We start from the raw sequence: 72,089 nt of genomic DNA, 5'->3' as shown, positions 1-72,089 counted from the left end.
AGAATATTGGAATGGGATGCCAACTCCTCCTCCAGGAGATCTTCCCTGGGAAGATCAAACCCACCTCTCTTATGTCTCCTGCATTGGCAGGTGGATTCTTTACCAATAATGCCATTTGGAAAGCAACTATGTAATTAAAACATATTTTTAGAACTTTGTTGATTATTTATTTTGGTTGCATTTTGATGAGTTATCAGTATAAAATTGATCTCTGAAAGAACAAACTGCATATTCTTTATCCTGTAACATAACACGCTGATATCAGGAAAAGTCCATTTTGGAAAATGGGATATGATATTCCTTGGTGGTATACAAATTTAGGTGTTAAATGAATTTTTTCAAAGAGCAAATACATTATTTACTGTCTGATACAACATAAAGAAATGGATAACAAATGTTAATGCATATGTACTGGGTATACAGTTTTCATAATAATGTATTCATCACCTGGAGGATGGAAACTTTAATTTTTATAAAATGTGATTTTCTATAGGACAATAGTTGTTCAGCTTTATTTTTTTCTTTTTTAGGTTTTTCTCAGATTTCTTGTGCATGCAATAAATAATGACTACATCAACAGAAATACTGCTGAATAAATCATACAACAATTAAAAACCACATTAATAAAGAATCAAAATTATTGGTTTAGTCCCAAAATATAATGTGAAATTATTAATTTATGATATTTATTGAACCAATCTTATACTAAATAAAATGTTGAACTGTATATTGAGAAATGCAAAAACCTCAAGTTATATGGCTTTTTCCCATTTTCTTTTTATTTTAGAGCTATAATTTCAAATACATTAATGCACTATTAAGTATTATCTTTCCAACTTTTTATGAGTGATATATATTAGGCTGGTGCTGCTAAATCGCTTCAGTCATGTCCAACTCTTTGTGACCCCATGGACTGTAGCCCGCCAGGCTCCTCCATCCATGGGATTCTTCAGGCAAGAATCCTGGAGTGGGTTGCCATTTCCTCCTCCAGGGGATTTTCCCAACCCAGGGATCAAACCCAGGGCTCCTGGATTGCAGGCAGATTCCTTACCACTGTTCCACTCCTAAGTAATATAATAAAAATGACTTCTTATATTAAATTATCATTTTAAATGTATTAGAAGAACTAATATGACTAAATGATTAAGAACACTCTTTCATAATATAAAAAATTACCCTTTTTACTGTCATTATTATTATTTGAGTTAATCTTTAACATTTCCTTGAAAGTACCAAAAAGCTTTAGTCCCTAATTGCAGTTAGAGGGGTGATGTCTAACTTACAGAATGCTATGAAATGTAAAGTGACGTAACAGGTGACAGCATACCACGGGAATCCACTTTGCCTAAAGATTTCGGTGGAGCTTTGATAGTTCTGATAATGGTTATGATTACAGAGTAGAAAACGTATTAATAGGAAGAGGATAAAGGGAACACTAGGGACGGCCACAGTTAAAGGGAAGAACAAGGAAGAGCCTTGTTGTTGGAAAGAGGGAGTATGGACATGAGAGGGGAGCAGAAGAGTCCAGAAGCCTGATCGTGTCCAGCTGACAAGGAAGAGATCATCCCCCGTGAAGCTGGTCTCTGAAGTCACAGTAAAATGATATGACTATTCAGACCAGCGATTGCCTTTAATCTCACAATGCAGCAGACTGCCTTTTTAGAATATTCTATTCCTACAAATTCCATTTAGACATGAAGGTGAGAATACCATTCCTTATAAAAGAAATGAGAACTTAACGAGTCTCTGAAATAAAACAAATACACATTACAAAGAAAATAGTCCTTCAGTAACAAAATTGATTTTTTGGCAAAACAACAGAAATTCAGTAAATATATCAAAAGTCTCTAACAATTTGAAAAAGCAAATAGCATACAAAAGGCCAAGAGTAAAGGTTGTCAAGAAAATGAAAAATGTGTTAATTAACACTTTTATCAATTCAAGAAATTCTAACTTAAGAAAGTATCACAGTTTTACATTTCATACCAGATTTTATGTCTAATAGCATTCATTAGAATCAAATAACCAGGTCTTAGTTAATATCAAGGAAGTCTTCAGCGTTCTTGGATTCAGATGTTTATCAGTGTTCACATTGGATAAATGCATTTACTTCTGTCGCCTTTAATTTAGGGCTTCCCTTGTGGCTCAGATGGTAAAGAATCCTCCTGCAATGCAGGATACCTGGGTTCAATCCCTGGGTTGGGAAGATCTCCTGGAGGAGGCAAGGTTAACCACTCCAGTATTCTGGCCTGGTGAATTCCATGGACTGTATAGTCCACGGGTTTGCAAAGAGTCCAACTTGACTGACCGATTTTCACTTTCCTTTAATTCCAGGGAAAGAAAGTGAAAGTGTTAGTCGCTTAGTTGTGTCTGACTCTTGCGACCCCATGGACTATAGCCCGTCAGGCTCATCTGTCCACAGGGATTCTCCAGGTAAGAATACTGGAATGGGTTGCCATTGCCTTCTCCAGGGAATCTTCCCAACCCAGGGATCGAACCTGGGTCTCCTGCACTGCAGGCAGATTCTTTACCATCTGAGCCACCAGGAAAGCTCAGGTCAGGGAAGGGATGATTTAAATCTGGACTTTGCACTCGCTTTTACAAAGAAATATGTTTTCAAAACGTGAGTACAATTTCCAGCAAGATGTTATGAGGTTAGATGAAAGACACATGGGTCAATAGAATCAGTTGCTGCTGCTGCTTAGGAGCTTCAGCCGTGGCTGACTCTGCGACCCCATCGACAGCACCCCACCAGGCTCCTCTGTCCATGGGATTCTCTAGGCAAGAATACTGGAGTGGGTTGCCATTTCCTTCTCCGCAACAGAACTAGACCTTGTGAATTTTTCAATTCCATGCTTTTTCTCCAAAGGCATGGAAAAGATGGTTTTCAGAAAGGGTTATTTTGTTTAGAATTTTTAATAACTTAATGTATAAAGACTAGAAGAGAATGAATTAATCATTAATCACTAGTTACTTAAACATAGTTCATCACTAATAACTGACCTCTTGAGAATTCAGGTAAAAATCTTCTTAAGCTGGATGGAATGGGAGAGAAATCAGAGTATCAGAGTCCATTAGCTATTATTCCCCTGCCTCACAGAAGGGGACAACCGTCCAAAATACTAAATCCAAGGGAATGTTATAAATATTCTAATCTACATGACTCATTATTTAGTTGTTTTGTATATACTCAGACCAGGGCACAGAATCTGAGACTCCGGGCAGAAGTGGGCCTTTATTTGATAAAATATTTTTTTAGTGACAAATATGTGCAGGTAGAGTTCAAGTTTGCAGCACTCATGAATTTCAGATAGTTAGGGAAAATACAATAAACAAATAACATATAAATATATAAAATAGCACATCAAGTATCAATGTTCTCTGAAGATGAAAAATACAACAGTATAATGGATTCATTATACAAGTAATGAAATATTAGTTAGTGATAGATGCTATGAAGATAATATGCATGGTGTTATAATGGACAGGAGAGGAACTACTTTAAAAGTAGTAGCAGCAGAATGCCTCACAAAGGATGTAACAGATAAGATGAAATTAAAATGATGGATATCTTCTATGAAGAAAATTTCAAAAGATCTTTGATGATCTATTTGAAGCCCTAATTAGAATGGGCTAAGTAGAAAATAAAAAGAAAAAAAATGAAGAAGTGGAGAGTACAGACATTTTTTGAGGAGTACAGAAGAACAAAAGAATGGGATTTCAGATGAGAATATGAAGTCTGTTGTCAGAATATTAAATCAGGGACCAGAAAGATCCCCTGGAGAAGGGAAAGGCTACCCACTCCAGTATTCTGGCCTGGAAAATTCCATGGACTGTATAGTCCATGGGGTCGAAAATAGTTGGACATGACTGAGCGACTTTCATTTTCACTTTCAGGCAACTGGGAGCAACAAGGTGGGGATATATTTGTTGTTGTTTAGTTGCTAAGTCATGTCTGACTCTGTGACCCCACTCACAGAAGCACGCCAGGCTTTTCTGTCCTTTACTATCTCTTGGAGTTTGCTCAAACTCATGTCCATCGAGTTGATGATACCATCCAAACATCTCACCCTCTGTCTGTCCCTTCTCTTCTTGCCCTCAATCTTTCCCAGCATCAGGGTCTTTTCCAATGAGTGAGCTCCTCACATCAGATGGCCAAAGTATTGGAGCTTCAGCTTCAACATTAGTCCTTCCAATGAATATTCAGGGTTGATTTCCTTTAAGACTGACTGGTTTGATACTCTTGCTGTCCAAGGGACTCTCAAGAGTTTTCTCCATCACCACAGTTTGAAATCTTCACTTCTTTGGTGCTCAGCTTTCTCTACGGTCCAACTCTCACATCTGTACATCACTGCTTTGCAAGTCTCTTTTAATTTCATGGCTTCAGTCACCGTCCTTAGTGATTTGGGAGCCCAAGAGAAGAAAAACTGTCACTGCTTCCACGTTCTCCCCTTCTATGTGCCATGAAGTGATGGGACTAGATACCATGATCTTAGATTTTTTTATGTTGGGTTTCAAGCCAACTTTTTCACTCTCCTCTTTCACCCTCATCAAGAGGCTCTTTAGTTCGTCTTCACTTTCTGCCATTTAGAATGGTATCATCTGCATATCTGAGGTTGTGATATTTCTCCCGGCAATCTTGATTCCAGCCCAGCATTTCTATGTAGAGATGTACTCTGCATGCAATTAAATAAGCAGAATGACAATATACAACCTTGTCACACTCTTTTCCCAATTTTGAAGCAGTCAGTTTTTCCATGTTCAGTTCTAAATGTTGCTTCTTGATCTGCATATAGGTTTCTAAGGAGACAGATAAGGTGGTCTGGAACTCCCATCTCATAGAATTTCCCACAGTTCGTCGTGATCCACATAGTCAAGGACTTAAGCACAGTCAATGAAGGAGAAAGAGATGTTTTTCTGGAACTCTCTTGCTTTCTCCATGATCCAGTGAAAGTTGGCAATTTGATCTCTGGTTCCTCTGCCTCTTTGAAACCCAGCTTGTACATCTGGAAGTTCTTGGTTTTCACATACTGCTGAAGCCTAGCTTGAAGGTTTTAGGGCAAAACCTTACTAGCATGTGAAATGAGTGTAACTAGAAGGTAGTTTTAACATTCTTTTTGGCATTGTCCTTCTTTGAGGTTGCAATGAAAACTAACATTTTCCAGTTCTGTGGCCACTGCTGAGTTTTCCAAATTTGCTGACGTATTGAGTGCAGCACTTTAACAACATCATCTTTAAGGATCTTAAATAGCTCAGCTAGAATTCCATTACACCCACTAGCTTTATTTGCAGTAATGCTTCCTAAGATCTACTTGACTTTACACTCTAGGATGTCTGCTCTTGGTCAACGACCACACCATCTTGGTTGTCTGAGTCATTAGACCTTTTTCGTGTAGCTCTTTTGTATACTCTTGCCACCTCTTCTTAATCTCTTCTGCTTCTGCTAGGTCCTTACAGTTGCTGTCCTTTACTGCGTCCATCCTTGCATGAAATACTCCCTTGAGATCTCCAATTTTCTTGATGAGATCTCGACTCTCTCCATTCTGTTGTTATCCTCTGTCTTTGTATTGTTCATTTAAGGAAGTCTTTATCTCTGCTATTCCCTGGAACTCTGCATTCAGTTGGGTATATATTTCCCTTTCTCTCTTGCCTTTCACTTTTCTTCTTTCCTCAGCTATTTGTAAAGCCTCCTTAGATAACCACTTTGCCTTCTTGCATTTCTTTTTCTTTGGGATGGTTTTGGTCACTGCCTCCTGTACATTGTTACTAATTTCTGTCCTTAGTTCTTCAGGCACTCTGTCTACCAGATGTAATCCCTTGAATTTATCCATCACCTCCAGTGTATATCCATAAGGGCTTTGATTTAGGGCATACCTGAATGGCCTAGTGCTTTTCCCTACTTTCTTCAATTTGAGCCTGAATTTTGCAGAAGGAGCTCATGACTGAAACCACGGTCAGCTCCAGGTCTTTTTCTGCTGATTGTATAGGGCTTCTCCATCTTTGGCTGCTAAGAACAGAGTCAATTTGATTTCCGTATTGACCACTTGGTGATGTCCATGTGTAGAATCATCTCTTGTGTTGTTGGAAGAGGGCGTTTTCTAAGACCGGTGTGTTTTCTAGACAAAACTCTGTTAGCCTTTGCCCTGTTTCATTCTATACTCCAAGGCCAAACCTTCCTATTACTCCAGATATCCCTTGACTTCTACTTTTGCATTCCAATCCCTTATGATGAAAAGGGTATCTTTTTTGGTGATAGTTCTAGATGGTGTCGTAGGTCTTCATAAAACTTGTCAGCTTCTTTAGCATCAGTGAATGGTGCATAGACTTGGATTACTGTGATGTTGAATGGCTTGCCTTGGAAAGGAACCAAGGCATCTCAGTTTTGAGATTATACCCTGGTACTCTATTTCAGACTCTTTTGTTGACTATGAGGGCAACTCCATTTCTTCTAAGGGATTCTTGCCCACAGTACTAGATATGATGGTTATCTGAATTAAATTTGCCCATTCCCATCCCTTTTAGTTCACTTATTCCTAAGATATCTATGGTTTAATCTTGCCATCTCCTGCTTGACCATGTCCAATTTACCTTGATTCATGGACCTAACATTCCAGGTTCCTATGCAATATTAATCTTTCCAGCATCAAATTTTACTTTCACCACCAGACACATCCACAGCTAAGCACTGTCTCTGCTTTGACCCAGTCACATCATTCTTTCTCGAGCTATTAGTCATTGCCCTTCACTCTTGCCCAGGACATATTGGACAGCTTCTGAACAGGGGGGCTCATATTCCCATGTCGTATCTTTTTGCCTTTTCATACTGCCCATGGGGTTCTCTATGCAAGAATATCTAGTAGGTTGCCATTCTCTTCTCCAGTAGACCGTGTTCTGTTGGAAATATCTGTATGGTCTGTCTGTTTTGGGTGGCCCTGCATGGCATGGCTCACAGATTGATTAAGGCAAACATCTTTTTCACAATAAGACAAGACTGTGATCCATAAAGGCTGTGTGTGTGTGTGAAACATAGACAGGTTATAATGATCATAATTCAACAAGAATAATTCTTCGTCTTAGTTATGTACTAGTATTCTGACTCACATCGGCGTATAGAAATCTGAAATTAGCTATGCTGTGGTTAAAGTTTGCTTTGAGATTCCCTCTTGCTCTGAGCCTCTGTCACCACAGACTTGCTTTACTTGAATTTCAGCGTATAGGTGTAAGTACCATCTTCTCCTTCCCAACCCCATAGTCTTTCCTCACTTTCAGTAAGGTTTTATTATTTACTTTCTAAAATTGGGAGTGGAGAAACGAGGGCATTTTTGAATAAAATTAGATATGGCATCTCCCTGAATATACAGGAAAAGCTAAAAATTATTTGACATGTCTTAATATTTGTTAAAAGAGAGAAAGAAGAGAAGAGACTGAGGGAGATTACAATGCCTGAGATAAATGTTTGAAATTGTGATTGACTAAATTAAGGGTAAAAATAAAAGCTATAAATGAAATGGTCTGTTTTAGGGAAGAAATATTGTCTGAAAGGATGATCGAGTGACCCTGCCATATGTTTGTATCCTCATGACCCTAATATTGAGAGGGTTTGAACAAGTTGAAAATGGCAGTAAGAACTGAGAAGTATGAAAGTGGATTGTAAATCATCACTTTTTAAAATTTGAATTTCATCAAGAAAAGGCACTCTAAGACTTTACCCAAAAGCTTGAAGTCAGTAGAAAATTAGTTCAAGTCCAAGTATTGAGAACCTATTTTCTCCAGTCTAGATTATATCACTAAATTGTCAATCGGATGATAAAGTTGTAAAGAGAACCTAATTTTATATTTCAAGTCATATAATTGTTAATTGTTTTTAAAATACCACATTTTATAATACTACTAATATAATGCTTTATAATATTATTAATAAAACACTTTATAATACTACACACATCAGTACTGGCTATAACACAGAGATGTATATAGCACATCTAGAAAGAAAAAGCACAAAGACTGGAAAGAAAGAGCAAATTATTTTTTTAACTCACTATTTCATTCCTTAAAATTAAAATATAAATTAAGAATCTCTTTTTTGCTCAGACTTGCTCCCTGTGTTTCTGTTATGGGAAATATGAATATAAAAGAGAAGCATGTGTCTTCCAGAAAATAAGCTAGATAATTTGGGAAATTGCTTTTAATTTCTGATTACAGAGCTAGCACTAGGCACATTCACGAAGCAATATGCAACATCTTTGTGACCATAAAAATTGAATCTCAGTTCCAAAACCCCTTTACTTCCTCACTGGGAGTAGCTTAGATTCCAGGAGAAATGGTAAATCATGTTGATGTCACTGCTCATTAACTGTTGATCATGCTAGATTTAACACTACAATTGTCTGTTACTTGTTCAGATGAGGAATGGGCACAGCAAGTCAAGTGCAGTCTCAGAGTTCTTTGCCAGGTTGTAATCCCAGTCTGGCCATTCTATTCTGTGCATCCTAGGGCAAGTCACTCAGCCTTCCTCTGCCCCAGTTTCCTCAGCTCTCAAATGAATATTACATTGACTTACATAAGAACAATGTGGGAGTAGAAAAGTAGGATGCTAAAGTTCTCCTTTCCTTTTAAATGGTAAAAAGACTAGTTTAAAAAAAAACTGATATTCTACCTCATAGCTAACAATCCCCTCCTTCAGTGCTGTATTAAGTATTTATACTGGAATTCATTTTAAAAGACATGCTGGAAATATCATTAATAAAACAAGATGCCTGAAGTGTCCAAATGTATGGTGTAAACTTTACACAGTAGAAAGGCGTTTTGTATTCTGTTCCCAGAAAATGAGTCTCTAAACAGCTACTGATGTTGAGAGAGAGTGAAAACAATACCGTAAAGTCCACTTGCCATGGCAATCAGAAATTCTCCCTATCTGTGATACTTAATTCTCAAAGGCACATTTCAACACAATGACAGTCAAAATTTGTATTTAAGAAAATGTCCTTTTTTTCCAGTTAGTTTATGGAAAATGCTGTAGTCAGGTTTTATAGCCTGGAAAAGAAGCAGCCTAGCAACTGAATTTCATGAATGATGAAAGATATCTCAGTCAAATGGTGCTGCCTCTTGAGATAGGAAATAGAAGAGGACTCTAGCCAAGGCTGACAGTGAAAAAGAAACCCAAATAGACATTAAAAGAGCAACATATTCTCAGATGGATAAAAATTTTAGAAAAATGTGGACATTTACAGAGAATGACCCAGTCGTTGTTCTGAGCTTATTTTACATACTTCACGCACTCTAAAAGGAAGAACTTTTATGTAGAAAATACTTTTTCAGTAGTTAATTGGATGAAAACTTCCCATCACAGTTTTTGGCATTTATTTAGTCACAGATGTGGATTTAGGCTCCTAATATTGAAGTCACTCAATTCTCAGACCCCCTCATGTGCTATTAACAGAAAAACTTAGCCATGAAAGCGATTTTGAAGGAGCTGAAAGTCTTTTGCCTACTCATACTTGTGTCGTCATTGAGAGATGAAACAACATGGGTGGCTGTGAGCAGCATTTACCCTAAGATTGCAAGCATGAGAAGCTGGTTGGCAAGTACTGTTACACACACACAGCAGGAGAAAAGCGAAAAAATCTTTAAGGGAAAACAAATTTGCCAGAAACACAGCTGGAGAGCTTAACTGGGAAAGTGGAAAGCCCATACTACTTAAAGCAATAAGGATCAACAGGAAAACATGTAAGAAAAAGAATAGGGGGAAAAGTAAGTCTCATGGGCTTCTGTTCTAACAGCAAGCAGAAAAAATTCCGAAGAACAAGAAAGATAGAACATGGCTTCCATAGCCCTGATGATTAACTGGAAAGCACCGCTGTTTAGGAAAAACCTTGCAAACACATTTCAAGGTGCTGGAGAAGACTCTTGAGAGTCCCTTGGACAGCAAGGAGATCACACTTGTCAATTCTAAAGGAAATCACCCTGGATATTCATTGGAAGGACTGGTGCTGAAGCTGAAACTCCAAAATTTGTTCATCTGATGCAAAGAGGTGACTCCTTGATAAAGACCCTGATGTGAAAGACTGAGGGCAGGAGGAGAAAGGGTTGACAGAAGATGAGATGGTTGGATGGCATCACCTACTCAAAGGACATGAGTTTGAGCAAACTCTGGGAGATGGTGAAGGACGAGGAAGCCTGGCATGCTCCTGTCCATAGGGTTTCAAAGAGGTGGATATGACTGAGCAACTGAACAACAATCTGGATGAAGGTAAAGCCACTGGGCCAATAATTAGATTTCAGATCTCTTGGTTTGTTATAAGTGGGGGAAACGGTAAGGTCCCCTTTTCATGTAACAAGTTAGTGGCAGAAAGGAAATGCATGCCAGTTCAGCACTTGATGGCATGAAGGAAGGTACAGAAAGAAGCCTGATTAGCCATCATGAAGTGAGGCCAGTGTGGACAGATTTCTCCATCAGTGCTAGAAAGATGCCCCTGGAGGCCTGGACCCGCTCCTCTGGCTGTGTCTCTGTTGTGTCTCAGCAGGGGCCACACAGGAGAACATGGACCAGGAGAAGAGACAAATACTTCATCCATCATTACTCATACTAACCTTGGCCAGGCATACCTAGATCATGAGTATAACCTGTCTTTCCCCCAGAGGTGAAAAATGGGAAGATAAAAGGACTGGTGACACTTTAATTTTGGTTTTTATTCCAGAAATCAGGCTTTTTCAGTGCTGGTATTAGAAATCTAAATAAGATTAACTGGTTATTCTTCTCAGCTGAGGAGCTTAGGTGAAGGTGTATGTGTTGTAGTCCTTTGCCAGTCCTTTGTTTTATGGTTGTTTCTTGTCTTAGCTGATGAAGAGTAGCAGAATATGCCACAGTGAAACATGCCACTTTGGCACGTTGATTATTTTGAGCTGTCGGCACGTGAAAAAGAGCAAATACGTGGAGATAACTTCTCTGAACTCCCAGTCTCTGCCTATAGATGGATTTAGCAAAAGGAACTCAGTTGTCATAAATCCCCTCCCCAGGAGTTGCATCAACCAGGGAAAATTGACTCATGTCACAGGAGAGGAGACTAGAAATGACATTACACCCAGATCCACTTTGTCACAAACTATTCACACCTCCCATCTATTCTTCTAAGGACCCATTTGTCTTTCTTAAATGTCATTTACTCTCCTCTAAGAAACCTACAATCCCCTCTTATTTCTCTATTAAGATGATGTTTAAACTTGAATTTTAAGCCACCTCTTTGAATTACTCACTTTTCCCTAGGCATCTCTTAGGTATATGAGGGATACATTTTAATACAATTCTGTTTGTTTTTTTTCTCTTGTTAATCTGTTTTTTTATTATAAGATTCTCAGCCAAGAATGCATAAGGGTAGAGGAGAAATTATTTTTCCTCCTTTACACTCACAATAAGATAATAAATCCCTTAGCTTAGAATTCTTTTATAGTCATCCAAGCACCAAACAGAATCAGATATGCTATAAATGATAAATTGAGATTAATACCCACTTTTACTCAATACCTGCTCCATGCTAGGCATTCTGCTGGTAGCTTTATTGTTGATTCAGCTGAAATCGAATTGATTTTTATATTAACTCAGAAAAGGGGGCACTTTAGGAATCATAATAGTGCCATTTAGTATATTACTGTTACATCCACCAGCATCATTATATAACTCAATAAATATTTGTTTACTCTACGGATAGATAAATATATTTAGAAAGCATATAATTCACACAATTGAAAACATATTTAGGGAGCATAGTGAGAGTGAATGGAATGTATGTGATTCAAAATAATACAATTATGGACATATTTTTCCATTTGTAAACTGGAAAAGCTGTATGCAGCTTTTTCATGTCTTTAATGGATCAGATGATATGTCAGGGATGGTAGTGGGGGCTTCTTGTGACAATGATCCTAAAAAAATGCATCTCATATTTGAACTTCAAATGTAAGCACTGGTTCTGAATCCATAGCACTCTAAATTAGGAATCTTCTGAATCGAATTAATATATTAGATAAAATTGAGTTATTTATTCAGCTGATTCTATTGATAATACAATATTTCAAGTCATTGTACTTAAAAAATGAAGAATTTTATTGATGCTTAGATTTTATATTTCTTTTTTGGAATGGGGAGCATGCAAGTCTATGTCTCTTTATTTTTCATATTTTCCACATATATCTGTATCAGTCCACATCGTCAGCATTCTATTTTAGGATTTATCATAGCAAGATTATGTTAAAGGTTTTCAACTTCTGACTTATTTCTTGCCCCTATTGCTCAGTCTCAAGATGTATTCCCAGGGCATAAATGTCATCATGTTTATTCATATATTAAATAAAAGTGAGTCTAGCACATTCTACTCACAAGGCATCTTTCAGGAAGGCTAGAGATGCAGCAATGAAGAGGACAAGCAACAACTCTTTTGTCACATATCCCCTCCCCAGGAATTTCATCAACCTGGGAAGATTGATGCTTGTTACTGGAGAGGAGACTAGAAGTATACACCACACCGAGACACACTGTCAAAACCATCACACCTTCCATTCATTCTTCTAAGGCTCACTCATCTTCCCTAAAACCTTTACTCGCCCCTAAAAGGTCTACAACCCACTGCCCTTTCCCTATTAAGATGGTATTTAAGCCTAAATTCTAAGCCACGTCTTTGGGTTATTTGTTTTTCTCTGATATCTCCCAGCTATGCTTGGGGATGTTGTTGTTTACTTGCTAAATCGTATCCAACTCTTCCTGACCACATGGTAGCCCACCAGGCTCCTCTGTCCACTGGATTCTCCAGGCAATTAATACAAATGTATTATAAATATAGGTGTATTTATATAGACATGTAAATTATATATACATGTACATAAGCGTTATATGTATCAGTGTTATATTTATATGTATCTGGAGTGAGCTGCCATTTCCTTCTCTGGGTGATCTTCCCAACCCAGGGATCAAATCCTGCTTGCCTGGTGGATTCTTTACCACTGAGTCACCAGGGAAGTCCCATGCATGAGGGATACATGTTAATAATCTGCTTGGTTTTCTCTTGCTAATCGGTCCTTCATTACTAGGGTCCCAGCCAAGAACTCAGACGTGTAGACAGAAAACTATTTTTACTCCCTTACACTATGAAAACTTGGCCACAGGACAGGACACCAGCTGGCTGCGCACAGCTGGTGGTTTGTATTCCCATCTGACCTCCTCTGTGCTTTCTCTGTGCGGTGACCAAAGTGCTTTCTCCAAAGCTTGCATAGAGACTGACCTCCATATTCTCCCACTTGCTTTCTGATTGCATTTTATATGTTATTTTTTTCAAATTTTATAACTGTATTTTCTCCAGAGATGTGGAGAGCTGTATTTTAGGCCACAAAACTTAATTTAGGCTTCTAACCTGATGATCTGAAAAGGCCATGGCTGTATTATAAATTGGTGACCTTTGTAAATTGCTTTTAACTAGTTTAAAAGTACCCATCTTACCATCAAGAAACTGCACAGATTGAAAGTTTGACTAGAAGAATAAAAAAGAAATGTTTAGAAGCATGTCAACTGCTGGTTCTAGGAATGACTGAAAATATCAGTATCCAGGGTGAACACTGATACATATAAATATACACTCATGTACATGTATATATAATTTACATCTCTATATAAATATACTTACATTTATAATACATTTGTATTATTTACTTATTGCACATAGTAATTTGGAAAAAGTAGGTTGGAATGAATAGGAAAAGAAACAGTAATAAAGTCACCTGTTTAAAATACTCAAAAATTTAAATTTAAAAGATCAAAAATTCACATATTTTAATTCATTTGAATCATTATATGAGTTTAAGGATGAATTACAAAGTACTCATTCACCACATTATTTCCATGATATGGTATTAAATGGACAGCAAGAAGATCAAACAAATCAATCCTTAAGGAAACTGACCCTGAAAACTCTTTGGAAGAACTGATGCTGAAGATGAAGCTTCAATACTTTGGCCACCTGATGTGAAGCACCGACTCATTGGAAAAGACCTTGATGCTGGGAAAGACTGAAGTAGAAGGAGAAGAGGGCAACAGAGGATGAGATGGTTGGATGGCATCACCAATTCAATGGACATGCTGGGCAAACTCCAGGAGATGTTGAGTGATAGGGAGACCTGGCTTGCCGCAGTCCATGGGGTCACAAAGAGTCAGACATGACTGACTTGGTGACTGACAACAATAACAACAGTATTAAGGTGAAATTACACTAATGTGTGGTCCAGGGCCATCTGCAGAATTTGCATTTTAACAGTACTTCAGTGCTCCCTATTAGATGTATTTATGCCCAGCTTGTGTTTGGTCATATTCCTAAACTAGAAAGCTAACTGTTTCTACTTAATCTGAAAATAAAGCTAAATGAATTAGCTTATTTTCCTAGTACTTGCCCAAAATATTTTCTATTAAAAATGAAAAACAATCCTTTTCAGTGAAAAAAGAACTGCACAGTTTAACACTATTGATTCTTCATTCAAGGGAAAGAAAGGGAACTAACCAAAATAATAGCAAATGATCATACACTAGACACTAAGATCCAAGTGTTACTCATTTAATTCTAACCACCACTCAGAACGAGAAGCTAGCTGTTATATCACCTTTTTAATAAGTATAACGTTAAACATCTTTGATTCACATAAAGAGAAATCTATTCTCTTTTACCTTTGCTTCCAAACTTTCTCAACACATCACGTGGCAAGTCCTTCTTATGCTAGTAAGCACATTAACTAATTTCTAGCCTTTCCCCTCAGAGAAAGAGCTTTAGAGGAGTTTTAAGTCAAAAAAAATATGTCTGTAGGTAAGATATAATAACCTTGCTTTGTTTTTGTTGTATTTATCTTTTAGTATACTGTCTTTTGGCAGGTGCGATGGGTTTCCAGTTTACTATATTGGTCTGAAATTTCCTTTAAAATAGCTTTATTTACATAGAAGTATATGTGTTATATAAATATGTGGAAAGCCATGACATTTGTAGAAAGTGACTAATGTTTGGAAAACATCAGAAATAAGAAAAGGTTTTCTCACCAGGCTGAAAATTGAATGGACTAACTGTGAGAAGGTGGCTCCCCAGAAATGCAGAAACTGGGTAGACACTGGATGCCTGTAAGGATATTTACACAGTGCTCCCCAGGCTACACCATGGGAGGACTAGAAAGGTGCTTTGGTCTCGAAGCTCCAGGGAGCTATGGTTCCTACAGCAGCAGTCCAAGCACTTCTGATAAGCTCCATGATAGTAGTAAGTGCCTAGGAATTTGATGGGTGGAAGAATCACTCTCTGGATAGGATACAAGGTGGCTTTGGAGAAGTAGGTTTCATATAACTTTTAGAAAGTAAAGTGAAAATGCTAGTCGCTCTGTAATGTCTGACTCTGAGGCCCCAGGGACTATAACCTGCCAGGCTCCTCTGTCTATAGAATTCTCCAGACAAGAATACTGGAGTGGGTAGCCATTCCCTTCTCCAGGGGATCTTCCCAACCCAGGAATCGAACACAGTCTCCCAAATTGCAGGCAGATGCTTGAACATCTGAGCCACCAAAGAAGCCCCATATAACCTTTAAATATTTAAATAAGTTAAGAATAAGCCAGGGTGGTGGCATTTTGGGCAAAGAAAAAGCAAGAGAATAGGAATGCAAAACTGGTAAATTATATTTGAAGAAACTCAGACTGTGTAGAAAATATAAAAGTAACTTCTTGAGAATCAACCTATCAAAAACATGAAAAGAAATGGAAATAGATATGATTATTTAAAAACAAGAGGATGGTTTGCAGTCATATTTATAGAAATTAATTTTGTTTCATCAGAATACTATTGCACCCTAAAATATTGAATTATGATAAACGATTTCTGCTTCTAAATGGAAATTAATTCATATTAATGAGTGAAGGGTAAAGAATAAAATTTTTGAAAGAGTAAGCACAGTGTTTACCTTACCAGATACCAAAATAATTATTATAAAGCTATATTCAACCAGGTGGTGCTGATTCAAGGATGGAAAAGTGGATTGCTGGAACATAACAGAAGTTTCAGAAATAGACATACATAAATGGTTAATTTGAAGTTTTGGGGAATATCAAATGTTGGAAAAATATGAAGAAACAGGAATTCTTAAAAACTGTTAGTGGGAAAATGCCCTGGAAATTTATTTTGGAAAGAGATTAAGAAAATACCTGTTAAGCTAAGATTGAAGGCAGGAGGAGAAGGAGATGACAGGGGATAAGATGGCTGGATGGCATCACCGACTCAAGGGGCATGAGTTTGAGTAAACTCCAGGAGTTGGCAATGGACAGGGAGGCCTGGCGTGCTGCAGTCCATGGGGTTGCAAAGAGTCGGAGATGACTGAGCGAACTGACCTGAACTGAACTGAACCATTAAGTTGCAATTGTGCATGCCCTATACCCCAGAATTTCCTTATATATACAATAGAAAGTCCCAAACTTTTAAAACATGTGCAAAAGATGTTTTGCAATGCTGGAATATTGGGGAAAAATCATATAAATGTTCATTAATATACGTGTATGTGTGTGTGTGTGTGTGTGTGTATACACACACATGTATACTCCTGGAGAAAGAAATGGCAACCCACTCCAGTATTCTCACCTGGAGAATCCCAGGGACAGAGGAGGCCTGGTGGGCTACTATTTATGTGGTCACAGAGTCGGATACAACTGAGTGACTAAATAACATATTTAAACAGAAGCCTCCCTGGTGGCCTAGACAGTAAAGAATACGCTTGCAATGCAAGAGACCTGGGTTTGGCAAAATCCCCTGGAGGAAGACATGAAAACCCACTCCAGTCTTCTTGCCTGGAGAATCCCCTTGGACAAAGGAGCCTGGCAGGCTACAGTCCACGGGGTTGCAGTCAGACATGACTGAGCGACTAAGCATATAACATATTTAAATATCATGTATGGATGTGAGAGTTGGACTGTGACGAAAGCTGAGTGCCGAAATATTGATGCTTTTGAACTGTGGTGTTGGAGAAGACTTGAGAGTCCCATGGACTGCAAGGAGATCCAACCAGTCCATTCTAAAGGAGATCAGTCCTGGGTGTTCTTTGGAAGGAATGATGCTAAAGCTGAAACTCCAGTAGTTTGGTCACCTCATGAGAAGAGTTGACTCGTTGGAAAAGACTCTGATGCTGGGAGGGATTGGGGCAGGAGAAAAAGGGGGCGACAGAGGATGAGATGGCTGGATGGCATCACTGACTCGATGGACGTGAGTTTGAGTGAAACTCGGGAGTTGGTGATGGACAGGGAGGCCTGGCGTGCTGCAATTCTTTGGGTCACAAAAAGTCGGAAATGACTGTGTGACTGAACTGAACTGAAAAGAGAAATATATATATATATATATATATATATGTATGTATATGATATATTTAAAGAGTGGAAAAACACCAGTGAGTTAAAACGAATTATGATGGTGGTGGTTTAGTCACTAAGTATTGTCCGACTCTTGCAACCCGATGGACTATACCTTGCCAGGCTCCTCTGTCCATTGGATTCTTCAGGAAAGAATACTGGAATGCATTGCCATTCCCATCTCCAGGGTATATTCCCAACCCAGGAATCGAACCCAGGTCTCCATTGTAGACAGATTCTTAACTGACCAAGCTATGATTTCAAAACTCAACTGAACTAGTTCTATATGTACTAACATTCATAGATGGCAACTAATACAATGTTCAATGACAAAAACAAACAATATCAATATAATCACATATGTTTTACACACACAGTTATGCCCATATGCATAATCCATAAACATAAACATTTCAGGACAATTACTAGCTCCCTTCTCTCCACATGTGAACTTGTACATATTTGTGCTCTATGTAAATTTCCTGCAAAATGAGAGTGATAAATCTGTCTAGTATTTAAGTGTATACTGAAAATATATAGACAAATCTAAAATGAAACAGGATGAGGAAAAAAAAAAAATGGTTAGGGCTCAAATGTGTTTACTATCGCTCCAAGAAGAAAGTCTGTCCTGGGCTGAGCTTCCTAAAGGGGGGAAAAAAAAAAAAAAGACCTGAATTTTGTAATCAAGGCAAGAGAGGACCTATTAACTGCCTAACAAGTGGAGCTGTATAGTGTACTGGAAAGAGGGAATATATAGTAGAGATGTTAGTCGCTCAGTCATGTCCTACTCTTTGCAACTCCATGGACTGTAGCTGGCCAGGCTTCTGCCCATGGCATTCTCCAGGCAAGAATAGTGGAGTAGGTAGCCATTCCCTTGTTTGAGAGTTAACTATAAGGTGGTTAAGGTAATTCTTAGGAAGGGAACATTTATTATTCATCCATCCATAAGAAAAATGGCCACACTGAGCTCAAATCAAATTCTAAGAGCTTATTTTATGCCTCTGAGATGGATTCCATCAGATAGTCTCCTGGAAATGGTGACCTGAGGTGACTTGCTGAAAGCCACAGACATTCTCTTATGCAGCTGTTCCTTACAAATTTTTTTTTTTTTTTAGTTTTCTGAATGTTGAGTTTTTTTTTTAATTTTATTTTATTTTTAAACTTTACATAATTGTATTAGTTTTGCCAAATATCAAAATGAATCCACCACAGGTATACATGTGTTCCCCATCCTGAACCCTCCTCCCTCCTCCCTCCCCATACCATCCCTCTGGGTCATCCCAGTGCACTAGCCCCAAGCATCCAGTATCATGCATCAAACCTGGACTGGCATCTCGTTTCATACATGATATTTTACATGTTTCAATATCATTCTCCCAAATCTTCCCACCCTCTCCCTCTCCCACACAGTCCATAAGACTGTTCTACAATTTTTCGTATGTAACAGATTAGAAAGCAGTAGGCTACAGATTAGTGCATCACCAGGATAGAATCCAACTTCAGTGGAAGAAGCTTCATGCTCTAAACACAATATGGGCAAAGACACACATCAAGAGTATGGTAGTACTCTAGTTAATCCATCATTCCCCAAATTTCAGTTTAATGATACAAATGAAAGAGCATTGCAACTCTCTTAATGTAAAGTCGGATGTGAAAGGTGGAAAATGATGAATCATTCATATTCATTTGATTGCCCACCAGAGTGTTAATAAAAAGCTAGGAATAAAACCATCATATGACCCAGCAATCCCACTCCTAGGCATATACCCTGAGGAAATCAAAACTGAAAAAGACACATGTACCCCAATGGTCACTACAGCACTATTTATAATAGCTAGAACACGGAAGCTACCTAGATGTCCACTGACAGATGAATGGATAAAGAGGCTGTGGTACATATATACAATGGAATACTACTCAGTCATAAAAAGGAATGCATTTGAATCTGTTCTAATGAGGTGGATGAAACTAGAGCCTATTATACAGAGTGAAGTAAGTCAACAAGAGAAATATAAATATCGTATACTGACACATATATATGGAATCTGAAGAGATAGCACTAATGAACTTATTTTCAGGGCAACAGTAGAAGAACAGACATATGGACACTGTTGAGGAGAGTGGGGAGAAGGGGAGATGTATGGAGACAGTATGGAGAAGGCAATGGCACCCCACTCCAGTACTCTTGCCTGGAAAATCCCATGGACAGAGGAGCCTGGTAGGCTGTAGTCCATGGGGTCGCTAAGAGTCCGTACACGACTGAGCGACTTCACTTTCACTTTTCACTTTCATGCATTGGAGAAGGAAATGGCAACCCACTCCAGTGTTCTTGCCTGGAGATTCCCAGGGATGGTGGAGCCTGAAGGCTGCCGTTTATGGGGTCGCACAGAGTCAAACACGACTGAAGCGACTTAGCAGCAGCAGCAGCAGCATGGAGACAGTAACAGAAATTTACCATACCATGTGTAAAATAGAGAGCCAAGGGGAATTTGCTGTGTGACTCAGGGAACTCAAATGGGCTCTGCGGCAGACTGAAGGATGGGGTTGGGATGGAGATTGGAGGGAGGCCTGGGAGGGAGGGGACATGGGTGTACCTATGGCTGATTCTGATGTATGACATAAAAATACAAAATTCTGTAAAGCAATTATCCTTCAATTAAATTTTTTTTAAAAAATGTCATCACCCAGAAAGCACTCCATGACACCAATAAGGTTTAACATACTTTTAGATGACTTCAGTTCAGTCACTCAGTAGTGTCCAACTCTCTGTGACCCCATGAACTGCAGCACCCCAGGCTTCCCTGTCCATCACCAGCTCCCAGCGCCTGCTCAAACTCATGTCCATTGAGTTGGTAATGCCATCCAACCATCTCATCCTCTGTCATCCTCCTCTCTTCCTGCCTTAAATCTTTCCCAGCATTAAGGTCTTTTCAAATGAGTCACTTCTTTGCATCAGGTGGCCAAAGTACTGGAGTTTCAGCTTTAGCATCAGTCCTTCCAATGAACACCCAGGACTGATCTCCTTATGGACTGGTTGGAACTCCTTGCAGCTCAAGGGACTCTCAAGAGTCTTCTCCAACACCATAGTTCAAAAGCATCAATTCTTTGGCACTCAGCTTTCTTTAAGGTCCAACTCTCCCATCCATATGTGACCACTGGAAAAACCATAGCTTTGACTAGATGGACCTTTGTCGGCAAAGTAATGCCTCTGTTTTTTAATATGCTGTCTAGGTTGGTCATAGATTTACTTCCGAGGAGCAAATGTCTTTTAATTTCATGGTTGCCATCACTATCTGCAGTGACTTTGGAGCCCAAGAAAATAAAGTCTGTCACTGTTTCCATTGTTTCCCCATCTATTTGCCATGAAATGATGGGACAGGATGCCATGATCCTCGTTTCTGAATGTTGAATTTTAAGCCAACTTTTTCACTCTCCTCTTTCACTGTCATCAAGAGCTCTAACCTAACATACTTTAGATTTTGTATATTAAAAATCTTTAATGCTGCAAAAATTAGTTTCAAATCTAAATGGTGCATTTATTTATTGAATACGATTTCTAATTTCCCAGAGATATTTAAATGAGGGCTGGATTACTAAATTAATACTAAAAGCCTATAAACTATGCTAAGTGCATTTGAGAAATAGTCATTAATTGAACAAATAAATCTATTGAACGATATATGAGCACAATAAAAATACACTAAAACAACTTATCACTATTTTTTCATATTCTATAGAAATATCTTAGATATTACAATTTTAATCGATTCTACTTATCTTCAATGTCATCAAATATACTTTACAACTAATTATTTTGTGTACTTTTGAACAAGAAAGAAATGAAATAAAACATTCTGAATACTAAATTAGAATGATATTCAACATTCAACCTTTTGATTTGCTCACAATAATAAAGTATGTCCACATTTTATCTGAATTTCACAAATTGGGTAAAATGTTATGTGTCCTTTGTAGTTAATAGGCCATGTTATATGAATTGAACATATGCTCTTTACCTATTTATTACCAGACTGAGCCACGCCTGACCCATTAAAACAATAAATAGTCACTAAAAAAATGTGGAAAAGAATGAAAGATGGTGATTTTTTAAAATTTCAGTTTTACTGATATGTAACTGATGCAAAATTGTAAGATATTTAGTGTTTGTCCTAGTGATCTATCCGCACATTGTGAAACAATTGCCTACTGTCTAGTTAATTAACATATCTGTCACTTCATATAATTGTCTTTTGTGTGTGATAATATTTAAGACTTTTCTCTTGTACATTTCACTATACAATATAATGGGATCAATTGATACCCACCATCTTTGCATGAGCTCCTCAGAGTTAATTCATCTTACAGCTGAAAATTTCCGAGACTTTAACCAGCCACTCTGTATTTCTCCTACCTTCAGCTCCTGGCAACCGCTTTTGCCCTTTCTGCTTTTAAAATTGAGTAATTTTTACTCTTCTGTTTCTATTTTAAGCATAATGACCTTGATATGCAGTGCAATGCAGTACACTGTACAGTATTCAAAGGGCCTGGGAAATTATAAGAGACTTTCACAGTCCTTGTACACCTTTCCTTACCTATACTCCACTTTGAATTCTGAAATCTATTTAGTTACATTTGTGTGGAATTTGGGGGATTTTGGAAATATACATGCAGTTTTGGTGACAGAAGACAAAGGGCTGATGACACATAGAACTCATTTATTATTACCAGATGACTCACGGGCTTCCCTGGTGTCTAAGATGCTAAAGAACCCACATGAAATGTAGGAGACCTGGGTTCGATCTCTGGGCAGGCAAGATCCCCTGGAGAAGGGAACGGCTATCCACTCCAGTATTCTTGCCTGGAGAATTCCATGGAAAGAGGAGCCTGGTGGGCTACAGTCCATGGGGTCACACAGAGTCAGACACGACTCAGTGACTCACTTTTTCACGTTCAGGTGACTCACACGGGTGTCAAGTTTTCCCTCGACCCTACCTGTGTGCACCCTTTCCCAGCTCACAACTTGGCCTCCACAGCCTCTCCCAGGAAGGAAGAGGGTATTTCACACACACACATTTTTAGCAGACCAGGCAGCTCCAGAGATGGTCTCTCCTCTGCCTCACCTTTTTCCAGTGACCTCTTGGGTTTGCTGCTGCTGCTAAGTCGCTTCAGTCGTGTCCGACTCTGTGCGACCCCATAGACGGAAGCCCACCAGGCTCCCCAGTCCCTGGGATTCTCCAGGCAAGAACACTGGAGTGGGTTGCCATTTCCTTCTCCAATGCATGAAAGTGAAAAGTGAAAGGGAAGTCGCTCAGTCATGTCCGACTCTTAGCGACCCCATGGACTACAGCCTACCAGGCTCCTCTGTCCATGGGATTTTCCAGGCAAGAGTACTGGAGTGGGGTGCCGTTTGGTCACTGGCTAAAGGTAATCACATTTTTTCTGCCCATGTTACTAAATAAGGAATTAGAAGTACTTTTGCAGAATTTCACTGCAACAAAGATGATATATCAGTATCATCACTCCTCTCTGGGAGATTTAGAAAAAGTGAATAGAATTGAATTAAGAGTTAAAATCAATAAGCATAAGTGTTTAAATGTTTGATAAATTCTAGAAGACACAGTGAGGCCCATTTTAGTAAATTCAGCAATGAATGAAGAGACAAGTAACTTCCAATTTTAGCAAATTTCTTCAAAATGATTCATGAATAAAGGAATAAAATTTGGATTCATTAGCCAGTAAAAGAAAAATCCTATTCTAAAAGGGTTTGGCATATTTATTAAGATTTTCTCTCTGTGAATGCAAATAGAATATGCAAAACTTAATTCTTACTAAATAATATCTCACTTGTGAATTTATCAGTTTAATAATTAATTTTATTGTTGAAAATTTGTGTTTTTTTAATGGATCATTTTTAACCTTATTGTTTATTTTAGGGTCTAGAAAAGATATATACTCCACATTTTGAAAAAGTTATCTAGGTTTTTAATATTCACAATTACACACATTTTGCCATCATCCCTACCTCTAGCAATATCATTATTTGCACATAGCAAGCACACATAAAATGTTTAAATAATTAATTTCTGTTTGCTCTCCAGCAACAGAAAGAGCAAGGAAAGTGTTTCAAACTTAGGCCAACTCGTCATTTTTTATTTATACACTATTAGCTAAAATGTCAACAACCAATGTTACCAAAGTATCTCAAGTGTGAAGGAGGGAATGTGTTAAGTATGGTTAAGCTTTTAGAAAATAAAAACTAAAATGGTACTGTAAACGAACAAATGTATAAACAGAGACCCTAATAAGAAGTATGAGTTCTCAGTCTTCCCTCCCTACTCCATTGTGAGCCAACCATACAGTCTCTCTGCCCTTAACACTTTCTATCAGGCACTATGCTAGACTTTGCAATTTTTTTTTTAAATCGAATGATGCAGTATAAAGATCCTGCACTGAGTATATACTGAATTAATCCACTGATTGTTTACATCATTAAGATTAGTTAAACATTTGAGGTCTTGTATCAAGTATGGCAAGATGAGAAGACATAATTTCTTCAGAATGCTGGATTTCTAACAATCACTTATTTGCAACCTTTATATCCTATATATTCAGTTGTGTTAAACTGTCCCAATCTGCTCTGTTTTGGAGGCAGTGTAATTGATGAGGGGCTTCTCAGGTTGGTGCTGTGGTAAAGAATCTGCAGGTGGTTCAGTGGTAAAGATTTCCATTTAACAGAGGAGCTTGGCGGGCTACAATCCATGGGGTCCGCAGAGTCAGACACAACTGGGCAACTTAGCATACACACAAACACATAATTAATGAGGATTCTGAACAAAGGAAATCAGTGGAGTTAGGGAGTGGCGCATGGAAAAATAAAAAATATATAGATTTTTATGCATAAGTGCTCAGTCGTGTCTCACTCTTTGCAGCCCCATGGACTGTAGCCCGCCAGACTCTTTTGTCCATGGAATTTTCCAGGCAAGACAATTGGAGCAGGTTGCCATTTGCTACTCCAGGGGATCTTCCGGACCCAGATATTGAACCTGCGTCTCTTGAGTCTCCTGCATTGGCAGATGGATTCTTCACCACTAACGCCACCTGGGAAGCCCTTTCTGTTGTATATGCATGCTTATTTTTTTCTCTTGATTTTCTTTTGTATATCTAGTTTAAATACAATTCTGCATCTAGTAGACAAATAGACTAAAAAATCCATGAAAGTTCCCCCGAGTCTAAGCAGATGCTATATATGTCAGAGAGTGATATGGTTTAAGATGAGTGCTTTTGTTCCACTGACACAGTGGCTGTCTACTTCAGTGATTTAAGGTGCAGTTAAACATGAGTGGCTCTAAAGTACTGCAGGTCTGTTGGGTTGATGACTTACTCATGCATAGCCTGTTTTACTGCTACCCAACACAAAGACAGTGTGAAGAAAAAGTCCTGGAGAAGGATAGAGCCAATTAAAATAAAAAAAAAAAATCACAAATAAAGAATGCTCCATAAGCTGTGGAAGGTAAAGGCAAGAGCAGCCAAATTCCAAAGTGTGCAAGTATTAGAAAAAGAATGTCCAGGGCCACAACTTTCAAAAATAAAACTATCATCCCATCCATCAAAATACTTCAGAATATCAGTACCAAAACAGGTCATATAATTAAGGGCTAATTTCAATTACGATTTTTACTCATAGGAACAAATATAAAAACAGTTTAAGAAGTTTAAAAAAATATTAATACTCTATTATGATAGAATCCCTGTGGGAGACCTGGGTTTGATCCCTGGGTTGGGAATATCCCTTGGAGAAGGGAAAGGCTACCCTCTCCAGTATTCTGGCCTGGAGAATTCCACGGACTGTATAGTTCATGGGGTCACAAAGAATCAGACATGACTGAGCCACTTGAGCCAATATGACAGAAACCTTCAAAAACACTAAAAATTGATCTATAAATAAGAGATTATAAGCCTATTCAGTGTATTATAATTATTATTATAATAATTGTATGAAGAAAATTTTAATAAGCATATATAGAGGATAATGGTAGTGCAAATAATTAAATAAATAGACAAAGCAGTAAATAGTAGTAGAAATGAAGTGTATTTTTACAGAGAACATATTGAGAAATTAAATGGCACAAATTGATTTCTTAGAAATCAAAGCTTCATTTTATCAATAAATTAAATTTCCAGGTGGCACAGTGGTAAACAATCTTCCTGCCAATGCAGGAGACACAAGAGAAGCAGGTTTGATCCCTGGGTTGGGAAGATCCCCTGGACTAGGAAATGGCAACTCACTCCAATACTCATACCTAGAAAATTATGTGGACAGAGATCCTGGCAGGCGACAGTCCATGGGGTTGCAAACAGTTGGCCATGACTGAGTGACTAAGCACACACACACAGATTAGAAAAAAAAGAAGTTTAAAAAATTTGAAAAAAATTATTAGTAAATAATTATCTTTATGGTTCACACAACCAAAAAAAAATGGTTTAAACAATCTGTAGGAGATATTTAACATAGGGATGGCAAATTGGTTATAGCATGCATGCCCATTCTGATTTATCTATAGTAGCTGCTTGGAGAGATGGATGGAGAGTGTTTCTCCCAGACTCTGGGGAAAGCAGTGCAATGATTGATTTATGATGGTACGCTAGCTTGGTGCAGCACATTTGCTTACATGTACCATCCTTTCTTTTCTTCAAAGAAGAAGGAATTTCAAAAGTAAATGCATTTTTTGAGATTTATATCCACTGTATCACACAGACACACATAACCATGAGATGTTTTCCTAAAATAGTAAGATTCCAAGGCTAGGAAATGAGTTGTCTCATACATTTGTTACTATATTTTTCACAGTGCTCAGTGTACGTTATTGATGGAATATATTAGAGTTCAAGTCCATAATGAACTTCCAAAGCTCACAGAATGAGGCAACAGATTCAGGGGAAGAGAGAGTGAAATACACTAGTTTTTCCAGAGACAAAACAGCATCACTCATGTTTTGTATAATGTAGCTTCAGAGTCTGGATAGCATCCCCAAGAGTTGCTATTCTTCATTAAGACAAAAAACAAAGCACTTCCTACAACTTTCCAAACTATCAGTTATGCCAAGATAACTCAACTCTGTGAAAAGAGTTGAGAATATTAAGATAAAGGTAACAAATTAAGCAAAGTAAGAGTATGCTACTGAAGAACCTTTAATTAGTCTGAATGCTTTTCATAAATATTATTATAAAAGTGTGCATATATATGCAAATATGCACATAGATACATATACATGTATAATAATATAATCATATATTTTGGAGTCCATTATTCAGATTAAACTCTCCTGAAATCTCCATAATCTTTAACAAAGATGAGAAATCTTCTGCAGTTAATTTGTCTTTAATATTTTTCAGAGAAGAAAATTTCAATTATTCATCAATAACCATGCATATCATCTATATTCAATTATCATTTCCCAATTTCTCTAGCTTTCTTTCTAAAATAATATATATGCAAAATAATTATGTAATTTATATTAAAATACTTATAAAATATGAATCATAATTTATCTTAATAAATGATTTAGTTCTTAATTTACATAGGCATTTTCCTTCTTTTTAAAATATTTATTTTTAAATTTATTTTTTAATTGGAGGAAAACTGGTTTACAATGTCGTGTTGGTTTCTGCTGTACAACAACACAAGCCAGCCATAATTAGACATATATCTCATCTCTCTTGAGCCTCCATCCCCTTCCCACCCCACATTTTCATTTTTTTAAAATCTTTTATGTTTCCTTTTTGAGGTATATATCTATGTAAGATTTTCTAAATTATTTCTGTAACAAGATAGGGTATTAAATAACTTACTTGTTTTTTTTTGAAGCCAATAGGGATGCAAGACTCTAAGATCTTATCATTTTTCTCATTTACAATCTACTTGTACATTCAAATGTTAATATAGGTGTAGATTTAAGCACACAATGAGGCCTACATGATGCATGTATTTACGAGGCAGAAATAAGAATGATTATTAGGTGTTAGACTAGGAGAAAGGGATAATTTAAAATGGGCACTGAAAAATAAGTGGAATCTGAATAGATGGTCAGGAGAAAAGGTGTGATTCACCAGAGGCCAAAAGCCCAGACAACATGAGAAAGTGATGCAAGCTGGACCATGCAGGTAACAGTTGTAAGGGAAGCAGGTTGACAATCATTTTTACAATATGGACTTGGGTTAGATCATGGAAGGCTTATATTTTTAGGCAAAAAAATTAAATTTTATGATAAAAATAAATAATATATGTGGTGAAGAACACTGGAAGAATTTGGGCTAATGAATAGATAGATGTAATTAGTGTGTTGTGGATATTAACAAAAGGAAAGGAAATGAAAGACTGGTGAGAAATGGCCATATAGGAAAACAAGATTATTGTAAAATATCAGGTTATTTTGTACACTGATTTCAAGCAAAGAAGATTAAAAGTGAAATCAGAAGAGTTATGGTTTGTTTAGGGCCAAAGACAGGCTAAATTCAATTTTATTCACAACACTGAGAACAATGTCTAGAATGTAGCAGAATTCCAATATATAAAAGAGGACAAGAAAATGGCAGAAAGAAAAACAGTTATTAAATACATGTTCTGTGTAACCACTGGTCTAGGTAATTTCGCATTCAATATTCACTATATGGTTATAATAATCTAGAAGATCATTTCTATGATGCCCATTTTCACTTAAAAGGACAGACTAAATGAGGTTATTAGAAACCATATTCAGAATCACTTAACAGGTAAATTATGTCTTAAATTAATAACTGAAAAGGTTGCATAAATCTTGAGCCCAGATACTCTTCATTGAGCTACAGGAAACTAAGAAAAATTCTAAATTACTTGAGTTATAAGGTAAGGATGCTTAAAGGTCATGAAATAAATATGAAAGTATCCTGAAAAGGTCAATATTTAAGCATCCCCTTGAATTTAAATAATCTCTGCTAATAAGCATTAGTTTTTAAGTTTCCCCACTCAAATACAAAAATCTCAAAGAGTGTTTGCATGTTTGTGCTATTTATCTTGAAGCCTCAACTGTAGCTACACAAATATTTAACAAAAACTTTGAATGAATGACATTTTATAGTATCTGTTTTTCTATCTTTTTAGTCCTGAAAATGATGAGTTAATATTCCTAGACTCTTTGGTATGTTTTCATGTTATTATTAGAGCTACTCAACTATTTGAGTTTATGATGAGGTCATGATGGCAGAGTAGTAGGACATGTGCTTATCTTCTCCTGCAAGAGCTCCAAAATTATAACTTGCTGCTGAACAACCATCAACAGGAAATGTTGGATTCCACACACAAAAAAAGATATCCCACATCCAAGGATAAAGAAGAAGTCCCACCACAATGGAAGAAGGGGCAAAACTGCGTTTACAATTAAACTCCATAGTGGCCAGAGATGCTTGGAGAGCTCAAACAAAACCCTGTGCAGACCAGGATAACACACAGAGACTGAAGCAGACCTGCTGTTGAGTGTCTGAGTGTCTCCTGTGGAGGTACGGGTCAGCCATTGCCTGCTGCAGGGGCATGGACTCTGGATGCAGTAGACCTGGGTATGGCATAGCCTTCTTGGAGGAGGTCACCACTAACCCCACCATAAAGCCACCAGAACTTACACAGGACTGGGGAAACAGACTCTTGGAGGGCACAAACAAAACCTTGTGTGCACCAGGATGCAGGAGAAAGGAGCAGTGACCCCTCAAGAGACTGACCCAGACTTGTGCATGGGTGTCCAGGAGTTTCTGGCAGAGGCGTGTGTCAGCAGTGGCCTGCTATGGGGTCTGGGACACTGAGTGCAACAGTGCTTGCACTGAACCTTTTGAAGGAAGTCACCATTATCTCCATTACCTCCACCACAGTTTGGCCTCAGGTCAAACAACAGAGAGGGAACACAGCCCCACTCATTCATCTCACACACTAGTAAAGTAATGCTCAAAATTCTCCAAGCCAGGCCTCAGCAGTATGTGAACTGTGAACTTCCTGATCTTCAAACTGGTTTTAGAAAAGGCAGAGGAACCAGAGATCAAATTGCTAACATCTGCTGGATCATGGAAAAAGCAAGAGAGTTCCAGAAAAACATCTATTTCTGCTTTATTGACTATGCCAAAGCCTTTGACTGTGTGGATTACAAGAAACTGTGGAAAATTCTGAAAGAGATGGGAATACCAGACCACCTGATCTGCCTCCGACTTTCAACTATAAAAGGCACAGAACAACAATTATCATTATGCAAGGATTCAGAGAGTATTGTTCACATTAGCCCTTCCTGAAGAATCTAGAGGAGGATGAGTTTTAAACAATCAAAATGATTAGATAGACATTAGTAGAAGAATTGGTGGTGGACATAAAAACAGTTATCTGAAGAACTAATGCTAAATGAGAATTAAAAGAGTATAACATGTAAAAGCTATATTTGCACATAATGTAGATATAGTATAACTATAAAAATAGGATGAGGGTGAGGACAGCATATGAAAAAAAAATTTAAGCCATTGTTTTATTTAAAAGATTTTTTTTTAATGCGGACCATTTTTAAAAGTCTTTATTGAACTTGTTACAATATTGCTTCTATTTTATGTTTTGTTTTTTTGGCTGCAAGGCATGTCAGATTTTAACTCCCCATCCAGGGACCAAACCAGTGTCTCCCACATTGGAAGGTAAAGTCCTAACCACTGGACCACCAGGGAAGTCCTGAGCTGTCCTTTGTAATTATATTGGTGGTGGTGATATGTGTATAGTTATTCTAAGCCTGTTCTGTATGCAGTGTGGGATACTGTAAATGAGTGTTATGGGATATTACAATTCCACCATCTACCCTACCCTTGGAAACTAGAAATCTTGTTACGGAGGAAGAGAGAGACAGATGAAGTAAAAGTATAAAATTGACTAGGTTAAAATCTCACAGTACTGACTTTTGGCTTCCCAGGTGGCGCTAGTGGTAAAGAACCCGCCTGCCAATGCAGGAGATGCAAGAGATGTAGGTTCGATACCTGGGTCACGAAGATCCCCTGGAGTAGGAAAGGGAAACTCGCTGCAGTACTCTTGCCTGGAAATTTCCATGGACAGAGGAGCCTGGCGGGCTACAATCCATGGGGCCGCAAAGAGTCAGACACGACTGAGCAACTAAAAACAGCACTGACTTTTAATTGGAAATATCAGTATTTTATTTGTAAAATTGTACCTATATGTATACTAATCAATAGATAGATTCCCTAACTCTGCCACTGAAAAGGCCAGATACCAATAAGTAGCCAGCTCAGGAGCAATAAGCATTACCACCCAGATTGTGGTCTAGAAATCATAGAAGAAATCAAGACTTATGGAAATAGGACTGAGTTCTTGTCTGGCGCAGGATGCATATAAGATGAACATAGACATCTGTTATTAAAAATCAAGGAAGTTATCAAATCAAGTCATATGGAAAGGACTCAGAAGCCAACCTGAAGAGAATCCTGCTGGCCAAAGATAGGACAATATGAGCAAAAACATAATAATAATAATAATAAGTAATAATTGCTATTGATTGAAATTTTATCAAATATGTTGAAATCATGAGTTCATGACAATATTTTTAAAAACAAAGAATTGGTGACCTTTAGAGGAGGACAATAAACTGGTGGAGAAAAAAAAAAAAAAAAGAGATGGGAATACCAGACCACCTGATCTGCCTCTTGAGAAATTTGTATGCAGGTTAGGAAGCAACAGTTAGAACTGGACATGGAACAACAGACTGGTTCCAAATAGGAAAAGGACTTCGTCAAGGCTGTATATTGTCACCCTGTTTATTTAACTTATATGCAGAGTACATCATGAGAAACGCTGGGCTGGAAGAAACACAAACTGGAATCAAGATTTCTGGGAGAAATATCAATAACCTCAGATATGCAGATGACACCACCCTTATGGCAGAAAGTGAAGAGGAACTCAAAAGCCTCTTGATGAAAGTGAAAGTGGAGAGTGAAAAAGTTGGCTTAAAGCTCAACATTCAGAAAACGAAGATCATGGCATCCGATCCCACCACTTCATGGGAAATAGATGGGGAAACAGTGGAAACAGTGTCAGACTTTATTTTTGGGGCTCCAAAATCACTGCAGATGGTGACTGCAGCCATGAAATTAAAAGACGCTTACTCCTTGGAAGGAAAGTTATGACCAAACTAGATAGCATATTCAAAAGTAGAGACATTACTTTGCCAACAAAGGTTCATCTAGTCAAGGCTATGTTTTTTCCTGTGGTCATGTATGGATGTGAGAGTTGGACTGTGAAGAAGGCTGAGCGCTGAAGAATTGATGCTTTTGAACTGTGGTGTTGGAGAAGACTCTTGAGAGTCCCTTGGACTGCAAGGAGATCCAACCAGTTCATTCTGAAGGAGATGAGCCCTGGGATTACTTTGGAAGGAATGATGCTGAAGCTGAAAGTCCAGTACTTTGGCCACCTCATGTGAAGAGTTGACTCATTGGAAAAGACTCTGATGCTGGGAGGGATTGGGGGCAGGAGGAGAAGGGGACGACAGAGGATGAGATGGCTGGATGGCATCACTGACTCGATGGACGTGAGTCTGAGTAAACTCTGGGAGTTGGTGATGGACAGGGAGGCCTGGCGTGCTGTGATTCATGGGGTCGCAAAGAGTCAGACATGACTGAGCGACTGATCTGATCTGATCTGATCTGAGCTTGGCCCTACCCATCAGAACAAGACCCAGTTTCCCCTTCAGTCAGTCTCTCCCATCAGGAAGCTTCCATAAGCCTCTTATCCTTATCCCTCAGAGGACAGACAGAATGAAAACCACAATCACAGAAAACTAATCAAACTGATGACATGGACCACAGTCTTGTCTAACTCAATGGGACTATGAGCCATGCTGTGTAGGGCCACTGAAGACAGATGGGGGTGGGGAGTTCTGACAAACTATGGTTCACTGGAGAAGGCAATGGCAAACCACTTCAGTATTCTTCCCTTGAGAACCCCATGAACAGTATGAAAAGGCAAAAAGAGGACACTGAAAGATGAACTCCCCAGGTCGGTAGGTGCCCAATATGCTCCTGGAGAACAGTGGAGGGATAACTCCAGAAAGAATGAAGGGATGGAGCCAGAGCAATAACAGCACCCAGTTGTGAATGTGACTGGTGATGGAAGTAAAGTCCAATGCTATAAAGAAAAATATTGCATAGGAATCTGGAATGTTAGATCCCTGAATCAAGGTAAATTAGAAGTGGTCAAACAGGAAATGGCAAGTGTGAACTTCAACATTTTAGGAATCAGTGAACTAAAATGGACTGAAAAGGGTGAATTTAACTCAGATGACCATTATATCTATTACTGTGGGCAAGAATCCTTTAGAAGAAATGGAGTAGTCATCATAGTCAACAAAACAGTCCAAAATGCAGTACTTGGATACAATCTCAGAATGATCTCTGTTAGTTTCCAAGACAAACCATTCAATATCACAATAATCCAAGTCTATGCCCCAACCAGTAATGCTGAAGAAGCTGAAATTGAACAGTTCTATGAATACCTACAAGATCTTCTGGAACTAACACCAAAATAAGATGTCCTTGTCATCATCAGGGACTCTAATGCAAAAGTAGGAAGTCAAGAGATACCAGGAGTAACAAGCAAATTTGGCCTTAAAGTTCAGAATGAAGCAGGCAAAGTCTAATAGAGTTTTCCCAAGAGAATTCACTGGTCATAGCAAACACCCTCTTCCAACAACACAAGAGAAGACTCTACACATGGACATCACCAGATGGTCAATTCAGAAATCAGATTGATTATGTTCTTTGCAGCCAAAGATGGAGAAGCTTTTTATAGTCAGTAAAAACAAGACCGGGAGCCGACTGTGGCTCAGATCATGAATTCCTTATTGCAAAAGTCAGACTTAAATTGAAGAAAAGTAGGGAAAACCACTAGACCATTCAGGTATGACCTAAATCAAATATCCCTTATGATTATACAGTTTAAGTGACAAACAGATTCAAGGGATTAGATCTGATAGACAGGTTGCCTGAAGAACTATGGACAGAGATTTGTGACATTGTACAGGAGGCAATGATCAAGACCATCCCCAAGAAAAAGAAATGCAAAAAGGCAAAATGGTTTTCTGAGGAGGCCTTACAAATAGCTGAGAAAGGAAGAGAAGCAAAAGGCAAAGGAGAAAAGGAAAGATATACCCATTTGAGTGTAGAGTTCCAAAGAATAGCAAGGAGAGATAAGAAAGCCTTCCTCAGTGATCAATGCAAAAAATAGAGGAAAACAATAGAATGGGAAAGACTAGAGATCTCTTCAAGAAAATCAGAGATACCAAGGGAACATTTCAGGCAAAGATGGGCTCAATAAAGGACAGAAATGGTATGGACCTAAGAGAAGCAGAAGATATTAAGAAGAGGTGGCAAGAATCCACAGAAGAACTATACAAAAAAGATTTTCATGACCTAGATAACCGCGATGGTGTGATCATTCACCTAGAGCCAAACATCCTGGAATGCGAAGTCAGGTGAGCCTTACTTAGGAAGTATCACTACAAACAAAATTAGTGGAGGCCATAGAATTCCAGGTGAGCTATTTCAAATCCTAAAAGATGATGCTGTGCAAGTTCTGCATTCAATATACCAGATTCACCAACTCTATGGTCATGAGTTTAAGTAAGCCCCAGGAGTTGGTTATAGACAGAGAAGCCTGGTGTGCTGCAGTCCATGGGGGTCACAAAGAGTCCGACATGACTGAGTGACTGAACTGACTCAACTATTGTAATAATTATGACTTTCATATTATGCAGATTGTATTCTCCCAAAGCTTTTAATATCTGTAATTGTTAAGAGAGTTGACATGGATCCAGGGCCAAAAGAAACCTTTCAGAGAAAAAAAAAAAAGAAACCTTACAGAGTCTTTTAGTAACCTGTAAATGTTACTCTCACCCTACAAAGATCATTCATTTATAAAAAAAAATATATGGTGCATTCCTTGAAAATATAATTACCACTGAAATTAGTGATACAAGACTAGTTCAATACTTAACAAAGAAATGCTTACACATTCTTGATATATTTGATACACAGAGATTAATTAAATGCTTACTGTCAGAAATGGATAAGAGGATTAATTAAAAATAAAGCAAGGGTTTCATGTGATTGTCAATTCTGTATACTGGCAAACCATGAGTATTATAAGAATCACCCTTGGCTAACCATGCGATAGTGAAACTAACCACATGATTACTTTCATTTCAAATTGCTTAGACAAAGAACAAAATCCAAATAAGTCCTCATAAATGCAAAGTAAGATGTCATTAAGCAAACCAAAGTGACTCTGAAATATCTCAGAAAGTCTAATTATTGTGATCAATAAAGCATATCCAGGGATGACTACAGTTGTATTAGAAAAACAGTTTATCATTGAAAGCTCTTTTTGAATATCTATATTTTAAATATTGTGCATAATATTACTTCTAAATGATTTATTTTCAAATTTCCTTAGAAATCTAATTCCTTCAAATGCTATCAAGGTAGAAGATAACAGAAAAGGCAAAATTTAGATGAGACAGAAAAATGTTGTTTGAGGATGGTAATCATCTGCTTAAAGTACATATTATACAAAGTCATGTTTTTATACCCTGTAGAACAAATTAAAATACATAATTTAGAATATTTAATATTTGCAAATTATTCCTACCTAGTTCTTAAATGAAATGAGATAAACTTTGATTTTTATTATTCATTTTATGTTAAATTTGAGAAAATAATTTTTAAAGTTAGGCATAAGCATTAAAGACAATATATACAATCTGTAATAAACATTTCATTTTGTGTCATTTAAAACTTTCTCATTTCATAATGAGATTCACAAAATTTCTAAATGATAATTGAGTTCACAAAAATTTTTGGCAGAGAGTATAGCAAGATATTCTTTGAAATCTCATGGCCTTTAAAAAGTAAAACTTCACCATAAGAAAAACAATAGAAAACATTAAAAAATACATGACTGGATATGATAAAATACCTATATTTGCTTCCCTAGTGGCTCAGATGGTAAAGAATCCACCTGCAATGTGGGAGACCTGGATTCGATCCCTGGTTTGGGAAGATCCCCTGGAGAAGGGAATGGTTACCCACTCCAGTATTCTTGCTTGGAGAACAGTCCATGGGGTCATAGATTCTGACAACACTGAGTGACTTTCACATACTTGCATTGGAGTTAAAAAAGCAAAAACAAACAGTAAGGAGGGAGCCAAAGTGATCCATGTTCTGTTTATAAATCCTTCAAGGTAAAACCTTCAAACCATCAAATAGGCAATCCATCAGTTACACTTTGACAATCACCATAAGAGTAGGTCTATTAGTTACTTGGCATTGTGACAACTCCATCTTAAGATAAGCCTGCAACCTGTTCAAAAATTTCCACTAAATTTTTAACAGAGTAAAAATCTTATAACAGTGTATCTTAGATTTTGCAGACATCAATATAATAGATGCACCCAATCCAATGGGAAGCAGTTCTTATACTTCATCTCTATTTATCAATTTGGTTATGTCTTATGTCACTGATTTTTAAATGCTGCTGAATTATAAATGTAGTACATAAATTAAAAAAAATTGAATCAAGAAAAAAAATTCTTTTTTACCTGCCCCAAATAACAAATATTAAAAATAATCCAGCGAGTAGATTTGCTGTTTTGGATTTAATAAAGGAGCTCTCTTATAAATAGATTTATTGACTAAGTTTGTAAGAGACTCAAAATGGTATCCACTGTTCCCTTGTCAATTTTGTAGACTAGTTCATGGACCACATCTTTCTTAGTGGCTTCTGATTTTAAACAGAGATTTTTAGAAAAGTGGGTGATAATACTGTGTATTTATATATAGGATTTAGGTTACCTATATGCGTGTGTGCTCAGCTGCTTCAGGTGTGTCTGACTCTGTGTCCCTATGAACTGTAGCCTGCTAGACTCCTCTGTCCATGGCAAGAATGCTGGAGTGGATTGCCATTCCCTTCTCCAGAGGATTTCCTGACCCAGGGATCGAACCTGGGTCTCCTGCATTATGGGCAGATTCTTTACTGTCTGAGCCACAAGAGAAACCAATAAAGTATACTTAATACAGTATAACTAAATATTAGTAAGATTAGAGGGAAAGACAAACTTCATAGCACAGTCCATTCAACTAGAAATATGAATGGATAAAATTTTGAACTATATTATCCAATTTCTTTTTACATATATGGAAACTGAGGCCAAGAAGAAATCTTCCACAGTTTGCCCAATTGGATTTGGTTCTGTTAGAATTTGACACCAATGTTCTACTCTGATAGTCTTTCCTGAAGCATGGAATTGCTTTCACCCAAATGTAAGACCAGTCTGGTGGGTACAGTGGTGAGTATTCATCATTGAAGTTATTCAACTGATTCACCCTTGCCTCACTAAATCTTGTGTGTACTGTAGGAAGAACTGTCTTCCCAAGTATATGAAGAAAGTACTTTGGTAAAAATGCACTGCCACTCAACAAAAATCGAGGAGTTGTGTGTTTTTATTTTATTCAATATGAATTTTATCATACCTTGAATACAAGAACTAGTATTAAATTACTATCTAGTACGACCAAGAAAATGAATAAGTAAAAAGAATAATAAAGAGTGGGGATTAACAATGTCCTTAAAATATAAGGGGCTTCCCTGGTATCTCAACTGGTAAAGAATCCGCGGGCAACGTGGGAAACTCCGCTTGATTCCTGGGTTGGGAAGATCCCCTGGAGAAGGGATAGGCTACCCACGCCAGTATTCTTTGGCTTCCCTGGTGGTTCAGATGGTAAAGAATCCGCCTCCAAAGCAGGAGACCCCCATTCGATTCCTGGATTGGGAAGGTGCCCTGGAGAAGGGCATGGCAACCCACTCCAGTATTCTTGCCTGGAAAATCCCAATGGACAGAGGAGCCTGTTGGGCTATACTCCAGGGAGTCCAAAGAGTCAGACACAAACTAGGGACTTCTACTTCACTTAAAATATAAATAGGCGATTTTAAAAAATGATAAAGGTGTTAAAGAGAGGGAGAAGTCACTACTATTTTGGAAAATCAGCAAGTATTTCCTAAAATATGTAGAGAATAAATTTTAATTGGTCAAAATTTTTATTTTCTGTGTCCCATTGTATGAACATTGTACTGTACATTATGAAGAATGATTAATAACAAGTTATTTCAATCAGATACATCATATTAATATTAGATCCTAATTATTTATTATTTTACTCTTTATTTTATATTATTTTCATAATGTAATTAGTGGCTCAGATTTTGGTTTAAAGCTTATTTTATAAAAATGGAACACATGGCAAAACTACCGACCCCTCCTACTGAGTTGTGTGTTCTCTGTCTTTATAGATAAGTACACACACAGAGTGCTTTATTTAACATTACTTTACTTTTCACAAATATTTTGATATCACTATTTCTGAACCAAGTGAAATTCCAAGAGATTTGTTCAAATTTGTGCTATAGTATATGTGAGAAAGAAACCACAGGCCCAATCACCTGATAAATCTCACTCAGTATTCAATGCATTAGATTATCTCCCATCATAAATAATGGCCAAATAATTCAAAATAGTATAATTATTTTAATAATATAAAATAAATTCCCAACCAAATTGGAGCTCTATGCTTTTTTTTTTTTAAGAGCTCGACTGTTTCTCTAATTCATCAAACCAAGTTTCTTTACAAACTAAACTTTGTTTTACTAAGATTACTTAATTTAGTAATCCAGATCCCCTTTAAGTAGACCACTTGATTTATTATTATTCTTATGTTTAATATCATAATGCTGATTCACAATGCTTTTGTGTATTCCAGCCTAGCTATTAATTGAGGTATATAATCTTAAAAGAGCTTCCACAGTGTCTCAGCTGTAAAGAATTTACCTGCAGTGCAGGAGATGCAGGTTTGATCCCTGGATTGGGAAGATCCCCTGGATGAAGCCATGACAACCCACCCCAGTATTCTTGCCTGGAGAATCCCGTGGACAGAGGAGCCTGGTGGGCTACAGTCCATGGAATTATGAAGAGTCAGCACGACGGAAGTGACTGCACACAGAGGCATAAACTCAAAAATGCAATGAATACACATATATAGAAAATATATTGATGATTTAGAGTATAGAAAAATTTGTTATCCTTCAAAGATAAATGATACACAAAAAGGATCAGAATCTGCAATGCAAGTATTTCAACAATTATTGTTTATCCTTGAATTCATATCTTGCAATTCATATATTATAAGATGTTAGCATAAATGAATGTTGATAACATCCATCAACATTGTTTCTAAATCATTTCACTCTGGGAGTACAGCAGTGAGGAATAAAATTCGAAGTTTTAACTCAAAACATTAAGTTTCCAGCATAATTTTAATGTTTGAAAACTGAATAATTTAGAAAAAGGAAAATTTAGCCATTAAAAAAAGTACTTTTGACATTCATGTCAGTGGGGCTTAAGTCAGCATGTCTGTTCTGATAGTGCAATTTGCCTGGCTTTATATTGTCAATTATAATTCCACTTTCCTGCTAAGTCGATACAATTAGATTACTACAGGGACTTCATTACAGCCACAGGGAGGACAGCAGCTGAGGTATACAATTTTCTTCCTATGATACCGGCACTACTAAACAGTTACTGGAGCAATGGTCTGCAAAGGGACAATAAAAGCTGCTGTCTTAAATATTGTTATGTCATTATATCATCTGACAAAAGATCACCGAGCTTAAAAATGTTAACACGACAGAAATTTTGCTTTTACCATTAGTTGATTTGTAAAGTTACTACAAATCAGTAGTTTCTCATTTATTCACTTAGACATAATTCAGATCGCATATTATCTCCAAGGCCTTAGATTCCGAGTGTGAAATCTGAGGTTTATGGATGTCTAAAATGCCTTCAGGTAAATGTGTAAAAATAAAGAGTAATGAAATAGTCCTCTGCCTTAGACTGCTATTTGCTCATAACAATACCAATTTCATAACTGAAGTTTACATCTTATCCTGATACAGTCCAGTATTCTTTTTTACCACCATAGCTTTAAACTGTATATGCTAAGATTCATATTCAGAATTCTGCTTCTAAGTGGCATACTAATTGATGCCTTTCTTAATTATACAAGGTCTATCTCTTCTGAGTTTTATGCTCTATTTTCTGCCATCTGCCTTGGTACAACATATCTCATGCACATTGTGTGTGATAATTGCTCAGTTGTGTTTGATTCTTTGTGACCCCATGGACTGTAGCCTGCTAGGCTCCTCTGTCCATGGACTTCTCCAGGCAAGAGTACTGGAGTGAATTGCCATTTCCTTCTCCAGGGGATCTTCCCGAACCAAGGATCATACTCAGATCTGCTGCATTGCAGGTGGATATTTTACTGTCTGAGCCAACAGGGAACTTACTCATGAACATTATTGAGTCTTAAAAACCTGGAATATATCACTAGTTTCCTTATTATAAAAGCAACAAAGTTTAAAAAAATAAATATTGCTTTCAAACAAATAAAGATGAATAGTTATGAAATTTCTTTTACCCCCAAATTTCAAGACTATTTACTGGAAAAATTTTATGTTACGATGGTATTCAACTAAATTTTACTGAGTGCTTACTATATGCCAGGCACTGACATGGGCTCAGTTCAGTTCAGTTCAGTCGCTCAGTCGTGTCTGATTCTGTGACTCCATGAACTGCAGCACACCAGGCATCCCTGTCCATCACCAACTCCCGGAGTTTACCCAAACTCATGTCCATCGAGTCGGTGATGCCATCCAACTATCTCATCCTCTGTCGTCCCCTTGTCCTCCTGCCCTCAATCTTTCCCAGCATCAGGGTCTTTTCAAGTGAGTTAGCTCTTCGCATCAGGTGGCCAAAGTATTGGAGTTTCAGCTTCAACATCAGTCCTTCCAACGAACACCCAGGACTGATCTCCTTGGGAAATGGAGTTTTTTCTTATATGTGCTTCAAGTTTAGCAAGACAGATAGTCCAGTAGAAAAATAATGACAGTATAGTGTAGTAAGTGTCTTTCTGGGCTCCCTTGCCCAGTGATACAAAACTGTTTATCATTAAGCATTCCAATGATATATTTAACTCAAGCATGAATTCTATAACATGCAAATTCACTGCATTTTTTTTGCTTGTTTGTTTCTGTTGCCTTTGGCATAGTGCCTTCAGATAAGTACTGAATGATCTTTGTCAAATAAATAATAGCAACTACATCTGCCCTGGGTAAGTCAGATTGAATAATGACCCTTCTTCCCAAAGATGTCCATATCCCAGTCCCTCAAATCTACGAATTTATCACCTTATGTGGTAAAGAGACTTAGCAGAGGGGATTAAAGTAGGGGTCCTGAGATGGGGAGATTATTCTGGATTATCACAAGACTCTTTATATTCAAAAAGGGAAGCAGAGGGATCGGTTAGCAGTAGGATGTATGCTGTTATACGATAACAGAAATGAGTGATTGAAGTGATTTCAGGGAAAGAAATATACACAGGGGAAAAATACATGCTAGCCAAGAAATATACACAGAATTTAGAAGCTGAAAAAGACAAGGAAAGGGATTCCCTCCTCATCCATCCAGTAGGAATACAGTATTATGAGCATCTTGATTTTAGACATTGAACTCCCAGGATGGGAAGAGAATAAAGCTGAGTTGTTTAAGCCACTAAAGTTGTATTAATTTGTTGCAGTAGCAATTGGAAACTAATACACTCACTTTTCAAGAAACTGCCAAATGAAGTGCTTTCTTTTATCTCACATTTATATGAATTTATTTCTAAGGAAAGCATGGACACAGCAGTGAAAGGATAAGTGTTTTCAAGTATTAAGAAGACATTTACATAAACTTAAGAAAACCGACGAAAGACAAATGATGAAAAATTAGTCATACTGTTTCTGAAAAATGATCATATATTGAAACTTACTGCACACTGGAACATCTTATACTGGGTTGGATTTCATGCCCAGAATCACACCTGCTCCTTCAAGGGAATAGGCTGAATTTGGATCCAGGGTTAATTATTTGATGAGACAGCAGTTTTCAGACTTGAGTTTGCCAGGATCAACTGGAGAGCTTGCTAAGACACAGATGGTTGGATCCCAACCTCAGAGTTTGTGGTGAGAGTCTAAGAATTTGCATTTTAATGGTGTTTGAGGATATTGATTCTGCTGGTCTAAGACCAGACCTTAAAAACCCTTAATATGGTGGAAAAAACATGAAACAGAAACCTGGGTTCATGTGTTTGCCACTTTTCAGCTATCTAATCCCTTAACTCCAGTGACTTTCAGCATCCTTTCTGCTCAAACAATCTTACAGTTCTGCTAGGATGATCAAACAATGATTATTTATAAAATTAACAAAAATTTAAAGTTATAAAAACACAATGCCTGTAATTAATAAAAGGCAGGAGTTTATGCCAATGGTAATATTATTTAATATTCTTCATAACTTTCTGTGAAAGGGCATAGTAAGTATTTACTTGCTATCTTCCATACTCTCTGTATGTAATTTGGTTACTTTTCAGATTAAAAAGAAAATATGTATGAATGTATATTGTGCATATGGATGTGGGTAAGGGGTATTACAATGATTGTGAAGTGAAATTTGCTCAGTCATGTCCAACTCTTGGCAACCTCATGGACTATAGGTTCTATATTCTCCACGCCAGAACAATGATTATGTGAACTCTATAATTCATTGTTTCCTAATTTGAGAATCAGACACTTAAATTTCTGATTTAAGCCTTTTTAAAAATTATTTTAAAAGGCTTCCCTGGTGGGTCAGACAGTAAAGTGTCTGCCTACAATGTGGGAGACCCGGGTTCTATCCCTGGGTTGGGAAGATCCTCTGGAGAAGGAAATGGCAATCCATTCCAGTACTCTTGCCTGGAAAATCCCATGGACGGAGGAGCCTGGTAGGCTACAGTCTATGGGGTCACAAAGAGTCGGACACGACTTCACTTTCTTTCACGTTCTTAAAATTATTTTTGTGCCTACTATTATAGAACCATCATTATATCTGTATTGTTACAGTTCATTATTGAAAACTCAGTAGATACTTGGCATGGAGAAAAGGAGATATTCATGTATCTAGTTAGTAAAACATTTGTTTTCTTATTTTAGAATTTTTCTGTACTAAATTATAATACCTAATCTAGTGTTAGTGTTTCACATCATATAAGTGGCTTTGTGTATGCTTTGCTTCTTAATTTATTATCACCTGGAAATTATATTAACATTGATAATCATGATGAATGAAACTGGGATTCTTTCCATGCTTTCCTGTGTCCCACTAGGCCATTCTCTCCTGGAGAACCTCTGTCATTCATTACCCTTTATTTAAAGCCCTTCAGGCAAGATTAAATACAAGTCATGTCAAAATAACAGTGATTTTTTTTTTTTTGGAAAATACACTAAATATTTTCTCAAAGTCAAGGTACATCTATACCTGGAAGCTATCAAAACAAGTACAGAAGTATCTGTGAAAATGTGTATGTATGTGTGTACTCATACACACATTTATATTTGTAAATATAAATATAAATTTATAAATATAAATATATATCATGTGCACACACACACACACACACACACACACACACACACACCATCAACTGATAGGCAGCTAGAAAGGGAAAAGGAATTGATGCACAGGTAGAACTATAAGGACACAGCATGTCTGACACACAGAACTGTGGGCTGGAAGTCTGGTGGCTGCTCTAGGGTCCCACAGAGCTCCATCAGTAAGTAGCTGGCTGGCCTCGAGGAAATCTCAGTCTGTTTGCAGCTTCATTTCTTTTCCATAACAACGAGGGTATCCCAACTCTCGACTTCTAAAACCCTTCTACCTTGAATACTCAGTGATTTGGCCTTGGTAGAATGCCTTCAGGAGAAAATTAATAAAGCAAAAAATCCTTTCTATAATACCTTATGGAGAAAGCAGAAGTGAAGCCTCAATGAGCAGAAAATTAAATTGTTCTTATAATGTTCCCATTTTCAAAAATGCAACTCTGCCATGTTGAGGTAGCAGATGTCCTGAACTCTGTAACAATTTGATGGGAGAAAACATTTTAGGTTGTCTAGTAGGTAGGAAAAATAACAAATCTCCTCAAAATGAATGGCAAATGCATGTTCAAGAAGACACCATAGAAACAGGCAGCTCTGGGCCCTCCAGCTAATCAGTTTACAGTGTTAAATAATGAGAGAGATAAAACCTGTCACCTTCAGACAGATGGACTTTGAATCCTCGAGACAGGCTGTGGTCTTTATCTCATTTAGTATCTGTCATAATGATAGGTGAAAATATACTCTACAGTGTTTGGAAGCCTTTCATCTTAATGGATTGATAGCCCCAGATGCGACCCGTTATGACTAGCTTCCAGCAGAATATTTTTCAGAACCTCTCCAATTAGACCATGAACTTTTGGCAGAAGGGGAAAGTTTTGCATTAACCACCTTTTACCTGGCATGTGGTATAACACTACCATAGAGAATGTTTCAGAATGAATGTGAAAGAAGGGATAAATTCACCTGCATCTAAGCATATCTGGTGAAAGATAATTGTATAATAAACAAATAATTCAAACTTTTAACTAGGGTCATTTTCATGTGATATACAAATGTACATTTAATTTTAATTATTAATAAGTAGATATTTCTATATGGCTTAAATAATAACGGTTATGGAAAGTGCTTGGTAATAAAAATACCTCCTTTTTTTTTCTTTGAAAATTGAACCAAAATTTCATGAGACTGCAGTAACAGCAACAACTTCAGTAACATTAAGTGATAGGTCTAGAATATCTTTATACACTTTAGTTAAAAATTAACAGCCTCAAAAAAAAACTGTCATCAACCTTTTGGAAATGCTGAAACCTAAGTCACAGTAATAGATTAGAGAATTCAAAACAACTCATGGTTGCCTTTAAATACCTGAGGTAGCGTCGTATTTTCCAATATTACAGCATTTTCAAAAGTTAAACTGTAAGCAGCTATGAACTGCTTACACATATTCTTAGACAGTTTCAACTATTTTTAGAATGTGTTAAAAGATTTTAAATTGAACTCCCCTAACAATATCAGGCTTTATGAGAGGGTTGCTGCTTGATTTCTCCACGCAAGGCATTCAGTAAGCATTGCTTAAGGAACCTTTGGTACAGGGTCCTATAGGCCCATGGATGACATAAAAGAAGTTCAAGGATTTTAAAGTGAGTTTGGGAGAGGAAGATCATTAAGCTAATATTCAGTGCTTTCTACAGTATGACAGATATGAATAACTGAATCAATAGATTACAAAGATACAATCTCTTCACAGGAAAATGGACTAGGAAAATGTGATTTACATTTTTTATCATTTCATTTTTTTCCCTCCAGGGTTGATTCAACTAGGAGCAGTGTGGTGCATAACAGTAAAACTGTACAGAATCACATTTTGCTTTCTCTAACTTAAGTGGCCTAAAGAGCATATACGCAGAACAAGAATTCCTTCTGGCAAAACCATCTCTGAGTATTTACATTATTTTTAATTATTCCTATTTCAAGTAATCTTTTGAAAAATATGTATGTACATAGTTTTTTGTCTGAATCACTGATTTTTAAAGAGATATTATTGGAGAAAGGAGAAAAGTTAAGAAGAGATTCAAGATTTTGCTATGAAATTGACTTTCAAAAATGGCCCGTCTCAGATAATGACAACCATTTCATTGGACTTGGAAATGATAATTATCGTTTTAAGTGTTTAGTTTTATAATAATAGTTTATTGTATGTGATTTCAGATGAAGTATTTTTCTCATATGTTTATTAGCAATTTGTATTCCTTCTTTGAATGACTTGTTTAAATCTGGCAATCTTACTAACTGAATTGAAAGTTTTCTTGCTATTTTGTATATGCCATCTATACACAAAGTATATCAAGGTTTTGTCACAGTTGTTTCAAGTATTTTCCTAATTGCTTGTGTCTTTTCCAATCTATTATCACTTCATTTATGCATCTTGAAAGAGATTTGGTAGGTCTCTGATTCCCTTTGTTGCAATCACCCAGGGAATTCCGGGCTACACCTCCTACCTCACACCCAACTATGACAAAGATTTAATCATCATGCTCACATTCTCTGTCTGTCTCCACCCCTACTCCGTAGTAATTCTTGATATTTTTAATGATGTCATCTTCACATTTTCTTCAAAACCTCATCCATAGAGGATTTTCCTCACTAGTGGAAAAATGCTATTCAGTCACCAGTGATTGATTGCAAGATTGCCTTTTCACCCTACACCTATAGTGGTAGCATGAGCACTATTCTTTGTTGGTTCTCACTCTGCTCCCTGCCTCATCTTGTCAGTATTTGTTGTTGGATTTTCTGAATTCACCCCGCCGACAATTTGTTGAGTGCCTGAGGAGTCAGGCTCGTTTGTTTCTCCATCTATTTGCTAATCACATCTATATGTACTAGTGACTCAGAAATAGAAATCTCCATATATTCCTTTGGAATCTGGAATCTATAATCTTCACTGGGATAAATTGCCTACTTAATATCTTCATCGGGATCTATCCCCACAGAGATTGTTCTGTCTGGAAATGAGAAAGGTTGGAATCGTATAGCCTATGATGACTGTCAGTCATTATGGGGGCCTTCCCAACGTGAGGTACTCAAAGTTCTCAGGCATTTCCTGATAGGCAGGTGCAAGTCAGCCAAGTGCACGTTTCCAAAGGAAGGTGCAAGTATAATTCAGTAGCAGTCAACATCTACACCTGGCAGATTGGAAATCAGTTAGTAAAAAGTATCACGGCAAGGCAACCATAGCACCTACTCCACTCTGGAATAAAGATGCGATAACTATGTCATGAATTTAACTACATAAATGTATTTCTATTTGAAAAGTTTTTTTTAGTAAGGACTTTTCAGGTGCTCAGGGTAAAGAATCCAACTGCCAGTGCAGTAGACACGGGTTTGATCCTTGGATTGGGAAATCACGTGGAGAAGGAAACAGCCACCCATACTTTCACAGGCAACAACTTGCCTGGGAAATCCCACAGAGAGAAGAGCCTGACAAGCTACAGTTCTTGGGTTGCAAAGAGGTAGACACGACTTAGCCACTAAATAACAACAGCAACAACATATGTGTATATATCTTTTTATAGACAGTTTTACACTATACTAAGTATAAAGTCTTTTTAGAGTCAAATTAATTCCATAATTTTATTTAAGTATAAATTAGATCAAACATGTACAAAATAAGAGAGTAATATAACTCAGCACCCCTTCATTGATCACAGTCTTATTGTGGCGAAGGGGCTTGCATAACTCAATGAAGCTATGGGCCATGTCTCATAGGGCAACCTAAGACAGACAGGTCATATTGAAGAGCTCTGATAAAATGTGACCCACTAGAGGGGAAAATGGCAACCCACTCCAGTATTCCTGCCAAGAAAACCTCATAAACAGTATGAAAAGGCAAAAAGATATGAGTCCTCCAGGTTGGAAGATGTCTAATATGCTACCAGGGAAGAGCAGAGGGTAGTTACTAATAGCTCTAGAAAGAATGATTCAGCGGGGCCAAAGCAGAAACAAAGCTCAGTTGTGAATGTATCTGGTGGTGAAAGTAAAGTCTGACGCTATAAAGAACAGTATTGCATAGAAATTTGAAGTGATGGAATTACAGCTGTGCTATTTAAAAATCCTTAAAGCTGATGCTATTAAAGTGCTGCATTCAATATGTCAGCAAATTTGGAAAACTCAGCAGTGGTCACAGAACTGAAAAAGTTGAGTTTTCATTCCCGTCCCAAAGAAGGGTAATGCCAAAGAATGTTCAAACTACCACACAATCATGCTCATTTCACATGCTAGGTTATGCTCAATATCCTTCAAGCTAGCCTTTAGCAGTATATGAATCAAGAACACTTAGGGGGGAGGAGCCAAGATGGCAGAGAAGTAGGACGGGGAGAACACTTTCTCCCCCACAAATTCATCAAAAGAACATTTAACTGAGAACTGAGTAAATTCCACAAAACAACTTCTGAATGCTGGCAGAGGACATCAGGCACCCAGAAAAGCAACCCAAGTCTTTGAAAGGAGGTAGGAAAAAATATAAAAGACAAAAAAAGAGACAAAAGAGGGAGGGACGGAGTTCCATTCCAGGAAGGGAGTCTTAAAAAGAGAGAAGTTTCCAAACACCAGGAAACATTCTCACTGCCGAATCTGTGCCGAGCTTTGGAAGCACAGAGGGCAACATAACAGGGAGGAAAAATAAATAAACAATTAAAACCCGCAGATTGCGAGCCCTATGGTAACTCCCCCAGTGGGGAAGCAGCGCAGACGCCTGCACAGGCCATTAGCAAGCAGGGGCTGGGCAGGGAGGCGAGACACGGGCTGCATCGCTTAGAGTAAGGACCTGGCCTGAAAAGCCTGAGCACTATCTGAGCGAAATAATTTGGGCTAGCAAACCAGACTATGGGATATCTACCATGTGAAGAGCCAGCCCTAACCTAAGACACCGCCAGGCCCGCGCATGGAACAAAGAACTGAACAGAGATAGCCGGCTGCAGACCTTCCCCCTCCGGTGACAGGCAGCCAGAACCGGAAGAGGGCAATCGCAGCCCAGAGAGATATTATCTATAAAACTGTAAGCAGGCTTCTTTGCTAATTAAAACTTCTTGGGGGTCTGGACGGTCAACATCTGCCTGAGAAGGTGCGCTGGTTGTACACCTAGATAACCGAGTGGCGGGGAGGCGATAAGTCGCAGCAATCACGCTCACCAAACACCTCATCACCTGAGCTGCTTGGACCTGGGAAGAGCACAAAATGCAGGCCCAACCGAGCCTCTGAGGACTACCCGAGTGCCTGAACCTGAGCGGCTTGGACCTGGGAGGTGCAGGCAGCCCAGGGCCAGCCACGGATGGTTCCCAGTGGAGCAACCTAGAGCCTGAGCAGTGTGGGCAGGGAGGCTACACGCGCAGACCCAGTGTGGCTGAGGCACTGCGAGCACACACCAGTGTTATTTGCAGCATCCCTCCCTCCCTCCCCACAGCGCGACTGAACAAGTGAGCCTAAAAAAAAAAAAAAAAAGTGTCCTCCACCGTCCCCTTTGTGTCAGGGTAGAAACCAGACACTGAAGAGTCCAGCAAACAGAAGAAGCTATAACAGAGGGAACCACCTTGGAAGCTACAGGCAATAGATTAAAACCCTGTGGTTACTACCGACTACATAGGAAGGGGCCTATAGATCTTGAGAAATATAAGTCGGACCAAGGAACTAGCCAAAAATGAACTGAACCCACAATACTCACAACAAAACCAGAGAAAGTCCTAGATATATTTTTACGATCATTCTTTCTTTCTTTTTTTTTTAATTTTTAAAAAAAAATTTAAGTCCTCTGTTATTCCTTTAATTTTCACTTTTATAACCTATTACTTTGCAAAAAAAAAAGACCCATTCTTTTTTACAGCAAACGTCATATATATTTTTTTAATAATTTTTTGACCTTGTTTTTTTTTTTTTCTTCTTCTTTTCTTTAACATTGTATTTTTGAAATTCCAAACTCTACTCTAGATTTTTAATTTTAGCTTTTTGGTATTTGTTATCAATTCTGTACCTATAGTTTTTTTTATAATTCCTGTGACTTTTTTTTTTCTGTTTCTTTCTCTTCTTCTTTTATATAACATTGTATATCTGAAATTCCAAACTCTACTCTAGATTTTTATTTATGCTTTTTGGTATTTAATATCAATTTTGAACCTGTATTTTCTTTATAATTTTTGCAACTTTGTTTTTGTTTGTTTGTTTTTTTCTCTCTTTCTTTTTCTTCTTCTTTTTCTTAACATTGTATTTTTGAAATTCCAAACTCTAGATTTTTAACTTTTGCTTTTTGGTATTAGTTATGAATTTTGTACCTATATTTTCTTTATAATTTTTGCGACCTTGTTTATTTTTGTTTGTTCATTTTTTCTCTCTTTCTTTTCCTTCTTCTTTTCTTTAACATCGTATTTTTGAAACTCCAAACTCTACTCTAGATTTTTAATTTTTGCTTCTATGCATTTGTTACCAATTTTGTACCTTTAAGAACCCAATCTTCAGTACCCATTTTTCACTAGGGAGCGAGATTACTGGCTTGACTGCTCTCTCTCCCTTTGGACTCTCCTTTTTCTCCACCAGGTCGCCTGTGTCTCCTCCCTAACCCCTCTTGACTCTACCCAACTCTGTGAATTTCTGTGTGTTCCAGATGGTGGAGAACACTTAGGGAACTGATTACTGGCTGGATCTATCTCCCTCCTTTTCATTCCCCCCTTTTATCCTCCTGGTCACCTCTGTCTCCTTCCTCCTTTTTCTCTTCTCTGTATAATTCTGTGAACATCTCTGAGCGGTCCAGTTGTGGAGTGCACATAAGGAAGTGATTACTGGCTAGCCCACTCTCTCCTCTATTGATTCCACCTCATCTTATTTGGGTCACCTCTAACTCCCACCTCCCTCTTCTCTTCTCCATGTAACGCTGTGAACCTCTCTGGGTGACCCTCACGGTAGAGAAACTTTTCATCTTTAACGTAGATGTTTTATCAATGGTGCTGTATAGAAGGAGAAGTTTTGAAACTACTGTAAAAATAAGACCAATAACTGGAAGCAGGAGGCTTAAGTCCAAACCCTGACTCCAGGGAACTCCTGACTCCAAGGAACATTAATTGACAGGAGCTCTTCAAATGCCTCCATACCTACACTGAAACCAAGCACCACACAAGGGCCAACAAGTTCGAGGGCAAGACATACCAAGCAAATTCTCCAGCAACAACGGAACACAGCCCTGAGCTCCAAGATACAGGCTGCCCAAAGTCACCCCAAAACCAGAGACATCTCATAAGTCATTACTGGACACTTCACTGCACTCCAGAGAGAAGAAATACAGCTCCACCCACCAGAACACCGACACAAGCTTCCCTAACCAGGAAACCTTGACAAGCCACCTGTACAAACCCACACACAGCTAGGAAACGCCACAATAAAGAGAACTCCACAAACTGCCAGAATACAGAAAGGACATCCCAAAATCAGCAATTTAAACAAGACGAAGAGACAGAGGAATACCCAGCAGGTAAAGGAACAGGATAAATGCCCACCAAACCAAACAAAAGAGGAAGAGATAGGGAATCTACCTGATAAAGAATTCCGAATAATGATAGTGAAATTGATCCAAAATCTTGAAATCAAAATGGAATCACAGATAAATAGCCTGGAGACAAGGATTGAGAAGATGCAAGAAAGGTTTAACAAGGACCTAGAAGAAATAAAAAAGAGTCAATATATAATGAATAATGCAATAAATGAAATTAAAAACACTCTGGAGGCAACAAATAGTAGAATAACAGAGGCAGAAGATAGGATTAGTGAATTAGAAGATAGAATGGTAGAAATAAATGAATCAGAGAGGATAAAAGAAAAATGAATTAAAAGAAATGAGGACAATCTCAGAGACCTCCAGGACAATATTAAATGCTACAACATTCGAATCATAGGGGTCCCAGAAGAAGAAGACAAAAAGAAAGACCATGAGAAAATATTTGAGGAGATAATAGTTGAAAACTTCCCTAAAATGGGGAAGGAAATAATCACCCAAGTCCAAGAAACCCAGAGAGTCTCAAACAGGATAAACCCAAGGCGAAACACCCCAAGACACATATTAATCAAATTAACAAAGATCAAACACAAAGAACAAATATTAAAAGCAGCAAGGGAAAAAGAAATAACACACAAGGGAATTCCAATAAGGATAACAGCTGATCTTTCAATAGAAACTCTTCAAGCCAGGAGGGAATGGCAAGACATACTAAAATGATGAAAGAAAATAACCTACAGCCCAGATTATTGTACCCAGCAGGGATCTCATTCAAATATGAAGGAGAAATCAAAAGCTTTTCAGACAAGCAAAAGCTGAGAGAATTCTGCACCACCAAACCAGCTCTCTAACAAATACTAAAGGATATTCTCTAGACAGGAAATGCAAAAACGGTGTATAAATTCGAACCCAAAACAATAAAGTAAATGGCAACGGGATCATACTTATCAGTAATTACCTTAAACATAAATGGGTTGAATGCCCCAACCAAAAGACAAACACTGGCTGAATGGATACAAAAACAAGACCCCTACATATGTTGTCTACAAGAGACCCACCTCAAAACAGGGGACACATACAGACTGAAAGTGAAGGGCTGGAAAAAGTTTTTCCATGCAAATAGGGACCAAAAGAAAGCAGGAGTAGCAATACTCATATCAGATAAAATAGACTTTAAAATAAAGGCTGTGAAAAGAGACAAAGAAGGTCACTACATAATGATCAAAGGATCAATCCAAGAAGAAGATATAACAATTATAAATATATATGCACCCAACACGGGAGCACCGCAATATGTAAGACAAATGCTAACAAGTATGAAAGGAGAAATGAACAATAACACAATAATAGTGGGAGATGTTAATATCCCACTCACACCTATGGATAGATCAACTAAACAGAAAATTAACAAGGAAACACAAACTTTAAACGATACAATAGACCAGTTAGACCTAATTGATATCTATAGGACATTTCATCCCCAAACAATGAATTTCACCTTTTTCTCAAGCGCACATGGAACCTTCTCCAGGATAGATCACATCCTGGGCCATAAATCTAGCCTTGGTAAATTCAAAAAAATAGAAATCATTCAAAGCATCTTTTCTGACCACAATGAAGTAAGATTAGATCTCAATTATAGGAGAAAAACTATTAAAAGTTTCAACATATGGAGGCTGAACAACACCCTGCTGAATAACCAACAAATCACAGAAGAAATCAAAAAAGAAATCAAAATTTGCATAGAAACGAATGAAAATGAAAACACAACAACCCAAAACCTGTGGGACACTGTAAAAGCAGTCCTAAGGGGAAAGTTCATAGCAAAACAGGCATACCTCAAGAAACAAGAAAAAAGTCAAATAAATAACCTAACTCTACACCTAAAGCAACTAGAAAAGGAAGAAATGAAGGACCCCAGGGTTAGTAGAAGAAAGAAATCTTAAAAATTAGGGCAGAAATAAATGCAAAAGAAACAAAAGAGACCATAGCAAAAATCAACAAAGCCAAAAGCTGGTTCTTTGAAAGGATAAATAAAATTGACAAACCATTAGCCAGACTCATCAAGAAACAAAGGGAGAAAAATCAAATCAATAAAATTAGAAATGAAAATGGAGAGATCACAACAGACAACACAGAAATACAAAGGATCATAAGAGACTACTATCAACAATTATATGCCAATAAAATGGACAACATGGAAGAAATGGACAAATTCTTAGAAAAGTACAACTTTCCAAAACTGGACCAGGAAGAAATAGAAAATCTTAACAGACCCATGACAAGCACGGAAATTGAAACTGTAATCAAAAATCTTCCAGCAAACAAAAGCCCAGGTCCAGACAGCTTCACAGCTGAATTTTACCAAAAATTGAGAGACGAGCTAACACCTATCATGCTCAAACTCTTCCAGAAAATTGCAGAGGAAGGTAAACTTCCAAACTTATTCTATGAGGCCACCATCACCCTAATACCAAAACCTGACAAAGATCCCACAAAAAAAGAAAACTACAGGCCAATATCACTGATGAACATAGATGCAAAAATCCTTAACAAAATTCTAGCAATCAGAATCCAACAACACATTAAAAAGATCATACACCATGACCAAGTGGGCTTTATCCCAGGGATGCAAGGATTCTTCAATATCCACAAATCAATCAATGTAATACACCATATTAACAAATTGAAAAATAAAAACCATATGATTATCTCAATAGATGCAGAGAAAGCCTTTGACAAAATTCAACATCCATTTATGATAAAAACTCTCCAGAAAGCAGGAATAGAAGGAACATACCTCAACATAATAAAAGCTATATATGACAAACCCACAGCAAACATTATCCTCAATGATGAAAAATTGAAAGCATTTCCTCTAAAGTCAGGAACAAGACAAGGGTGCCCACTTTCACCATTACTATTCAACATAGTTTTGGAAGTTTTGGCCACAGCAATCAGAGCAGAAAAAGAAATAAAAGGAATCCAAATTGGAAAAGAAGAAGTAAAACTCTCACTGTTTGAAGATGACATGATCCTCTACATACAAAACCCTAAAGACTCTACCGGAAAATTACTAGAACTAATCAATGACTATAGTAAAGTTGCAGGATATAAAATCAACACACAGAAATCCCTTGCATTCCTATATACTAACAATGAGAAAACAGAAAGAGAAATTAAGGAAACAATTCCATTCACCATTGCAACAGAAAGAATAAAATACTTAGGAATATATCTACCTAAAGAAACCAAAGACCTATATATAGAAAACTATAAAACACTGGTGAAAGAAATCAAAGAGGACACTAATAGATGGAGAAATATACCATGTTCATGGATTGGAAGAATCAATATAGTGAAAATGAGTATACTACCCAAAGTAATTTATAGATTCAACGCAATCCCTATCAAGCTACCAACGGTATTCTTCACAGAGCTAGAACAAATAATTTCACAATTTGTATGGAAATACAAAAAACCTTGAATAGCCAAAGCTATCTTGAGAAAGAAGAATGGAACTGGAGGAATCAACCTACCTGACTTCAGGCTCTACTACAAAGCCACAGTTATCAAGACAGTATGGTACTGGCACAAAGACAGAAATATAGATCAATGGAACAAAATAGAAAGCCCAGAGATAAATCCATGCACATACCTTATCTTTGATAAAGGAGGCAAGAATATACAATGGATTAAAGACAATCTCTTTAACAAGTGGTGCTGGGAAATCTGGTCAACCACTTGTAAAAGAATGAAACTAGAACACTTTCTAACACCATACACAAAAATAAACTCAAAATGGATTAAAGATCTCAACGTAAGACCAGAAACTATAAAACTCCTAGAGGAGGACATAGGCAAAACACTGTCCAACATACATCACAGCAGGATCCTCTATGACCCACCTCCCAGAATATTGGAAATAAAAGCAAAAATACACAAATGGGATCTAATTAAGCTTAAAAGCTTCTGCACATCAAAGGAAACTATTAGCAAGGTGAAAAGGCAGCCTTCAGAATGGGAGAAAATAATAGCAAATGAAGCAACTGACAAACAACTAATCTCAAAAATATACAAGCAACTCCTACAGCTCAACTCCAGAAAAATAAATGACCCAATCAAAAAATGGGCCAAAGAACTAAATAGACATTTCTCCAAAGAAGACATACAGATGGCTAACAAACACATGAAAAGATGCTCAACATCACTCATTATCAGAGAAATGCAAATCAAAACCACTATGAGGTACCATTTCACGCCAGTCAGAATGGCTGTGATCCAAAAGTCTACAAGCAATAAATGGTAGAGAGGGTGTGGAGAAAAGGGAACCCTCTTACACTCTTGGTGGGAATGCAAACTAGTACAGCCACTATGGAGAACAGTGTGGAGATTCCTTAAAAAACTGGAAATAGAACTGCCTTATGATCCAGCAATCCCACTGCTGGGCATACACACTGAGGAAACCAGAAGGGAAAGAGACACGTGTACCCCAATGTTCATCGCAGCACAGTTTATAATACCCAGGACATGGAAGCAACCTAGATGCCCATGAGCAGATGAATGGATAAGAAAGCTGTGGTACATATATACAATGGAGTATTACTCAGCCATTAAAAAGAATACATTTGAATTAGTTCTAATGAGGTGGATGAAACTGGAGCCTATTATACAGAGTGAAGTAAGCCAGAAAGAAAAACACCAATACAGTATACTAACACATATATATGGAATTTAGAAAGATGGTAACAATAACCCTGTGTATGAGACAGCAAAAGAGACACTGATGTATAGAACAGTCTTATGGACTCTGTGGGAGAGGGAGAGGGTGGGAAGATTTGGGAGAATGGCACTGAAACATGTATAATATCATGTATGAAACGAGTTGCCAGTCCAGGTTCGATGCATGATACTGGATGCTTGGGGCTGGTGCACTGGGACGACCCAGAGGGATGGTATGGGGAGGGAGGAGGGAGGAGGGTTCAGGAAGGGGAACACATGTATACCTGTGGTGGATTCATTTCCATATTTGGCAAAACTAATACAATATTGTAAAGTTTAAAAATAAAATTAAAAAAAATAAAAACCTAAAAAAAAAAAAAAAGAACACTTAGATGTACAAGCTGGGTTTAGAAAAGGCAGAGGAACCAGAGATCAAATTGCCAACATCCACTGGATTATACAGAAAGCAAGGGGATTCCAGAAAACATCTGCTTTGTTGACTACATTAAAGCATTTGACTTTGTGAATCACAACAAAGTGTGGAAAATTCTGAAAGAAATGGGAATACAAGATCATTTGTCTCCTGAGAAACTTGTATGCGGGTCAAAAAGAGACAGTTAGAACCAAACATGGAACAACAGACTGGTTCCAAATTGGGAAGGAGCATGTCAAGGCTGTATATTGTCACCCTAATTGTTTAGCTTCTATACACAGTACATCATGTGAAATGCTGGGCTAGATGAATCGTAAGATGGAAACAAGATTGCTGGAAGAAATATCTACAACCTCAGATACACAGATGATACCACTCTAATGGCAAAAAGTGAAGAGAAACTAATTGAAAGTGAAAGTCGCTCAGTGGATTCCAATTCTCTGCAACCCCATGCACTGTGTAGCCTGCCAGGTTCCTTCTGCCCTTGGAATTCTCCAGTCCAGAAGACTGGAATGGGTAGCCATTCCCTTCTCCAGTGGATCTACCCAACCCAGGAATTGAACCGGGGTCTCCTGCATTGCAGGTGGATTCTTTACCAGTTGAGCTCCCAGGGGTCTCCTTGATAAGGGTGAAAGAATAGAGTGAAACAGCTGCCCTGAAACTCATCATTCAAAAAACTATGATCATGGCATCTGGTTCCATCACTTCATGGCAAATAGAAGGGGAAAAAGTAGAAATAATGACAGATTTTATTTTCTTGGGCTCAAAAACCCCCACAGAAGGTGACTGCAGCCATGAAATTAAAAGACGCTTGCTCTTTGGAAGGAAAGCTATGACAAAGTTAGATAGCATATTAAAAAGCAGAGATATCACTTTGCCAACAAAGGTCTGTACAGTCAAAGCCACAGTTTCTCCAGTAGTCATGTATGGATGTGAGAGTTGGACCATAAAGAAAGCTGAGCACGGAAAAATTGATGCTTTTGAACTGTGGTGTTGGAGAAAACTCTTGAGAGTCCCTCAGACTTCAAGGAGATGAAATCAGTCAATCCTAAACCCTGAATTTTCATTCGAGGGACTGTTGCTGAAGCTCCAATGCTTTGGCCACCGGATGCACAGAACTGACTCACTGGAAAAGATTCTGATGCTGGGAAAGATTGAAAGCAAAGGAAGAGGGCAGCAGAAGATGAGGTGATTAGGTAGCATCTCCGACTCAATGGACATGAACTTGAGTACACTCCAAAAGACAATGGAGGACAGAGGAGCCTGGGATGCTGCAGTCCTTACGGTTGCAACGAGTCAGACACAGTTTAGGGTTGGACAACAATAACTCAACAACTTACTTAGGAAGCAAAACTTTAAAATAGAGTCAAGCCTTATGGTGACGTTTTACAAATGAGTTTAACTTCAAAGTAATTGAGACTATGAACTGAATATGAACTTTTCAATGAACTCTTCATACTTTGACTACATATGTCTTTAGGATAAATAAAATGTATGTATTTATACTTATATATGGAGAAGGCAATGGCACCCCACTCCAGTACTCTTGCCTGGAAAATCCCATGGACGGAGGAGCCTGGAAGGCTGCAGTCCATGGGGTCGCTGAGGGTCAGACACGACTGAGCAACTTCACTTTAACTTTTCACTTTGATGCATTGGAGAAGGAGATGGCAACCCACTCCAGTGTTTTTGCCTGGAGAATCCCAGGGACGGGGGAGCCTGGTGGGCTGCCATCTTTGGGGTCACACAGAGTCGGACACAACTGAAGTGACTTAGCAGTAGCATACTTATATAAATTAACTTATATTTTTATAAGTATAAAATACTGTATTTCTCTAAAAAATTATCTGCTAACATTATGTGTAAGATTCATTCATGCTTTATGTGTGGCTATATTTTATTTATTTCATTGTGAATCCTATTTATGATTATATCACAATGTATATATTCAATAGTCTTTTGATGAGCATGTAGATTATTTTTATTTATTATGAAAAATAATCGATTAAACATTCCAGTCCATCCTTCTTTGTGCACATTTGAGGTTTTCTCTAAGATTTTTCCGTAAAGAGTGTAACTTAAAGAACCATCATTTCAAATATTATTAAAATTAAATATGTAGAATTAAGCATTTAGTTTCTTGAATTTGTCTCTGTTTTGTCAAACAGATGAAAATAAATAGTTAAAAGAAGGTCTGTACAGGTGACTTTTTGGACAATTCATATGCCTTTTATGCATGAAGGCAAAAGCTATTATTCTTCCCTAAATCCAGTCCCATATGTGGAACATACTGAGTGGTGCCTGCTATTTGACTGTTTAGGAAAGCTGTTTCTGACCTTTCCTGGGAATAACTTTTCTCATTGACTGCAGAATTTTGTTTCAAAATGATACATCTGAAAAAATCTACAAAGATAAACTGTAGTACTGCATTAGACAAGAATGTGGGGGAAATAGCCTTTCTTTATGTTCCAATTCCTATGCTGGAAGATTTATATAATACTTTTAAAATTAATCATTAAAACTGCAGAATGTTAATATATACCAATTTTTCTGCCATGAAGAAATAATTGTCCCCAAGTTACATAGCTAACAAATGGGGGAAAAAAATGGATTCTAACTCAAATTTATCTCATAACATGGTATGAAGTTGACTTATATGGATGACATCTTAAAAATTTTGGTTTAATTAATAATACACAAATGATTAATGCAGGTTTTGCATATTAAAATCATAGCTATGTTTTAAGTGTCCAAACAAATTCCAATTCTTTTAGAAGATAGTCTCCATATACACTCTGAGATTTTTCTTCTTCTGTTTCTACAGTATCATTTTCTACTCATGCAGTCAGTCAGTCAGTCAGTTCAGTTGCTCAGTCGTGTCCGACTCTTTGTGACTCCATGGACTGCAGTACACCAGGCTTCCCCATCCATCACCAACTCCCAGAGCTTGCTCAAACTCATGTCCATTGAGTCGGTGATGCCATCCAACCATCTCATCTTCTGTCGTCCCCTTCTCCTCCCGCCTTCAATCTTTCCCAGGATCAGGGTCTTTACCAATGAGCCAGTTCTTCACATCAGGTGGCCCAAGTATTGGGGTTTCAGCTTCAGAATCAGTGCTTCCAATGAATATAATCTCCATACATTTTATAGCCAGAAATACTGAGCACATGATAAGTTGTATTACTTGAGTATGGTTACACATTAAATTAAAATGACAAAGAAAGTCTTTCATCTATGTAAATATTTTAGTTATGCCCATTCAAAAACAACTTTTAACTTAAATAAAAATACTAGTAAGGAAGGTTATGCAACAAAAATATAAAAGTAATGGCTTATTTCAAAGAGCTTGAAGTGAACAATATTTTAATATTAATTGTATTTATTAAACAAGGTCATCATAAAGATTTTAGGGTTTTTTTTTTCAGGTAAAATTTAAATCCTCATTTAAGTTTAATATTGTGAGACAGAAAGATCCACAAATGGAATTTAGATACGATTGAATATTTTTTATTGCCACTGACATAAACTTGAGTTTTGTTACCTGTAAGGTACAAATTTACCTTATTTCCCTGATAGCAGGTTTTTGTTTGTCACAGGTTTTCAGTTTTGAAATAAAGTGAAGTTGCTGCTTTCTCATGAGAATTTCCACTCTATTTGGTGATTAAGTTCCTTGAGGTCAGGACCCCAGACCTATCTTTATTTAGAGCTTCTCAGAATACAGTGCAATTTTGGACTGCATTTTAAGCATTCAGAAAACTATATGATGAAATGATTTCGTTGTACATGACCTGCTGATCTTGTCAGTGTAAGATTGCATAGTAATGAATCTCACATTGTTACTATGGTTAAATATGGTTATATTTATGGTTAAATATATTATATTTAACCATAGTTATATATATATATATATATATCTCCTAAAAATGATTCAATTTCTTTAACAATGCAGCCAACTAGAGCTCAGAAATCACACTGCTTATTCTGTGAGCAACTGTCTACTATTATCATTTATTTAAAATATCCTACTCTCATTTATTACTTTTATTTTAACCTATGAAACATTTATCAAAAATGTTAATGTAATGTTACAAATTCACTTTCTATATTAAGCAAGGTACACATGGACTCCCAGAAAAGAGGAATGACAAATCACTGACATTCCCTTGCCAACCTGAATCAATTGTCAGTGGCTGCCTGGAGTGTTCTTTTTCAAGAGGAATTGTGAAACCTAGTGTAGGTTCAGCAAGAAAGCATGCCAAGATCAATTATTGATGTCTGCCATGGGTATACGAGAGAGTGGATGACAATATATAAGCCGTGAACTTTCTTATCTGTGCACTAAAGCTTGAAATATGTAGTCATTTTAATTATTAAGAGATAGGCATATTCTTGCCAGATGAATGTCAAGACAGGAACAATAAACTCTAAGAATGTACACTGACTTTTAGAAGCCTTGTTTACTACATGTTTCAATGAAGTGATAATAGACCTCTAAAAGGATCATCATTCTTCCAGGGTACTATTGTCAGAGTAATAGAATGTCACAGTTCATACTATTACTTCCTTTCTAAGGATAGACTGTTATATTACTTTTCCAGATAAATTTTTAAAATTGCAGGAAGAATATTTGTAACTTTTACTTAAATGTATTCAGATATGTCTACTGATACTAAAAAAGGAAAAAAAAATAAAGAAAGAAATCCAGAGAGGTAATTGTTTAACTCTACAGCCTTCTACTGTCCCTTTATTTTAGAACAAGAAGATCTGGCTTTGACCTGCAAAAACAGACCACTTGGTAGCAATGGCTTTGGGTATCAAATTAAGCAGAAATAAATGTCAAAGTTCTCTCTTTGTCCCAAAAGGATATTAATTAATGTGAGTATTACTATTTACTAACTCTTCTATCCCCGATCTTGATCTGTGATTTGAAACTAATTTCAGTTATCTGATTTCTATTCCTTTTTCTGTCTTTCCGTGTGCTTGTTTTCAGTCCCCTGATTTTGGTCCAAACTCTTGCTACAATAACATCCTAAGAGGATTCAGATGAATACTCATTCCCTTACCTGTAAAAATCCTTCCCTGAAATGCAACAATCCATAAGTAACAGTAAATGGTATCTCCATTGGGTACAAAAATATTTAGGTAACTTCTGGAATTTCACTCATTCAAGTTTGGTATCAAAAGAAACAATTATAGAGGTAATATACTTAATTTCTAATTTGAAGATATTGGCAACTTTTCTCTGGGATTCTGTAATATGATCATTTTGAGGAAGAGTAAGGCAAGACTAACACCCTCAAATTAAAAACATACTGAAATTTCATGTAAGGATTAGAAAAGAATCAATAAATGAAATGAGACAGTATGCTGAAATGAGGCAATGAAGAAAATGCTCCTTCTAATTCTGGTTTATTTTACTTATACATAATGAAATAATTACAATTTCTATGTAAATTCTTATAATATGTCAGAAAACACATTCATTATTTAACCTCCCTCTGCATAAGCATCACATCTAATTTATCAGCAACTCTGGCCAACTGCATGTTTAAATATATCATTAATAAATTCATTTTTCTCTAACTTTCCTATTTCTGCCAAGATGCAAAATAACATCAAGCCCTCAGTTCAGTTCAGTTGTTCAGTCATGTCTTACTCTTTGCGACCCCATGGACTGCAGCACGTCAGGCATCCCTGTCCATCACCAACTCCAGGAGTTTATCCAAACTCATGTCGATTGAGTTAGTAATGCCATCCAACCATTTCATCCTCTGTCTTCCCCTTCTTCTCCCACCTTCAATCTTTCCCAGCATCAGGGTCTTTTTAAATGAGTCAGCTCTTCTCATCAAAGTATTGGAGTTTCAGCTTCAACCTCAGTCCTTCCAATGAACACTCAGAACTGATCTCCTTTAAGATGGACTGGTTGGATCTCCTTGCAGTCCAAAGGACTCTCAAGAGTCTTCCCCAGCACCACGGTTCAAAAGCATCAATTCTTCGGCACTCAGCTTTCTTCATAGTTCAACTCTCACATCCACACATGATCACTGGAAAAACCATAGCCTTGACTAGACGGACCTTTGTTGGCAAAGTAATGTCTCTGCTTTTGAATACGCTATCTAGGTTGGTCATAACTTTCCTTCCAAGGAGCAAGTGTCTTTTAATTTCATGGCTGCAGTCATGATCTGCAGTGATTTTGGCGCCCAAAAAGATAAAGTTGGACACTATCTCCACTGTTTCCCCATCTATTTGACATGAAGTGATGGGACCAGATGCCATGATCTTAGTTTTCTGAATGTTGAATTTTAAGCCAACTTTTTCACTCTCCTCTTTCACTTTCATCAAGAGGCTCTTTAGTTTTTCTTTACTTTCTGCCTTAAGGGTGGTGTCATCTGCATATCTTAAGATGACATATTGAAGAAAATAGGGAAAAACCACTAGACCTTTCAGGTATGACCTAGATCACATCACTTACGATTATACAGTGGAAGTGAGCAATAGATTTAAGGGACGAGATCTGATAGACAGAGTGCTTGATGAACTATGGATGGACATTTGTGACATTGTACAGGAAACAGGAATCAAGACCATCCCCAAGAAAAAGAAATGCAACAAAGCAAAATGGCTGTCTGAGGAGGCCTTACAAATAGCTGTGAAAAGAAGAGAAGCCTAAAGCAAAGGAGAAAAGGAAAGATATACCCATGTGAATGCAGAGTTCCAAAGAATAGCAAGGAGAGATAAGAAAGCCTTCCTTAGTGATCAGCACAAAGAAATAGAGGAAAGCAATAGAATGGAAAAGTCTAGATATCTCTTCCAGAAAATTAGAGATACCAAGGGAACATTTCATGCAAAGATGGGCTCAATAAAGAACAGAAATGGTAAGGACCTATCAGAAGCAGAATATACTAAGAAGAGGTGGTAAGAATACACAGAAGAACTATACAAAAAATATCTTCATGACTCAGTTAACCACGATGGTGTAATCACTCACCTAGAGCCAGACATCCTGAAATGTGAAGTCAAGTGGGCCTTAGGAAGCATCACTAGAAACAAAGCTAGTGGAGGTGACAGAAGTTCAGTTGAGGTATTTCAAATCCTGAAAGATGATGCTGTGAAAGTGCTGCACTCAATATGCCAGCAAATTTGGAAAACTCATCAGTAGCCACAGGACTGGAAAAGTTCAGCTTTCATTCCAATCTCAAAGAAAGGAAATGCCAAAGAATGCTCAAACTACCACACAATTTCACTCATCTCACATGCTGGTAAAGTAATGCTCAAAATTCTCCAAACCAGGTTTCAGCAATAATTTCCAGGTGTTCAAGCTGGTTTTAGAAAAGGCAGAGGAACCAGAGATCAAATTGCCAACATCTGTTGGATCATCATAAAAGCAAGAGAGTTTCAGAAAAACATCTATTTCTGTTTTATTGACTATGACAAAGCCTTTGACTGTGTGGACCACAATAAACTGTGGAAAATTCTGAAAGAGATGGGAATACCAGACCACCTGATCTGCCTCTTGAGAAACCTGTACGCAGGTCAGGAAGCAATAGTTAGAACTGGACATGGAACAACAGACTGGTTCCAAATAGGAAAAGGAGTACATCAAGGCTGTGTATTGTCACCCTGCTTATTTAACTTCTATGCAGAGTACATCATGAGAAACGCTGGGCTGGATGAAGCATAAGCTGGAATCAAGATTGGCGGGAGAAGTATCGATAACCTCAGATATGCAGATTACACCACCCTTATGGCAGAAAGTGAAGAAGAACTAAAGAGCCTAAGGATGAAAGTGAAAAAGGGAAGTGTAAAAGTTGGCTTAAAGCTCAACATTCAGAAAACAAAGATCATGACCTCTGGTCCCATCACTGCATGGCAAATAGAGAACAGTGGAAACAGTGGCAGGCCTTATTTTTGGGGCTCCAAAATTACTGCAGATGGTGACTGCAGCCTTGAAAAGATGCTTACTCTTTGGAAGAAAATTTATGACAAACCCAGAGAGCTTATTAAAAAGCAGAGGCATTACCTTGCTAACAAACGTCCCTCTAGTAAACGCTGTGGTTTTTCCTGTGGTCATGTATGGATGTGAGAGTTGGACTATGAAGAAAGCTGAGCACCAAAGAATTGATGCTTTTGAACCATGGTATTGGGGAAGACTCTTGAGAGTCCCTTGGACTGCAAGGAGATCCAACCAGTCCATCCTAAAGAAGATCAGTCCTGGGTGTTCATTGGAAGGACTGAGGTTGAAGCTGAAACTCCAATACTTTGGCCACCTGATGCGAAGAGCTGACTCATTTGAAAAGATCCTGATGCTTCGAAAGACTGAAGGCGAGAAAAGAAGGGGATGACAGAGGATGAGATGGTTGGATGGTATCACTGACTCGATGGACATGAGTTTGAGTAAACTCTGGGAATTGCTGATGGACAGAGAGGTCTGGCGTACTGTGGTCCATTGGTTGCAAAGAGTCGCACAGGACTGAGTGACTGAACTGAAAGCACTAAAATACCCTGTTTCTTAGTCGCCATTTGTACATGTGGCCTCATCAACTCCAATCCATTTTTTATCTACCAATTTAACTTGCTTTCAACATTTCTATTTGATTATTTCAAGTTATTGCCTCATATCTACCAGTGCTCTTCTTATTGATCCCTTATTTGGTTTACAAATTCTTAACCAATACCACCCTCATTTCTCTACAAGTTCTAGTTGCAAAGAAGTCTTGCAGTTCCTCTACACCACAGAAAGCTTTTGTCCTGGAGGATTTCGTTTGTATTATCCACTAGCTATTATGTTCTGGCCCTGACCTCTCAGCATTCTGGTTCCTGCTTATCCTTGTAGGTCATCAGGTATCAACTTATCTTTGCTGTGTTTTATGACCACATCAACTAAGTAACCCCCATTCTTTCTCATAGAAGTCTGTTAAATGGGTCAGAGTTCTTCCAGCAACTGCAATTAAAATGTGTTGTTTTGCTTAATATTTTCCTTACTCCACTACACTTCTGATTGGAAGGGTGTAGAATATTTTATTCATTAAGAAAGATGCAGTACCTAGCAAAATGCCTCACATATAAGTGCTAGATACATACTTGTGGGAAGAATGAATAAAAAAGAATTATCTAATATGGAATTTTTGTGGTTACTGTTGTTGATGGTGATGTGACTATCATTACTGATAGTGATAGGCTGTTGGCTTATTTGTATTTTTTACAGTTGAGACTATTTATCAGGCAAATTACCAAAGAAGTAGAGAAACTAGAATATAATTCAGTGTCTAATGCCAGTATCATTGTTTCTAATGGTACCTGATACTGTTTTCATATTCATTGTGTATTCAGGGAGCTTACTGAAATGGGAAAATTATTGGTCTAAACCTCTATGTCCTGGCTGTCTACTCTTCAGTTTCTTGTCTGTAAATTGGGCATAATAACCTCAACCTAACGGACCTTTTTTGGATATTGACCAAAATAATAAATATACATCTAAATATAAAGTAACAAGCATATAATAAGAACTAAATTGAATAAAATTTGTCTCATTTCTTTTCCAATGATCATCAGCACACATTTGGTGTCTTTTATTTGCCAAAGTGTTAATTGTCCTTCAAACTGCAAATTTCCAACATTGATATTTTTCACCTCTGCAACATGATAATTATTGCTTAACTGTAACTTTTATGAAATCTCATTTTCTTTCAAAGTCTATGATAAACTTCACCTGCTATACTATGAATTCATTCAATTTGATAATTCAATAATAGTTTATGTCCTGATTTAAAATAATCCATTTTCAAACAGACATCATCTTCTTCACACTGTGGTACATTGATTCTTCATAACATTTATGTAAGAAAATTTGGCAGCAGTTATGAGACACATGCACTTTTGAATGCTGCCCAAATTGACAACAGTTTCAATTAACTATCCAAACTGTGAGTCCCAGAAAAATGCACAGAAATAAAGTGACAATTATCAAATAGCTAGAAAGGATTATTGATCTCCACTTGTGAGGCCTACTCAGTGAAGAAAGAGAAATGGAAAATGGAAAGTGTCCAAAAGAATAGGCTTTTTAGGCTTATCTCAATCTTTCTGTTAACACTGACAGATAGAAGCACATACAGAAACTACACAAGTGTGCCTCATGTAGAGTATATTTCCACAATATTAGCACAAAGATTTCAGAATATTATTCCAAAACGTCTTTAGAGTTGCAGTAAAAAATATGATTGGGCTACTTGCATATATGTTCATGCTGTAAGAGACAAAAGCTTTCCGAAAGTTTCCAATAGATGATAGGATAGGATATGATCCCAAGAATGAGGACCAAGACTGCAGCGTGATCGATTGTTGTCAGAAAGAAAAGCCTGTCCTCCTCTTTTATCTCTTGATTACTGTGAGCACAAGAGAAAGATAATTACAATACAAAAAAAAAAAAAAAAACCTCTAAAGAACTGCTTTTTTAAAAATGAAGTGTCAAAATTCCCCTCAAGCTGTAATGACAATAACCCACAAGTACAGTTTTTTAGAAATTGATTTCAACTTAGAGTTGAAATTAGAGCTTTATCTGAGGCTTCTTTTAGAAGGCATCCTAAATGCAAACACACCATTTTAAAGTTTTGGACTTTAAAAAAATAGGACAAAATGAAGATCCAACCTCCCCCAAGATCATTAGTACTCCATGTTACTAACAGAATTCTTTGGACAACTTAAATGAAAATAAACTCAAGTAATTAAATAGGAGGAAAAACATTAGAACGAACAATTTCATATTTAAGCTTCTTTATGAATGATGCAGGGTTTTTTACTGATTCTGTTTCATTTTTTTTTGTATAATAAAGTGATCAGATGGTGTTTCTATTATGAACTATTTTTAAACCTTTCCATTAATTATGTATTGTTTTACTTTTAGGAAAGATAATTTGAAGAGCACAATGACTTCTTGTAGTTAAATATAGATTCTATTTGAGATTATAATGATATGGAAATGAGATCATTAATATTTAAGAGTAAACAGGATTTTTGCCTGTAGTGATACTTATTTTATTTATTTACTTATGTATTCCCTTATTTTAATATTATACAATGTCAGTGCTGGGATTATAATACAATGAATTCATTTCTAGGTTGAAAATTACTTTGGAACAGTACCAAATTACATGAACAGAAGCTTCCAAGAGGTAATATCTACCACCAGATGTCTATAAGTCACTTTGAGATCACTGGAAGGAAGAGGTTAGGTAAATAATATGATAATTTTCTTTGAAAATTCTTAATTAGGTGTTCTGGCATAATCTGAAGTACTACACACAAAAAAGTAAAGTTTAATTGAATATACTGAGGTAAATTTTATCCATTCAAAGGCTATATAAGGTTTAGAAATAAAATAGGTGCCATGTTATTCAGCACTTTAGAAACCAGCATTCTTAATACATCAGTTTCAAATCTGGTACCCAGAAATGAAGCCTGGGCTAAATTTGTTTTTTTGGGGGGTAAGTAATGTCTGCTTTCTCAAAAACCATTGATTAATATATATTTTTCACCTCTAAGTAGTACAAGAAAAGAACTAATCAGGAGGAACTAAGAAGGCAGAAATTTCTCCTTCTTCTTCCTTTATATGAAAAGGAATGAGTATGACAGCTTTTACTACCCTGATTTTTTTTTAATGAGTCAGCAAATAAACTCAAGTTAAATAATAAAATATTGAAATGAGGATGTATTGGTGTCTATAAGTCTGCTCTTAGTGAGGATTTCAATTGCTACAATTTTTTATTTAATTGATTTATTTTGAAGATCTACTAGTTATAAGCACTGACTTAGATCTCATTGGATATCCAAAAGGAATAAGACAAGTTTCTCACTGCAGGGTAGAGGCGAGTCTTTTAAGTGGAAGTAGAGGATGCAAAGAGATGACCATGATATAAGGTAGAAAACATGCTTCAATAAAGAAAGAAGATCAGATATATCTGTTATGAGATCTCATAATAAAAACACTACTACAAGGGAGTAAAGATTCAAATGTGTAGGAATTCACAGGAGAGTTAAGCGCTCACAAGTATATACACATGAACATATAGATAACGTCTTCAGAAACTGAACCTTCAAGCTCAATAAGAGAACGTAAGATAATCATAATCAAATATTCAGATAACGTTAATGGAGTGAAAGCCAGTAGTTCTTTCAATATACACTTAAAAGTCAAATTATTTTTCTTTTAAAATTAAATTTACTGATTTGTTAGATATTCTCAACAATACAAGACTTAAATGTATATTTAATAATTAAAAATATAGGCAAATTCAGGGAAGGGATCTTCTGTTTCAAAATAGTCAAATAATGATCATCAGCTTGACAGTGATCCAGGGATTAAAATCACCTAAAATGTTTATTTGGCTTCTTTAATAATGTTTCATTTTTAAGACTCTGGCTCAAAAGTGATACTTACTATGAAATATCTACATGCTGATTCTTTACCATTAAGAAACCCATCATTTTTAATTTTGAGAAGGAATTTTCACCTCCTCAGGGGAATAGGTTAAAGGAATGTGTATGCATCTCTGTTTATTTGCAAGCATAAGATGGACTGGGAAAATCTGGAAATCTTTTTTTTAAATAGTACATTTTAAAAATTATTTTTGGAAATATAAAATATTCCAGAAATGTTTTATTAGTTTTTATTGAATTTTTTGAATTTTCATTGGTCTCTATGTCAAAATTTATACAAATTGTAATGTCATAAATTAATGAAATTTCAGGAATTAATGAATAATCATGCATTGATTCAGGTTGATTTATTTTGTTCTTTGCTGAAAAATATCTTCAGCATAAAACTCCTTCAAATGTTAATGAGAACACTTTTTTTTTTCTCAGTAGAACCTCCAATCCAAAAAATGGCAGTGAAACTCATTAGTGCAATATCATTCACAAGAAGCATTTCAAATGTAACTAATGCTCTAATATGACTTGTGTTACCAAAAGATTGGAAGAAGTCCTAATCAATGTTCAGTGAATGGTTTAATAAAATATGGCAACTCAACACAATAGATGATGCACAATTATGTCACTCATGAGCCAATGTGATAAATAGCAATTGTATATACATTAAGTAAGATATATGTAAATATGATGTGTTAGCATGTATACATCAAAGTCATTGGGATTTTTTAATACAACAGTTGGTAATTCATTCTGCTCTACATCAAATCATCATTTCTTCAAGGGAGAAAATGAATAAGTCATTAAAACAAAAAGAAAAAATAGCGTTAAGCTTTTTCTCCAAATTAGGATTTCTGAGACTAATAGTCATGAAAATTTGTGTTTTCACATGTAAGAGCAAGTCTTTCAATTTCCTGTGGTAGATTACGGAAATTTGTGATTTATAGCCATCAAGTTTGGATTAGGCAGAATCTAGAAATTTTTTCCAATGGCCATATAATTGGCAAAGCTCAGCATTTGTTGTTGTTGTTGTATTTTTATGACAGCAATTCTGTGATGACAGGTGGAAGATTTTCTTTTTTAAAAGGCTTTTTGATCTGGGGAGAGGAATCTGTTCATAGGATGTAGGTTCACAGGTCAAGCAGAAAGTGTCTACACACTCTCCTTCCTGGTACCCAGAGTGACTCTGCTGCCACGGTGCCCTCTGAGTGGATGCTCTCAGCAGAGAGATTACTTATTGAGAGGTAGCAGGGGAGTTTTTAATATACTTTAACTACAATGTAAATATAGAATTTAATGTATATTTAGTTGCCTCTAGAGCAGTGGTCCCCAACCTTTTTGGCACCAGGACTAGTTTCAAGCAAGACAATTTTCCACAGACCAGTAAGTAGGGACGGACTGGGGATGATTCAGTATATGACAGTTATTGTGCACTTTATTTCTAATCTAATGCCACCACTGATCGCACAGGAGGTGCTGGTCCATGGCTCGGACGTCAGGGACCCCTGCTCTAGAGATTTGTTTATAACAATATGTCATTTCTATTTTACTGAATTGCATAAAAGTAATAAGCTTATAAGTTTGGATTGGAACCATATTTAAATGGATCATTGACAGAAGAAATGTTGAAATAGCATGTTAGAGTCTCTTTGGATAAGGTTTATAAAGCCTGCTGTTTTGGGACCATGAAGTTTAGGTAGCTTAAACTGAAATGTATTGAATTTGCTTCTGTAAACAGTATTTGGCTTGTCACTTGCGTAACAGGAGCTCGTGAGTAGTTTCTTACTAACCCCAATCATTAAAAACATATCCTCATAAATCACGGTGCATGCAGAGTTAGCAACAGTATACTCCATTAGTTTTTATAAATAATATGCACACCACACTTCAAATAATTACCTTCCAAGGCAAAGATAAAGTTTGAATGGGTCACAGTAATTAAACACGTAAGAAAGCAACAGCTTTAATAAACTTTTAAATCACACATTTAAAACCTAATTCTAATTATGAAACTTGGCTTAGGGAAAAACAAAAGTATCCACTACCCTTAACATAAAGGAATAAAAGACCTAATATTAAACCAGCTAGCAAATACATATAAAGAGTCAGCATCCTACAGAAAGGGTGAGTACAGAGAGATTAGGAAGATGAGAGTACAATCTTTTACTGTGCAATTGGCTGTGAAAAAGACTAGGTATCAGGTATTGAAGATAAAGTCTGCTTGAAACATTTTGCAATTTACCAAGATTTGGGGGCTTATGCTTTATAAGGGGCATGGGTAAGATATGAGGGTCTGGTGAACTTGGCCATCCATAGATAGGGAGAAAAATCTAAATCAAAATGGCAACCAATTCACATTATTCCCATGGTATCGATTGATGCTATCAAAAGAAGTGGAAAGCAAAAGACAGAATCAAGCAATGCTCTTTTGCCACCAAACAACTGATTTGTTGATGATATTAACAGCTTGATATCTTCAAGCTAAAATCATTGATAGTTTAAACTATGTCAGTTCACCTACTGCCTTCAGTGAGTACAGGTCCTTCACTGAACCTCATTTGAAAACATACAGTGAGTTCTGTTACTAGTAATAGGCTTGATCTTTCAATTAAAGTATAGCAAATTATGTCAAGTACAACTTCCTAACATTGCATCTAGATTAAATGTAATGTTGAGAAATTGGTAAAAGTAACCTGTTTATTTTGGGTGGAGAAATGGCTCATGAGGATGGTCAGTGATGCAATCAGGCAGAGATATGGACAATCTAGAAAAAGACTGTCCATCTAGTGAACAAAGATTTTTGGAACACTGGACACATGTCTGACACTCTGCCAGGCTGGGTGATGGTGGCCAAATTCCCGCTTTTAAGGACCTCATTGTATATGAGAAAAGACAGAGAGGCAAATAATCAGAAACAAAAATGTTTCACAGCAGAGGCAAGTAGAAAGAACAAAGAGGGGCGCGCGAGAACTTGCCCTTTTGCTTGAATGAAGACTTCACAAATGAGGTCACCTGTAAAGTGAGTCTTGAAGAAGTTCAAAAGGACAAAAGGACCATCCAGAGTGAAGCAAAGGCATATAAAAGTGTGAAACGGCGAGATGCACTCGGAGACCTGTAATCAGCTTAGAGACAAGCGTTTCTATGGTGGAATTTCTCTCTTTAGTGAAGTTTCTTAATATGCTTTAGCAAACTCAGACTCTATCATGCTATTACACAAAGAAGTCCTTGAAGCAGATCCAACGTTTCGTGGTCAATGTCCGGTAAACTAACTGAGAAGAGTAAATGTCAAAAATGCAATGTAAGGTGGACTACCCAGTGAAATACATGGAGTCTTTAAAAAGAATTTCAATATCTATGCTTTATTTCAATAAAGTTCTCTCTCAATGCTAATTATTAAATGTTTTAATTATATTTCAAGTATTTTTAGGGCATAATAAATGTATTACCTTTGGTCATCCCCCAATTCTTCCACAATTCCTTGCCTCTCTCCCAAAAGCCCTGTAAAAGATTTTGCACAGACTTGGAATACAGCAAGCATGTGTTAAAATAAAGAACAAATAGGTGATGAATGAATCTATAGATGGAGATTCCTGTTATTCTTCAGGAGAAAACAAGAGAACACAGACACAGAAGAATTCAAGAAAATGCCTCAATTATACAGCAGATATCCAAGTGAAAGGAGAAGTAGCATATAAGTTATAGCTACCTAATGAATTTAAAATATTAAATGTCCTCAAACAACCTTGAAAAACTAATGCATATTTAGGTAGCAAAAGATGAAAAATAGAAAATAGAAAAGCACATACTTTTCTGTATAATTGGAATATTGAAAATAATATATTCTCTGTATTCACTTTCTCACAGAATTTATAATTCTCACCCCTCTTCAATGAACACACAAGGAAAAACATGCAAAGAATGTAAACTAAAATTTATAACATGTATGAACGTAAAGTTGCTCAGTCATG

This window comes from Bos taurus, chromosome 27 (genome assembly GCF_002263795.3).
Source record: "Bos taurus isolate L1 Dominette 01449 registration number 42190680 breed Hereford chromosome 27, ARS-UCD2.0, whole genome shotgun sequence".
NCBI classification, from domain to species: domain Eukaryota; kingdom Metazoa; phylum Chordata; class Mammalia; order Artiodactyla; family Bovidae; genus Bos; species Bos taurus.
The sequence above is the reverse complement of the archived record's forward strand: the minus strand, read 5'-3'. Positions refer to the sequence as shown.